Source organism: Nelumbo lutea, chromosome 1, assembly GCF_056320005.1.
Source record: "Nelumbo lutea isolate HS-2025 chromosome 1, American lotus-T2T, whole genome shotgun sequence".
NCBI lineage: Eukaryota > Viridiplantae > Streptophyta > Magnoliopsida > Proteales > Nelumbonaceae > Nelumbo > Nelumbo lutea.
Window position 1 is genome coordinate 11,075,463 of NC_142684.1, and position 72,089 is coordinate 11,147,551.

At 40.8% G+C, this 72,089-nt stretch overlaps 2 protein-coding genes and 3 long non-coding RNA genes across 6 annotated transcripts; all 5 read left to right on the forward strand.

The window, feature by feature from the left end:
- The first annotated feature begins 11,445 nt into the window (after positions 1–11,445).
- Positions 11,446–18,648, forward strand: LOC148873507 (uncharacterized protein At4g26450-like). 2 transcript variants are annotated; one of them, XM_088966942.1, is made up of 4 exons: positions 11,446–14,658; positions 16,641–16,830; positions 16,992–17,046; positions 18,320–18,648. In XM_088966942.1, exons 1-4 carry the CDS (start codon positions 12,368–12,370, stop codon positions 18,370–18,372), a joined length of 2,589 nt encoding a protein of 862 aa, XP_088823068.1. In that variant the 5' UTR covers positions 11,446–12,367; the 3' UTR covers positions 18,373–18,648. The 2 variants fall into 2 exon arrangements, with proteins under 2 accessions (XP_088823068.1, XP_088823069.1); XM_088966943.1 differs by having other exon boundaries at positions 11,457–14,658; positions 16,992–17,070.
- Positions 18,649–27,544: 8,896 nt separating this feature from the next.
- On the forward strand, positions 27,545–35,386 carry LOC148873508 (uncharacterized). The gene is made up of 3 exons (XR_016105360.1): positions 27,545–27,660; positions 34,077–34,136; positions 35,251–35,386. It is a non-coding gene; the product is annotated as an uncharacterized LOC148873508 (long non-coding RNA).
- A 712-nt stretch (positions 35,387–36,098) lies between these two features.
- LOC148873509 (uncharacterized) lies at positions 36,099–36,898 on the forward strand. The gene is made up of 2 exons (XR_016105361.1): positions 36,099–36,213; positions 36,332–36,898. It is a non-coding gene; the product is annotated as an uncharacterized LOC148873509 (long non-coding RNA).
- A 7,500-nt stretch (positions 36,899–44,398) lies between these two features.
- On the forward strand, positions 44,399–46,821 carry LOC148873510 (GPI-anchored adhesin-like protein). The gene has a single exon (XM_088965270.1). It carries the CDS (start codon positions 44,510–44,512, stop codon positions 46,637–46,639), a length of 2,130 nt encoding a protein of 709 aa, XP_088821396.1. The 5' UTR covers positions 44,399–44,509; the 3' UTR covers positions 46,640–46,821.
- Positions 46,822–65,642: 18,821 nt separating this feature from the next.
- LOC148873511 (uncharacterized) lies at positions 65,643–66,755 on the forward strand. Its single transcript, XR_016099101.1, has 2 exons — positions 65,643–66,400; positions 66,501–66,755. It is a non-coding gene; the product is annotated as an uncharacterized LOC148873511 (long non-coding RNA).
- The last annotated feature ends 5,334 nt before the right edge of the window (positions 66,756–72,089 follow it).

Sequence of the window (72,089 nt, forward strand, 5' to 3'; positions counted from 1 at the left end):
TACCATTGTCTTTTTTTTTTTTTTCTATGAGTAACTGTAAAATTTTATTAATGATTCAGAATATTTAAATCATTACAAGCATTTACTACACTACCACTTCAAAGCATACAGATTATAAACAGGCCCAAAACAACCGATCATTGAATCCCATGGATTGGTTCCTACCATAGTCTCTATCAAGAACAATGTTTTCTCTCAAATGCAAGTCCTTAGATCATTGCATGATTGCATTTTCAGACCATGTTTTTCTTTTTGGTCTTCCCCCTGCTCCTTTAAAGTCTTCTACTTGAACAAAGTCACTCTTCAGTGGTGCAGTCATTGGTTGTCTTTTCTCTCTCTCTCTCTCTCTCTCTCTCTCTCTTTTTATGAGAAAACAATTCTATAAAAATTGATTCTACCAATCACGGGGTCACATGCAAATGCCATACAAGTAGACAAACAAGAAACTACATATGCCAAGATGTGCTGTGGTCAACTAAGGAGAAAGTACTTTTTCCATTAACTGAAAGAATATTCAATCTAGATGAGCTACTTGAGAACCTAGTGAAGTGATTTGACATTTGATCATTCTTCAACTTGATTAAATATTCAAAAATTTGTGGGGAATCTGATGCGGAAATGAAGACAGTGGCAACCAGCTTTTATAAAAATCTTTATAAAGAATCCTGGACCTTCAGACCATTTCCTAGGTCCCTTCCCTTCAAACAGCTGAGTGAAGATCAGGCCACCTTCATTGAGAGACCCTTCACGGAGGAGGAAATAAAAGCAGCAATTAATATGTTGGCTGATGATAAATCTCCTGGGCCAGATGGACTTACCAATCTTTTCTGCATTAAATGCTGGGATTTTGTGAAGCAAGATATTCTGAATGTTTTCCAAGGTTTTTATGATAATGCTTCATTGCAAAGGAGTCTAAACACTACTTTTATTACCCTTATTCCAAATATAGAAGGAGCAGTGAATATTAAAGATTTCAGGCCGATTAGCCTTCTGCACAGCTTCTATAAAATCCTAGCCAAAGTCCTTGCCGAGAGAATGAAAGGGGATTTAGGGAGTGTTATCTCAAACAATCAAAGTGCTTTTGTCCTAGGAAGGCAGATGCTTGATTCAGTTCTTATTGCTAATGAGCTAATTCACTCAAGAAGAAGAGAGGATGTCCCAGGTTTGATTTGCAAACTTGACATTGAGAAGGCTTATGATCATGTCAATTGGAGGTGTGTTGATCTTGTGTTGCAGCATATGAATTTTGGACAGAAATGGAAGAACTGGGCTAAAGTGTGTATTACCTCTCACAAATTTTCAATTTTGCTTAATGGGCACTCTGCAGATTTCTTTGGTAGCTCCAAGGGACTTAGACAGGGAGATCCCCTGCCTCCATTATTCTTTATTTGTGTCATGGAGATTCTCACTCTGTTTTTCTAAAAGGGCTGCTGAGTTTGGTGAGTGGGAAGGTTTTGCAATTGCTCCAGAGGGGGAGAAGGTTAACATTCTCCAATTTGCAGATGATACATTATGTTTTGTGGATGCTTCTCATTCTCAGGTGGATTTGGTTCTTGGGATTTTAACTTGGTTTGAGGTGACCTCTGGGCTTAAAGTCAATTGGAATAAAAGTCAAATCATTCCAGTGGGTCAAGTATCCTACTTAGTTGAATGTGCAAAGGTACTGGCTTGTCAGATTGAATCCCTTCCAGTAAAATATTTGGGTCTACCTCTGGAGGCGAGTTGTTTGCTTTCTTCAATTTGGGACCCGGTTATTGAAAGAATTTTCCTTGGAAGGCAATATATCTTTCTTTTGGGGGTAAGGTTACTTTGATAAAGAGCACCCTATCCAATTTACCTACTTATTTCCTCTCTCCATTCCCTATTCCTAATAAAGTAGCTAGAAGGCTTGAAAAGCTTCAAAGGAATTTTCTTTGGAGGGGTTGGGATGAGGAGCAAAGAATCCATCTTGTCAACTGGGACCAAGTTTGCCTCCCTAAGGCTGAAGGTGGTTTAGGCACAAGGAAGTTGAAAAATTTTAATTCTGCCCTTCTTTGTAAGTGGATCTGGAGGTTTGAAGCTGAAAGTGATGCTTGGTGGAGAGCCCTCATAGCTGGTAAATATGGGGTGGAATGGGGCAACTGGAGATATAGGGATCCTCTTCTTTTTCAGTGTGCCTCTAATCAAGAGGCATCTGTACCTGAGTGTTGTAGCTTGACTGGAGATTCTGTCATTTGGACCCCTTTCTTTAGAAGGAATCTCTTTGACTGGGAGCTTGAAGAGATAGTGAATATGTTGACTATCCTCCAGAATCAAAAGGTTGTTATTCTCTCAGAACGCAAGTGGTGCTGGAAGTGGAATCCGGATGGTGTTTTCTCTGTCAAGTCATTGGCTTCTAAGCTTTGCAGAATGGGTGTCACTGATTTCCCATGTTCTCAGGTGTGGAACCCTATTAGCCCATCTAAATCCAACTTTCTGATTTGGACCATGGCTCTGGATAAATGTCTTTCCAGAGCTAACCTCGTGAGATGGGGCATTCAAATTTTGGATCTATCTTGTGGCCTTTGTGGAAGTAATTCTGAATCAACAGACCATCTGTGCATTTACTGCCCGTTTTCTTCTCAGTTGTGGGACTGTTTTCTCAGAGCCATGAACATCAACTGGACTATGCCGAGATCGGTAAAAGAGCTCCTCTGTTGCTGGACTATGCCGAGATCGGTAAAAGAGCTCCTCTGATCGATAATAATGACAAGTCTCTTCATGAACCATGATTAAGTTCCATGTCTTTCCATAAACCATGGTTTTGAATGACAGGAGAGGAGACCAATTTGTTTCCATTTCTGTTAGTAAGACATGTGTCAAAAAATCATGGATGAAGAGTTCAAAGTACAAAAGTTATTTGTTCTGTTCATGGATTTCAAGTTTCAGAACTATAATTGCCAAGGAAGGGTGTTATGTCAGACCATCAACCAGCTTTCTACTTTATTGACAACAAAATAATGGCTAATCTAACATCCAAACAAGGATAGATGCTCATGAGCTCATGAGTCATGCCCATGCATGCAAGTGTTCCCTCTAGTTCAACTACAACTTCAACACATCTTGGTTATACATCAATTTGGTTTTTATTTTAAATTTTCTATTTTATGAGTATAAAATGAGCAAAAGCTCTGCTGAACCCTGTCACTATTGAAGTTTGATTTCCACTGAAATTCTTGTGTGACACTCATCAAATTGAGGGGTGGAAGATTAATATGTAGAAACAAGAGGAAGACTTCTTCAGTCCTGGGACTGAACCCCACCTTCACCCCACCCCACCAAAAAATAAAAAAATAAAAAACAAGAAGTTTGCCTAGAAAGGAAACGAAATACCTCATGATACTATTTATAGTCACTAAGACGAATAATGATCTGGAATTAGAATTAAGCATTTAATGAGAAAACACAAATCCAGTCTATATGGTAAAGCTGAATTCCAAATCATAGTCGTATTTAACAAGTCCGTTCTTATAACTTAAACTTTGGAATAGATTTTTATAAGCATCAATAAGTGACTTCAAGAGATAATGAACACAAAATACACCCAAAGAAATAAAAAAAAAAAAAAACATACTAGAGCTCAAGTTGCCAAAGCTCCAACAAACTAGACCAAGGACCAACTAAAATACCCTCTTACCCCTGAGTCCAGCCACCTCCTTCAAAACCAAACATCGGCAAGCAACATCCCTCTCTTAATCCTCCCCCTTGAAACCTTCCTCCAGTCCATCATCTTCTTCATTCCAAACCTTTCCCCCTCCCCCAATTACGACTTTTTTTCAACCTCTCTTCTCTCTTTTTCCTATCAAACTCCTCAAAGGCTTTCCAAGCAAACCCCTCACCACCCCAAAAAAACAAACCAAGCTTCTTGCCAACCTCTACATCTCTTTTGACAATTTTCTCAGTAGGTAAAGTTCCTGTCCTTCTTTCCTTTTTATTTTTTCAGAATTTGGAACCACCACATCTTCAATAGGAACGAACCCTACTACATCTTTCTCAATTTCTTGCTGAAAGTCCCTCATGTGAGACTCATATCTGAGATGAACCTGAGACTCAACCCCACCTTCATTATCAAGAGTCAGCGCAACTTTCTTCATGCCTTTTCTCTTGTACACCTTGAAATTTATTCTAGGTCCCATCCCCACAACCCAAGCTTAAGATGACAGAAAATTCTAGTGATATGAACAATTTAGGGATTTCTTAAACACCGAGATTTCTTATTAGCTGATGAAGCGCGATCCGGCCGGTCTTAGCTGTCAACGACCTTGCTTCTGAACTGAATAGCAGGGAACTTGAAACGGAGGAGATGAGGAAGCTCCGGGGGGGAACCCGGTGTAACGGCTCCGAACATTAAGTTAGAATCCTTCAAAAGCAAGATAAAATCAGATAGCGCAAAGTTTGCATACCTTGTTTGTTGGGGGCAGGGGGCTCTTATAATCACTTCGCGCACTCGCTCCAAGGCCCTTGTCAGGTCGGGTATGATTACCCTTGCGCTTGTCAATTCGGCCGTCGTCCTTTCTGCTGGGACAGAACCGTCACTGCCTAACCGTCTCTCTAACTGGAGATGGCGGTGTCAGTGGCGGTGGCAGGTGGCCGTTTAGAGTGCGGCCGCCAAGCGTCGGATCCCAAGTCAGTCAGGTGCGGCGCCCTCGGGCACGGACTTCCTCAGTGTCAGGCATGGTATGACTTGTTTGGTTTTGGTGCCCAGAAGGTGATGCGGAGTGGTGAGCGAGGAGAAGTCTTGAGTTCGGAGGTATCTATGGGGTAGGTCAGTTCGACGAGGTGTATCCCGAACTGTTACAAGGTAGGCCAGTTCGACGAGGTGTATCCCGAACTGTTACAAGGTAGGCCAGTTCGGCGAAGTATACCCCGAGCTGTTACAAGGTTGGCAAGTTCGGCGAGGTATATCTCGAACTGAAGGTAGGCCAGTTCGGATTACTCTGGTTTTGAGCCAAGGGTGAGTTTGGGCCCCCCGTAAGGAGTTTTGTCCGCTGGTATCCCCTTGTTCACGCCTTAGGCTTGGCCTTTTTGCCGAGCTGTTGTTTCTGCCACGTGTCGCATAACTGTGAGGTCGGGCCAAATCTTCCTTCATTAATTGCCCCCCACTCCTCGCGCCAAGGGTCTTGCCCTGGTGCGGGGAGTTTCGTGAGGTAGTAGGTGGATTTGTCCCGTCCTTCGAATATTGACTGCGCGAGTTGCTTTTGCTAGGGTTCTTCGGTTTCTGAGAAGGCTGGAAATGTGCCTACTCATAAATGCTGATGGTTGTGACAGCGCGCGTTTTAAATTTCAAAAATTCGCGCCGCTGGGACGTGACAGCGGGTCATTCAAACTTGAAAAAAGCGCACCACTTCTATACGTGCGCGGGCGGCTATCAGGGAGACGTGCGGCGCAGTCAGTTTCAGAAAGACGCGTGTCGGCGCGACGTCGGTTTCAAGAAGGCGTGCGCTGACGTTTCGCTCTTTTCGGAAAGACGTGCGCCAATCACGTCTCGACCTTATGGGACGTGCGGTCAGCGCAAACGTGGGCCGTCGAATCGTCTTTGATCTGCACGGTCGGTTCTTGGTTACTGTAGCAATAAATAGTGGGGGACCCCAGTCGATTTGTCACTTCTGCGGTTTGTCTATTGAGCTCGCGTCCAAGTTTTTTTTTTCAGCTCGCGTCTAGGCTGGTTACATAGCCTTCAAGGTTTTTTGGCTTGTTCCCGTCTCCGGAGCCTTCAAAACTTTCTTCCGGTGAGTACCTTCCTGAATCCACCTCTTTTCCTCAATGTCTATCTTTGATAGCTCAGACGACTCTTCAAGTAGGACTGACGTAGGTTCTACAAACCGAGCCGTATCCCCCGACTGCCTCAGCGATCCTGAGGTGGAACTCGAGGACTATGAACTAGTAGGCCGAGCTGCTTCGGGCAGTTTGGCGTCTACCTCTCGCCGAGGTCGGATGCTAGACAGGTTTGGTCCCTCGACCATCACGCCTGAGGGGCTTCAATCTATACTTATGTCTTACAACCTTCCAGGGGGGTATACATATTTTATTCCTTCGGGTAGCTTTCCTTGGGAACACGGTCCTGATGAGATCGTGATTTTTCGAGAGCAGCTCGCTGCGGGGTTGCGACTTCCTTTCCACCCCCTTCTCGTCGAAGTCATAAACCACTTCGGTGTCACCATTAGCCAACTTCATCCGAACTTTATTCGGAACCTGGTGGGGACAGTTTCCCTTTTTGCGAGCAGAATTTCCCCTTAGACTTAGAGATATTCTCCTCCATCTTGATGCTCAAGAGACAGGCGGGTTCTCTTCCTGGGGGAAGACGGGCGTATTACCTTTCTCCTTGCCAGGGCTTTAAGCTTCTGCACGATCTTCCTAATAAGGTCCCGGCGTGGAAGCGGGACTACTTCGGTGTGCGAAGTGCACAAGGATGGCCCTTTCAGATCGGGTGGGGTGAGGCCGCTCTTGATTCAGGTGTTACTCTCGATAAAGAGACGGTGAAGGGCCTCCGGCAATGGGCATGGCAAGGTTTAAAGTGCCATCACTACTTAACGAAGGCCAAGCTTATTGCGGTCGGCCTGAGTTCGGGTAGGTTTCTAGCTATGCGGTTTTTTGCTTGCTTTGTTCTTTCATTTTTTCTGATGTCGAACACGTTTCTGCAAGTGTGATGGACGCGGAGAGAACTCGTGGGGGGCGTCTGTTCCAAGGTATGAAGAGGAGGAAGCGGGTCGCCAAGCAAACTCGTACCGAGCTGCCCCTGGATGAGGAGCCCCAAGTTCCAGACCACACGCTGGAGGATCTGCACAGGAAGCCCGAGGTGACTCCACCGATGCATGAAACTGCCGGGGCGCCTTACGCTGAGACCACTCATACGGGCGCTCCTGCATACTCAAGTACTCCTGCTCACTCTGGGTCCGCTCATACGCGGGCTGGGCCCTCGGGTTTGGGAGCTCAAGGGGAGTTCAGGAGCGTGTTGACGCCGAAATACACTCTTCAGAAGAGTAGGGAGGCTACTTTCCCTGAGGAGATCGCGGCGTGGACCGATCTTCCTTTGAATCAGGTCGCCTGTCGCGCCGTAACACATGCTATGGTGGTAAGTTAGATTCCGTCTGCCTTTTTCATTTTTTGTCACTTTTGCTGTTATTGCTCATTTGTTTCTTTTGGTAGGTGAATTCTTTGATTCATGCCTTAGCAGCCCAAGTGGAGAGGAGCTCGCGACAGGCGCGAGCTGCTGAGGCTGCCGCCCATGCTGCTGAAGAAGCTTTCCGTGCTGCAGAGGCGAATATCCGAGTTACTGAGGCGGCCGCTTATGCTGCCGAAGAGGCTGCTCGCATTGCAATGGCCAGGCAGGTAAGGTCTCAGCGTGACGCCGAGGCCATGGGGGTAGTTGTCAAGCACATGGCGGACTTGAAGTTGGATTTGCAGCATCAAGTCGAATGTCTTCAGGAGGACATCAGGGAGAGAACACAGATTTTTTCCCAAGGCATTGAAGACGCCAAGAAGAAGGCCGTTGAAGACTACATTGCCTCTCCGCGTTTTGACGATCTGATGGTGGATTCTTACAGAAGGGGGTTCAAACTGAGCAAGTGGATGATCTGGAACACGTACCCCGATCTCGATGTTAGTGCCATATCCACTTCGCGTATAACTCCGGAGATGGCCAATGCTGCCGATGGCGATCCGGACTCTGAAGGAGAGGCAGGGCCTTCGAGTGTTGTTGAAGTGCCTTCTGATGGCGAAGAAGTAGCTCCGAGCATGTAAAGATAATCTCTTTTTTTTTTTTTTGTTAAGTCCCTTTCGGCAGCATTGGCCATCTCCGGAGTTATACGCGAAGTGGATATGGCACTAACATCGAGATCGGGGTACGTGTTCCAGATCATCCACTTGCTCAGTTTGAACCCCCTTCTGTAAGAATCCACCATCAGATCGTCAAAACGCGGAGAGGCAATGTAGTCTTCAACGGCCTTCTTCTTGGCGTCTTCAATGCCTTGGGAAAAAATCTGTGTTCTCTCCCTGATGTCCTCCTGAAGACATTCGACTTGATGCTGCAAATCCAACTTCAAGTTCGCCATGTGCTTGACAACTACCCCCATGGCCTCGGCGTCACGCTGAGACCTTACCTGCCTGGCCATTGCAATGCGAGCAGCCTCTTCGGCAGCATAAGCGGCCGCCTCAGTAACTCGGATATTCGCCTCTGCAGCACGGAAAGCTTCTTCAGCAGCATGGGCGGCAGCCTCAGCAGCTCGCGCCTGTCGCGAGCTCCTCTCCACTTGGGCTGCTAAGGAATGAATCAAAGAATTCACCTACCAAAAGAAACAAATGAGCAATAACAGCAAAAGTGACAAAAAATGAAAAAGGCAGACGGAATCTAACTTACCACCATAGCATGTGTTACGGCGCGACAGGCGACCTGATTCAAAGGAAGATCGGTCCACGCCGCGATCTCCTCAGGGAAAGTAGCCTCCCTACTCTTCTGAAGAGTGTATTTCGGCGTCAACACGCTCCTGAACTCCCCTTGAGCTCCCAAACCCGAGGGCCCAGCCCGCGTATGAGCGGACCCAGAGTGAGCAGGAGTACTTGAGTATGCAGGAGCGCCCGTATGAGTGGTCTCAGCGTAAGGCGCCCCGGCAGTTTCATGCATCGGTGGAGTCACCTCGGGCTTCCTGTGCAGATCCTCCAGCGTGTGGTCTGGAACTTGGGGCTCCTCATCCAGGGGCAGCTCGGTACGAGTTTGCTTGGCGACCCGCTTCCTCCTCTTCATACCTTGGAACAGACGCCCCCCACGAGTTCTCTCCGCGTCCATCACACTTGCAGAAACGTGTTCGACATCAGAAAAAATGAAAGAACAAAGCAAGCAAAAAACCGCATAGCTAGAAACCTACCCGAACTCAGGCCGACCGCAATAAGCTTGGCCTTCGTTAAGTAGTGATGGCACTTTAAACCTTGCCATGCCCATTGCCGGAGGCCCTTCACCGTCTCTTTATCGAGAGTAACACCTGAATCAAGAGCGGCCTCACCCCACCCGATCTGAAAGGGCCATCCTTGTGCACTTCGCACACCGAAGTAGTCCCGCTTCCACGCCGGGACCTTATTAGGAAGATCGTGCAGAAGCTTAAAGCCCTGGCAAGGAGAAAGGTAATACGCCCGTCTTCCCCCAGGAAGAGAACCCGCCTGTCTCTTGAGCATCAAGATGGAGGAGAATATCTCTAAGTCTAAGGGGAAATTCTGCTCGCAAAAAGGGAAACTGTCCCCACCAGGTTCCGAATAAAGTTCGGATGAAGTTGGCTAATGGTGACACCGAAGTGGTTTATGACTTCGACGAGAAGGGGGTGGAAAGGAAGTCGCAACCCCGCAGCGAGCTGCTCTCGAAAAATCACGATCTCATCAGGACCGTGTTCCCAAGGAAAGCTACCCGAAGGAATAAAATATGTATACCCCCCTGGAAGGTTGTAAGACATAAGTATAGATTGAAGCCCCTCAGGCGTGATGGTCGAGGGACCAAACCTGTCTAGCATCCGACCTCGGCGAGAGGTAGACGCCAAACTGCCCGAAGCAGCTCGGCCTACTAGTTCATAGTCCTCGAGTTCCACCTCAGGATCGCTGAGGCAGTCGGGGGATACGGCTCGGTTTGTAGAACCTACGTCAGTCCTACTTGAAGAGTCGTCTGAGCTATCAAAGATAGACATTGAGGAAAAGAGGTGGATTCAGGAAGGTACTCACCGGAAGAAAGTTTTGAAGGCTCCGGAGACGGGAACAAGCCAAAAAACCTTGAAGGCTATGTAACCAGCCTAGACGCGAGCTGAAAAAAAAAACTTGGACGCGAGCTCAATAGACAAACCGCAGAAGTGACAAATCGACTGGGGTCCCCCACTATTTATTGCTACAGTAACCAAGAACCGACCGTGCAGATCAAAGACGATTCGACGGCCCACGTTTGCGCTGACCGCACGTCCCATAAGGTCGAGACGTGATTGGCGCACGTCTTTCCGAAAAGAGCGAAACGTCAGCGCACGCCTTCTTGAAACCGACGTCGCGCCGACACGCGTCTTTCTGAAACTGACTGCGCCGCACGTCTCCCTGATAGCCGCCCGCGCACGTATAGAAGTGGTGCGCTTTTTTCAAGTTTGAATGACCCGCTGTCACGTCCCAGCGGCGCGAATTTTTGAAATTTAAAACGCGCGCTGTCACAACCATCAGCATTTATGAGTAGGCACATTTCCAGCCTTCTCGGAAACCGAAGAACCCTAGCAAAAGCAACTCGCGCAGTCAATATTCGAAGGACGGGACAAATCCACCTACTACCTCGCGAAACTCCCCGCACCAGGGCAAGACCCTTGGCGCGAGGAGTGGGGGGCAATTAATGAAGGAAGATTTGGCCCGACCTCACAGTTATGCGACACGTGGCAGAAACAACAGCTCGGCAAAAAGGCCAAGCCTAAGGCGTGAACAAGGGGATACCAGCGGACAAAACTCCCTACGGGGGGCCCAAACTCACCCTTGGCTCAAAACCAGAGTAATCCGAACTGGCCTACCTTCAGTTCGAGATATACCTCGCCGAACTGGCCAACCTTGTAACAGCTCGGGGTATACTTCGCCGAACTGGCCTACCTTGTAACAGTTCGGGATACACCTCGTCGAACTGGCCTACCTTGTAACAGTTCGGGATACACCTCGTCGAACTGACCTACCCCATAGATACCTCCGAACTCAAGACTTCTCCTCGCTCACCACTCCGCATCACCTTTTGGGCACCAAAACCAAACAAGTCATACCATGCCTGACACTGAGGAAGTCCGTGCCCGAGGGCGCCGCACCTGACTGACTTGGGATCCGACGCTTGGCGGTCGCACTCTAAACGGCCACCTGCCACCGCCACTGACACCGCCATCTCCAGTTAGAGAGACGGTTAGGCAGTGATGGTTCTGTCCCAGCAGAAAGGACGATGGCCGAATTGAGAAGCGCAAGGGTAATCATACCCGACCTGACAAGGGCCTCAGAGCGAGTGCGCGAAGTGATTATAAGAGCCCCCTGCCCCCAACAAACAAGTTATTCAAATTTTGCGCTATCTGATTTTATCTTGATTTTGAAGGATTCTAACTTAATGTTCGGAGCCGTTACACCGGCTCTTACCGGATCGAATTCGGATTCAAATCGGACCTGACCCGGTTTATTTATTTGTAATCCTACCAAATCACATTCGTTATGTCGCGCTGCGCTGAAACAACGAAATCATGGGCGTTGATGTACTGAAATGACCCCGCCTTGAATTAGATGAACTGATATTTTGGTGGGCCACTGCAGTACATCAAAGGCCCTGATTATCGTAGCAAAAGTGACTATTTTTTTACACGTGTTCTACTGAGCTGAGAAGAATTTCGTGGGTTGCCTTCACGGGCACAGTGCACCACACACCTCAGGATGACGTGTGAAAACCAGGATGTACGTACTGGTTTACTTTCGAGATCGGAAAATGGAGGGAGGGGGAGAGAGATGATCGAAAAGAGGAAAAGCATTAAAGCAGACAGTGAACGCAAAGGAACCCTAAAAATTTTCTGAAGATAGTCAGATAGACCGGAATCAGAACCCTAGCTTGATAGTTTTGCATCACAAATCATCTTATCTCTCTCTCCAAATTCATTTGATTTGAGAAAAGGAAAAGCAATTAGATTCTTTATTTCTGCAAGAGACTGAAATTCTACCTTGATGAATTCACAGAGTGGTTTTCTTAATGGAGATTTGACCTTGATTCGCCATTTATAACATGTAAAGGTACGATTCTTGCGAACTGGAACAGAAACCTTAAAAATTTAGCTTTGATCTTGTTCCCCCTGGACATATCCAGAGACATCAAGAACGAAACACGCATCGGACCGAGGTTAGATTACTGTTGTCCTAATTGCAAGAAAAATATAAGATCCAACAGATCTGTAGCTCAATCTTGCGTTATCGTTGTTTAAATGTTGAACCCTTTTGAATTTAACTTTCTTTTGAGCTGGAAAAATAAGAATTTGGGGCTTATATGGCCTGTCTTAGGTTTGATCTCTCAGCTGACTCGAGTTGACGGTTTGCAAGGTGAACGATTAGAGGTTCTTTAAGCTGGAAAATGTGAACTCTGTGCTAAGGTCTCAAAAAGAAATAACTGTTCGTCAACTGTATGACGGGTGATGCAGTAACACAAAGATTTATGAGTTCTGTTGGAGGATCAGGGTTGTGTTTTTTGAACTGTGAATTATGTCGACGTTTTTAAGCTGCTGAACTCGAGAGTGAGGTGTTTTCTTTGACTTGTTCTTCTACCTTGGACAAACTAGCAAAGCACTCTAGCTTATTTGTTACAGACTTATAGGCCGGGTTTTCCCCCATATCTATAAACATGCGTGCTAGGCGCAGGAGCCCCGCCACTGGGGGTAGGTCTAGTTCAATGGGAATGGGGCTGGCTGCATCTCGAATCTCGCCGGAAGGTTCAATAAGAGGTCATGGAATGTACAGCTCAGAGTACAGGAGCTACAACCGTGGTTTTGGACGTGGCCCTCCTAAGACTTACCCCCCACCACAACCACCTCGCCGAGGTGACATTTTCATGGAAGCTGGTAGGCTTGCAGTGGAATATTTAATTTCTCAGGGCTTACTACCTCCTAATGTACTTCCAGGAAAGTGGCAGAATGGTAGTTTGAAGAATCAGGTAGGGGACTTTGCTGAGTTCAGGCAGCAGGATAGAGAAAACATGAACCTTCCTCCTGAAGGCCGAATGTCAGCACTTGCCCGCTTAGGGAATGTTGTTCCTGACGGTGGTTCTAGCAGGAGGAGGTTTGTGGATGACTTCCATTCAACAGGAACGAGAAGCCATTTGAGAGGAAGGAGGAGGGTGGGTTCTTTTAGGGGTTATGGCTCTGATTGGAGCAGAGAAAATGGGAGGAGTGGTTCATTTTTGGAGAGAGCTAAATCCTTTTCTGAAATGGAGGAGGGGGAGGATGCTGGATATCATGAAGAGCGGCGAGCTGGCACAGATGTTGGTAGTGGGATGTCAAAGGTCGCCTCCGGTGAGTTTCCATTGAGAGGTGATACTGGTGGTGATTCAGAATCTGAACTAGAAAGTTATGAGTTTCCTGATGACACGTGTTCCAGGCCAAATTCTTCTAGCACTAGAAAAGATCTACCTCCTGAGACAGATGGTGAGAATTCCAAGGGATCTAATGATTCTAGAATGTTGGGTCCTGAGAATGAAGAGGTGAAGAATGACACTGGTGATGATGAACAGGAGAAACAAGGTAGTGCAGATGAAAACTCCATGCAAGGTTGCTTAGTAGAAGGCGATTCTGTGAACAAGAATGGCAGTGATTCAGTGAACAAGAATGGTAATTATTTGCTAAAGCTATGCAACTTTGCTAAAGTGCCCACCAAGACCCGCTCATCCTTGGCATGTAAGCCCTTGAAGGTGGATCCAGTTCCCACAACCGATGAGCAAGTGGTGTCTGATATTGCAACTTCAAAAAGTCCTCAAATCCTCATGGAGGAAGGCTCAGTTGAAGGCACATTGAATGATGCATTACCAAATCAAAATGATGGTTCTGCTTCAGCATGCCCTGAATCTGATATTCCCAAGGCTACATCTGTGCAATCCATGGAGGATGCTCGAGACCGGAATCCTGCATTTTCTGTAGATAGGAGTAAATACACAAGGTCTCAATCTTTCCCTGAGATACCTTTTATGTATCAAGAAGAACAAAGCCAGGGCCCACCAGGGTTCGGAAGATGCAGCTCTATGGATAATGAGAGAGGTGAGAAAAGAACTATACAACATGATGACCTTAAAGAAGGAGTTAAGAAACCTAGAGAATGGCATTCACCAATTGTTAAACAATCCAATGAGTACTTCCATCAACATAACCCTAGAACCCAGCAATCAAGTACACCTGATGGGGATCTCTCATCTGATGATGATGTGGTAGAGGTAGTCCATCAAGAGGGGTTGGTTAGTGCTGTACGGCATGAAGATAGGAAACCTAGAGAATTGTCTTCTTCCATTGTTACACAGGCCAATGAGTACTACAATTTTCAAAACTTAAGGGCAAAACAACCTAATATACTTGAAGAGAGTTCTTCAGTTGATGATTATGTGGTAGAGGTGGTAAACCAACAGAGGTTTGTGAATGCTCTGCCACATGAGGACATGAGGCAGGGAGCCAAAAAACCTGGAGAATGGTCTCAATCTTTTGTCACACAGTACTTCCATCTTCATAACTTCAGAGCAAAGCAATCAAGTACACCTGAGGAGAGGCCTTCACCTGATGATGATGTGATAGAAGTTGTCAGTCAAGAGAGGCTGGTTAGAACTGATCTGTTGCCAAAAGGTGGAGCTGAAAAGGGCATTGAATTTAGAGAGGAGAAGCAGCTTTTTCCAAGTTCATTTAAAATTTGTGACCTTAACCTTATGGAGACTTCTGATATGGCAGAGAATCATGATGATGATCCAGTTCTTAGTTTTCCCTCTACCTTGGATGGCAAAAGTGAAGTATCAGTGGATGTCGATTTGTCAATAAGCAGTAACTGTAACCGGCCTGATGACTTTGACCGATGTCTGGCTGATGACAAAGAAGTTGTGATAGATGATGCAGCAAATGAAGTTGCAAAAGAAGACAAGACCTTTAACACTTCACAGAGAGAGTAAGCTTTTCCGACCACATTAATTGATTATCGTGTTGCTTCAGATTATTATCCTGTTCGAAACCATCAAGAAAAACTAGGGGTGATCATATCTAGCATGGCCCTACTAGGTTTTATGTTCAGGCTTCGCATTGGAAGGGTATTATACTGAAGAGCTTTGACCAATCAACACCCCCTGATATGAATTTTGATGGATACCACCAGTTGATTGGTTTCCAGTTTTTTGATACCGGTTGATTGGTTAGCAGTTTTTTAGATATCACATCTTTCCGGTTTTATAGTCAGATTCATATATATATATATATATATAATATGTCAAATAATGTAAAATGTTATATATAATGTTATATATATATATATATATATATATAATATGCCATATATGTTATATATATAATTATATATATATATATATAATATGCCATATATGTTATATATATAAATATATATATATATATATATATATATTTAAATATAATGCATTTACAATTATAGGCCCAAAGCCTGGCCTGGCCTGGCCCAGCCCATTATCACCCCTAAACAAAACAAAGAAACTAAGGTTAATAGACAAAATAATATGCTGTTAAATATTGATAAAAAAATGCTGTTAAATTATCAAAAGAAAAAAAATGCTGTGAAGTCCTGTAGGCTTTAAGGCTGTTTTTGGTTTGAAAGAAAAGTTAGGGAAACATATACAAACCTTGTATGGGTTTCCCTACCTTTCCCTACCTTTTCTTTCAAACCAAACACAGCATAAGAACTAAAACTACAAATAGAATAAGTTCAAATAAAACTTATACTTACGAAATGTGCAAATGATTCAAATAGATCAACCAAGTAATCTATTACACAGAAAAATTGAGATTCAATATCACATACTAAATAAATTTAAGTTGGCTCAATGTGGTCATCATCTTCATTAGATCATCAGATGTGTGATAGTAGCTCTGCGTATCTGCAATATTGTTGCAAACTAATCATATTTTAGGGTCTGTTTGGTTCACAGTTGGAATCAGAATCGGAATCGGAATGGTCTATTCCCATACTGTTTGGTTCAGACAGGAATGGGAATGAGAATTGAAATAAGTAGGAATGGGATTTCATTCCCAAGGGAGGGGTAGGGAATGGCCATTCCAGTAAGAATGGGAGTGGGATTCTGATTCCGCACAACCAAACAGTTGGAATCGGAATAGCCCATTCCGATTCCAATTCCAGACACCTATTCCTGCAAACCAAATGGGGTCTTAGTACTATCTACATTCCAGTAATATTTTGTGTTGGTACCTATGCAAATGGAAATATATTGTGGAAATATGTCAACATTTTAAACCATGATAGTTGCATTAGATTCTATTGCAAATATGGCAATCCCAGTGTTTTAAAAGCGCAAGGCGCAGGGGTCAATTTGCACCTGAGGCGCAAGGCGAGGCACACGCCTTTTTGATGCAAGGCGCAAAAATAAAAAAAATGCTAAAAACTAAAGAAAAAGTCAGAAAATTCAAAAAAATGCCAAAAAAATTCAAAAAAAAATATTAAAAAAAATATAAACTACAATTTTAAATAATGTTTTAAAAAACCTATTATCTAAAATTAAAATACATAAACATAAGATGTAAAGCATATTCAAATGAGAATTTAAAAATAAAATCAAACATATAAAACATTTTCAAGCATGTAAACCCTATAATTTCTTTTTTCACTCAATTGCAGTACTTCACATAGCTAATGTAATGTAAAACATATTACATTCCTGATTCTACGAGCCGGCTTTGTGCCAGGCGTATGCCTTTTGAAAGGGCTACTACGCTTAGGACCTAGGCGAGGCACATACCCTGAAATGCGCCTCGCCTGTGCGCCAAGGCGCAATCACTGGGAAATCCTATTTAAATTGGTTTATTCTATGCAAGAACTATGCTGGTATGGTTCATTTGGCTTCATAGTTTATAGTTTTGTCCTAAATGTTAAATCATTCAATAATACAGGACTGCAACTGTATATCCCAGCCTGGAAAGATTTCCAAACCACACAGAGAATGCTGGTGATCTTCCTGATGTACAGGATGGTTATGGTCTCATGATCTCTGAACTGCTAGGAAATGATATGCCAAATTGTTCGTCAGTACCAACAGATATTACCGCTCTGCATACTGAAATGGGTCTTCATAATGGAGAGGTATCACCTGAAACTGATACATACAGTTGGTAGTTTGATTGTTCAATGTTGGTCATCCAATCATTGTATTGCATTGATATGTTTTTCATTTTTTAAAAGCATTGATTTGATCTTAGTAGTCTACAAATTATTCATTGTTTCTTATTGATCATGTATTTCAGGGGATTCTTGGAGAAGATGATCAAATATATCTATCTCTTGGAGAAATACCAATAAGTATGCCAGATATTTAGTTGAATGGTATTATTGTTTTCTTTTAAATCTACTAGTTTCATGGTTGATCTAACTAGTAGAATCTATAAGCAGTTCACCATTTAATGAAATTATGAGATTTCTATTATGTAATTATGAATGTAATGCTGAAAAGAGAGCCACATATACCTCAGAATCCTGAGATTTCTATTATGTAAAAAAAAACCCTCAGAACCAAGGCATCAATGAAAATCTCCAGTTACTTCAAGAAGATGATCTAGTTACATACATAAATTGAAGCATAAGAGAAAAAGAAGAAGAGAAGAATGCTATTTTGGTCATATCTGCTTTCTTTTTTCGATTGGAAACGGCAACTTTCATTAAAATAACAGTTAGATACAAAAGTGTCAACCACTCATAGCATGAGAGTTGGTCTTATCTACTTGGATTACAAAAACAGCAAAAATGACGTATTATTCAGCAAGAAAAAAAAGAGAAAAGAAAGAATGAGAGGAATAATGGATGAGAAGCAAAAAGTCTACCTACTGTCCGTTCCTCATCTATTTATAATAAAGAATAAAGTGTACAATGCCAAAAATACCCTTGGTTGCCTAAAGTAAATAAAGGCAACATGGTCAGCAGTAAAAGAAGTTTCGGACTTCCACTGAGGGAATGCTTATATGGATCATGCCATTAAGGGCATGTTGTATAAAATGAGTTGTCCAATTATGAGAAAAGGATTTGGGAAAATGCTAATTACAAGATCGAAGGATATCAGGGAAAAAGGACATCAGATTTTATGATCCGGGTAGAACTTTCTATACCGTTTGGGTGTTGAATGAACTCAACTCAAAGTAGGGTACCCAAGCATGCATACAGTGAAGGCCTGGTCAAAGGCTACATTGCTAGCTATCATGGAACCTTTGGACAGTAGCCTATGTAGTCACAGGCAGTGGTGTTTATTGGCACTGGCTAGTTTGGTGAAGTTTTAGCCCGTCTCCCAAACTCATATCAATACTGTCAATGCATCATGGCTTTTAGCTGTGATCTTCAACTTAAGCCATTGGGTTCTTTAATAATTACTTACATTTGTTTGTATTCTTTAATAATTGCTTATTAGTTTATATTAGGCTCTTGATGCTTTCACAATACGCAGTTTAGGCTTTACTTTTTTTTTTTTGTAATTTAAACCAGTTTCTTCATTTATAAGAATTTGACCTTTTAATTATTGGTGTAGATTTTTGATTTGCCTATTCTTAAGTGTCTCAGATTTTTGTTTTTGTTTTTTTTTTTGTAGGTTTTATAGGGGTCTGGGAACAGCCTACACAGGATTATGGGAAGCCCTTTTGAACTATTGTTGATCAAGCTCGTTAACATCCTTCTTGTGTCTTGTGGTTATTCACCGATCTATTGCTTAATTCTAGAACAAGAAAACCTAAATGCTGTAGTATCTTTGATTGTAGTCATAGAGGTCAGTGTTGTTGCAGTATTATCTACTGGCATTGTTTCAGCTTCATGTTTGAGTATTTGATTTTCTTTCTGATGGATAGAAATTGATATTGTTTAAACTTGACCCCTCACATAGAGTATTTCTAAAAGCGTAATCCATGTCTATTTAGATTGTCACTGCCTTACGGAATTTTCTATTGCTACTGCCTCATGAAAAGATAACTGGGATCAACATTGGGTAATGGACTTTTTTGCCTTAAGAAAAGCTTTCAGTATTGGTAGATGCAGAATTGACTAAATCATATGGAGAGTGGTCCTTGGCATTTGGTCCACTTCTTCTTTGGTGAAATCATGGAAACCATAGCCATTTTGAATGCTCGGGTAACATAGATACCTGGGGGCCCAAGCACAATAATAGATAGTCTTGCTAGGTTGGGGATTTGGAAGGTTTTATTGTATAGCAACAGGTCCTTATTTTACTAGCTTTTGTGATAAGAATGAATGCTTGTCCATAATGCTATAGTCTGTTCCCATTCTCTCATACATGGTTTGCAATTTTCCCTGAAACATGGTGAAAATTTTCCATTTCTTTAAAGTGCAAGGTGAAAACATCCTGGAATCAGAAAACTCTCAATATACTAGCTAAATTTCTTTACCTCTCTCCAATATTCAAAAAACTCTTAGTATACTAGCTAAATCAACAATTTATCATATACAAGTATTCTAAGTTCTAACAAAATATTAGGAAAGCTTCACCAGTTTTGCCAAAAATGAAATCAAAACAATTAAGGTGTAGAAAATTCTCCTTCCACATTCTCACAGAGAACTAAGAGAATTTCACTGATTTTTCCAAAATCAATTCAAAATAATCGTGAGGATAATTTCCTTGTTGCCAGGCCATCTACATCTACCATGCTGTTGGCAGACCTTGGTACCCAATTACAATTTGTTCCCATGGTTGCAGTCATCTGTACAATCTCTCTGATGTGATAACAGTGCTGTAGTCACTTGTTCTCTCTTCCTCTACCTCCCTCCTACGGCCTAGATCCACTCCTATCCTGCTGATCACCACTTCCTCGACCTCAAAATGACTAAAACCTGACTCTGGACCCTGAGATTGGCAGACTTCTACATTCACTGTCACATCCCTTTCATCCACTTCAATGGCAACTTCACTTGAAATTTCACCTTTTTCCACTGTTGAAGTCATTTTTTTTATTCAAATAATTTGTAATAAGTGGGCTAGCTAGTCTACTAGCCAAATCATTAAAATTATAAAAAAGTATTCCGTATGGGAGTTCCCCCTCTTAAGTGGGGAGTTCTCTCTCTTTAAGTGGGGAGTTCCCTCTCTTTAAGTGGGAGGGACAGGTGTCATTCACCTAGGAGGAGGGGGTAGTTACATAACCACCCCACTCCCTATTTAAGCTCCTTAAGGGGAATCTAGAAACACATACACACAGAGAGACTCTTCGGAGAAAAATTTCACAAGAGATTCTTAAGAAAAGCAAAGATAAGGAGAGAAGAAAAGAGAAGTGCTCAAGGGAAGGCAAGGAAGGAAAATTCTCACTAATATAGGTAGAGAAAAGGAAAGTCCTCTTTGTGAATACTTCCTATTTATGTCTTCTGCTATGTATCATTCTTTCTCTCCCTTTTGTTATTACTTTTGAGAAAGGAAAAAGAGGGAAATAAACCATCTACAACCAGGTGCCTTGGTTGATTATGGTCCATCTTTCAAGACAAAGTTAGGGATTAAACCATCTACAGTCTAATTCTCGAAGACTGATTATGGTTCCCTTCAAATGAAAATGAAGAGTAGGGGGGAATAAACCATCTACAACCAGGTGCCTCTACTTGGTTGATTATGGTCCCCCTTTCAAGACAAAGTTAGGGAGTAAACCATCTACAGTCTAAATCTCAAAGGCTCATTATGGTTCCCTTCAAATGAAAATGAAGAGCAGAGGGATGAAAATTGTCTACAATCAAATATTCAATTTGATTGACTACGGTTCCCTTTTTGTATGCAAAACTCCAAGGAGTAAGTCTGTCTACAATCAGAATTTCGTTTGATTGACTACAACTTAGTATGAAGAAAGGAGTGAGAAGGAAATTTTCTTTGTATTAAAGAAAAGAGAAATGTATTGCTGTATATTTTCTCAATTGTATTTTCTTTTTCTTTCTTCTCATTCTTGTACACCTGATGTAAAAGAAAAGCAAATGAAAAGTTTTTTTTAAGTATCCTATTGTTCTTTTCTTTTGTTCTGTGCGTTCATTTTTCCAAGTCAGAATCAAAAGGTGTTCTCTACTTTCTTGTGGGGATGTAATTAAGGGGAACAATCCGTATGATTCCTTGAATGGGCCTTACCCAAAATAATAAAAACTCAATCACTTGATTGAGTGAATTATGTTGCATGAGAATTTATTAAAATTTTCACACCAACATCCACTAATCCTTCTGATCTAATCACAATGTTCCTTGTCCCATCCACCCCTCCATATCAACCCTCCTTATGCCAACATTCAAAGGCATACCCAAGTTTTAGCCCCCACCTGAGTCAGTGCTTTATTAGATTCCCTTTGGTCCTAAACAACCAAAAACAAATCCGAATCATTAACACTGCAACGTTCTGGGCCAGGTCAAAGAACTGCAGAGCCATTGCCTTGATCTCTCTTTCCGTTGATCTTAGCTTCTCTAGATTTTGCAGCAGACTTCGTAAGTCCAGACCTCTCATATTTATGGATCTCCCATACCCATTCTGTTCTTCCAAATCTTCTCTTACCTATGATGCGACTAGACAAAGTCTCCACTCCCTTTAGGAAATTTGGTCGCCTAAAGTTAAAGCCTTTTCTCTTATAGATTTTTAACCTATTAGAGAGATCCGGACTTAACACCAATAGCTTTAGACCTCAAAAATTGGTCCCCACTTAATCTGCGACCCCTTCTTTGCACCCAAAATGCCTCTTTAGATTCTTTTACCAAAAAACCCCTCTACCTTTTTCATTTCCCAGAAACCTTTCAGCCCGACCATCCATGTGTTCAATAATTAAATTCTTTGAATTAAGCTTCGAGTTGATCTCTCCATCTTCCCACCTATTCACCTTCTTTCTTCCTTGGTTATTGAACATATCCAACAAACTGTTCCCACTCGCAAAAACATTCTTTTTATTACCAAAAGTGCCCTTGTCTTCAACCTCAACCAACTGAGACACTTTTCAACTTTGACCTGTTCATTTTAGATGCTTGAAAAAATCCGCTGCCCTCCTCCCATACTGCCATATTTTCAGTCCATCTTGCCGGATATGTTCCTTTGACAACTAACCTCAAATTATAAAGTTCTCTACCAAACTAAAGCAACAGAGAAGCTGACACTAGGTGAGTTTCCTTTACCTCAACTGGGATACATGGAACAACAAGGTTCTTCCACGAAATTGTCCTTGGATTGGTGACTTGAATCTCCCACATGCATCCTCCACAGCCAAAAGTGTTTGGAAACACCAGACATGCATGGGAATACCAAAGACATTTATCCACACCGAACTTTAGGGTCCCAAATTTCTTAATTCCCCAACTAATGGATTCTAGGGTCGGCAATTATAACCCTGACCCATTTGACCCACCCAATCCACCCTTACCCACCCGTTTTAGTGGCGGGTCAGCTTGACCCATTAGGGTCAAGGGAAAAAGGTCAGGGTGGGGTTGGGCAATGGTACCCATTGGGTCAGTTGGGGTTTGGGGTTTTAAGGTTAGGGTTCGAAATTCTCTGCAAAGTGAAACTTTTCACTTCTGAGAAAATCAGATGCCACAATTCCAAGGTTAGGGTTTGAAGGGTTGGAAAGTTCCCCCAGACATGGTTCATAGGTTGATTCTCCACAACATCTGACCTCCGTCTTCACCAGAGAATAATCATATGGTGCTGCTGTAAGTTTAAGTTTCATTCCTATATTGTGTTGCAGAATATGGGAGTAAATATTACAGAAGATTGCGTTCATTTAGGGATAGTAAGAACGAGACTCACCAGAGATCAGAAGGCCTTGTTACAAGTGATATCAAATCATCAACAAAGATTTTAATCATTTAATATTCTAACCTAATCCGGAGTTGAAGCCTTGAAAATTTCTCTCAAAAAGTTCCAGTTCCGGTATTCTTTCTCACTTTGAAACTCTTGAAAATGGTTCCACAGGTAAGTTGAATTTTAATGTTTTACTTTTGACGTGAAATTAGAAAAAGAAAAGAAATTCAGAGATTAGGAGAATCAATATGATAAATTGAATATGTATATTCTTCAGACTGCTGTGGTGCTGCCACAACTTGCTACATCTCATCCAAGACTTGCGCTTCCCACAAGTACTTCAAGACTTAAGGGTGTTTCTGACGTTCCCTTGCCACTGCAACTCTGTGCCTCTGTTTTCTTCACCAAGGCCAATTCATTTTATGTCTTTCTGCATTTTTTTTATATTTTTCTTCATTTTTGTACTTTTCTATAAGTTTTGTTTTGTTTTTTTTTTTTGCATTTTAGTGTTTTTCTATATTTTCTATTTTATAATTTCTTTGTTTATTTTTTTTTGTAATTTAGGTATTTTCCTATATTTATGTCTTTGTTTTTCTTTTGTACTTTTTTATATTTTTTGTTTATTTTCTGTTGTTTGTATTTTTTCTGTAATTTTGCTTTTTCATATTTCTGCAATTTTTATATTTTGTTATTTTCTGCATTTTATATTTTGTTATTTTCTGCATTTTATATTTTGAATTTTATATGATTTTTTATTTTTGTTATATTTTTCTTTTATATGTTATCTGCAATTTCTTCATTTTTTATAATTTTCTTTTATTTTTACATTTTAAATGTGGGTAAACGGGTCATATGGGTGGGTTAGGGTGGGTCAGGGTCAGGGTGGGTTGTGACCTGCTAATATGCATTAAATATGGGTAGAAATGGGTTAGTGGGTTAATATGGGTGGGTTGATACTCAACCCTTACCCAATCCAACCCACACATTTGCCACCCCCAGTGGATTCCACCTCCCCAATCTAAGTTCTGGGCATCAAGATTGATTTTGTTGATGACTAAGAATGCCCAATGCTTTGTCTCACTTCCAAAAGAGAAGAAAGAAACCTGCATTGAGTTTCCTCACCTGAAAGGACCTACTTGGCTTCCATTCAGCTGATGCCCAAGAGCTCACCTTTTTGACATCTGGATCAGATTTCACAAACCATCCAACCAAACACTTTCCAAGCAGCCTGAGACGATCGAGCGTTCCTTCAGCTAAACATACAATTATTTTCATTTTTTTGATCAATCACCTACAATTATTTCTCTCATCGTTTTATTTCATTCTTCATTTTCATTTGAAGCAAAACCCTTTTTTCTCTCTCTCAATGCTCTCTCAGCCTGAGACAATTGAGCATTCCCTCAGAATATTGCTCTAGTGGGTCCATGTTTCTTCTTACTCTATAGCTTTAATTGAATATAGATGTATTATTTATGGGATGGGATGGGTTGGGTATGGAATCTCTTTTTAATTAGATGGGCCAGGTTTGGGATGGAGTGCTTTTGGGTTGCTTCAGGTTGAGTCAAAAACCATACTAGATCTGACCCATTGACATCAAGGAACATGTTCATTTTTGAAGGAAAAGTCTTGGTTGTGAAGAAGAATTGTGGCTGATATTTGCTCAATTGTGGTAGAATTTGTCCTTTCTTTGCGGTAAGAAGGCCAAGGTTCTTTGGAGTGTCATCCTTTTGTGGTTGGGAATTCTGGGATATTTAGAAAGAAAGTAACATTTTCATTTTTGAAGGAAAAAGCTTGGTTCTACAGAAGAACTGTTATTGATTTTTGCTCAATGGTGTTAGAATGGTTATTTGACCAACTTGAGTTTGAATATGAGTAGGCTGAGTTAATAGGCTGAGTAGTTTCTTTTATTTATTTATTGATGAATATGAGTAGTTTCTTTTATTGTGATGTGATATTTGGTGAAATCCCATTTTATGTTTTCTTTGGTGGAATTTCTTCACCTATTTTTGTGCATTGTATTCTCTTTTATTTTAATAATAGTTCAAATTAATATAAAAAAGCTCCCAAAAGAATTCAATGGATCCAAAAGTTGGGATACAATGAGAAGGATAATCCCATAAGTTGGGATGTTTTGTAATTCCAAGGATGAGAGTAGGCTTCTTCCTAAGAGATTAAGGGAAAGGAATTTGGCCCTTAAATGTGAAAATTCTCAAAGTAAAGTAAAAAATTATTACATTTTGTGTAAACAACACATGGTTTTTGGTGCTAATGGGTATGATTCTTGTCCTGTTAACTTGAGTACTATATTGTGCCCCTAGCTCATAAATGGTATGTTCATTCAGTTCCTTGCTTATGCATTGTGGTCACGGGAGAAGGGGTTTAGTGATAGGATAATTATTTTATGGGGAGGTCTTCTTTGGCCAGTAAGTTTCCTGGGCTTTCTCCTCTTCTCCTCTCAAAGAGCAGCTTGTCTGATTTTTTTCCCCTCATCATCTTCTATGGCACTGTATGATTGATAAGGTCAAGTCTCTTAGTGAGTTCTTAAAAGAGGTTCCAAGTGTTCCTACTGATAATGATGGTATACTGGATCTAGAGATGGGTGGTTATTTCTCTTGTCTTTATTATTATGTATAGACATTGTACTTGGAGAATAGGGAAACATTGAACTACTTGTTTATCCACTATTATTTAGCTAGACAGTTCCTGATTCTTCTATTGTATAATAATCCTTCTCTGAGGATATTGTACATGGTGGGAGAACTTGAGACTTCTCCAAGACTGGTTTCATTGGAATATGTGATCAATTGTATTCTGTGATCAACAATTTTAAAGAGTTTTTGATTGACTGGATTTTTAGGGAGTGGTATAATGTCTCTGGGTTGGATGTTTTACAAGATGATAGTTCTTCCATCTCTTTCTCAAATTTCAATATATTCACAAGTTTGCATACATTATTCTTTCCAAATTGCAACTGTATATTTTTTTGTTGTCATACTTGTCCATTTATAATTGGATAAATTACTGGAGCTAAGGTTGGTCAATACACCGACCATTGTGTTCTAAGTTGAGATGCAAAATTGATGTTTTGTATCTTTTTGATGTTAACTCCTTTATGTCTGTCCACTTACTTTCCATTGTAGTCCATAAATTGATAATCTTTCTGTTGGGAAATAATTTGTCATCTGTTTGATTAAGAGTTGTGAAAATGCAGATCACGAAGAACTCTAATTATTGAGGATGTTGTATGCACTAATGCGCTATTGACAATTCATCCTGCATAATTAGATTAAGTGGTGTTTGATAATTAAGAACTCTAATGTTTAAAAAGGCAAAAGGCTATATTTCAGGTCTGAAGTGTAAAAAGTGGTAGATATTTTTTTTAGAGCCTCTGAAGTGAAAATATAAGAGCATTTGTGTTAGGGTGTTCTTTCAGCATCTAATAACTGCCTATTTTACTATTTGGCCCCTGGTAATATGTTGTTGGGATCTTCTTCTTTCTCCCGTCCTATCATTCTTCCTCGGCCTCTTTCTTAGTTGACAAAATACAACAGCACTGTTCCTCTTCAACCTCGAAACGTGGTAGAACACAATTACCGTTGGTGCCTGTGATGCTCGGTGGAGAAGACACGATGTGGACGATAATGGTAGAAGATGGTGTTTTCTTCTATCATTGGAGAGGAAATAACTTGAATTAGGGCTCAAAAATTAGGTTTAAAACAAGGGGTAAACCGTAAACATGAAGCGAAAAAAAAAGAATGGGTAAACATAGATCATTTTAAAAAGTTATAGGGGTATTTAGGACTTTGGCTAGGTTCTGAAACGTGTATGATCGCGCCAAATGACTAGGCCATGTCTTACCGTTTCAGACCTATTTTATCTATCAGAGTTTGTGTTGAGACCAGACCTAAATACAAGCAGGTTGCACTTGCACGTTTGAAAAGCTAGTTTTTCAGAGCATTATACGTTTGAAAAATGTTATAAGGTATGGCATTTTATTTATTTATTTTTTTGAAGGCGTATGGCATTTTATTTACATTTCTTATCTTTAATAATGCTTCATCGGATGGTGCTTCTACGCAAGGAGGATTTTGTTCATTATGCACCTTTTTCCATGATATCTAGATTATCCAAAATGTTCAATGGATGATTCATTGCCATCATCTCATTGGAGCACCTGTCTGATTTTGCGTTTTTTTTTTTTTGTTTTTTGTTTTTTCTTACACAACCCCGGGGGGGTAACTTCTTACATCTAGTTATTCGAGCATTGACTACTGTATGTGTTTGATACCACCACCACCTCCTGGCTCCTACACCATCATCATCATTATGCTCATCAGTCATCTAGTTATTCAAACATTCTAGTCCACTGTTCTTAGGATTTCTTGTATTTGGATAATGAACCACACCATATCTAGGGAGAATTTTGGCGAAGGTCTCCAATAGTTCATGTGGTTTCTAAGTCAGACCAGAATTTTCGTTGTTGTTATGGATCGGAATTGTTAATGGTTTCTGGTCACGGAAACTTTAGGCCCCATTTGGCATCATTCTGTGGGAGTGTTCTTCACGTTTCTGACGTTCCCATAGAACGGGAACACGTTTGGCATGACATTTTCGATCGTTCTGTGTTTTTTTTGGAGTGGAATGACACATTCCTAGCATGTTTTTTTTTTTTTGGAGTGACCATGATGTCACTCCTTAGGAGCGATAAACTGGGAACACACGGTTCCTATGACGTCATTGTTAATTAACGAACAAGGTTCCCCATGAAAGGTTCAAAATAGCGATAAACATACTTGTTTTTTTACTGTTTATTTTTTTTTTAAACTGCTTCAGGGGAGCCGGTTTAGGACCCCTCCATCCTCTGAACCGGTCAGACCCCTGATACACCCACTGTAGGGGTGTATCGGAAGGGTCCTGGAATGATACGTATCGGCCGATACGGGCCGATACGTAATGATACTTTGAACCTTGTCCCCATGTGTTGAGTGGGGTTCCAATGGTAACTTTGCAACTTTGTAGCCATAATAAAGCCCTAGTCGAGCTTAATGGGGTTCTTCTTCTTCCTAGTGTTGACACACTCTCAAGCCTTTGCAGAGCTACGATCAGGCTGCAATCGTTCGATCGGTTGTGTTTTTTAGCCGGTCTTCTTGAAATTAATCTTCACCATCTTTCTGCCGCACAGGTAAGAGCCTTCACTCCTTGATTAGTTCATTTCTTAGTGCTTTTTATCCTTGTTTATTTTTTATTTTCATTATCTTCATTTAACATGCAATTTGCTTGCTTATTGTAAAAATGTATTAGGTTTGAGCTTCCTCTTTAGATTAACAAAAAAAAATATTGATTTATGCCATTGAATTGATCTGGCTTATTTAAGTGGTTTGATCAGATCGAACCACTGGTCTTAGCCATTCAAATGAACTATCATGCATGATCTAAACTCTAAAGGCTGATCTGGGTTCTCCCACCTTCAAACTTGTGGTTCTCCCACCTTCAGATTGAACCACCGATCTTAGCCATTCAAATGAACTGTCATGCATGGTCCTTTTTAATTACTTTTGAGAACTTGTTCAAGAATGGGTTTGAAAAACTAATCTTAAGATTAACAACGTATCATTATGCTGTTTCTGTGTCTTTTGAATAGAAACTTGCTCCTAAGGAACAAATTGCCAAACACTAGTGTTGTTCCCCAAGAACTAGAAATTCCATTCCTGTTTTGGAGGAGGAATTTCTCCAGGAATAGGAACAGGCAAGAACAATGCCAAACGGGGCCTTAGTTGCTTTTCTTAGATTTATCTAAAAAAGTGGCTCCTTTTTCAATGTTACTAATCAGTGTTTTGGAACTTGAACCGGGCTAAACCACTTGGACTGTTTGAATTGCAATCCCATCTGATCTCAAAATTGGGTTTCAGATTGAATGGGTCTTCTAGCAAGTAGGGCTGCAACTTGGGTCAGGTTAGTCTGAATTGGGTTGAAAAGTTTTAACTTTGGATTGGGCTTGGCCAACCTAGCTCAACTTGAGCCTGACTTAAGTTCATATAAATATTAGGGTAAATTATAGATAATTACCTTGTACTTTGGGGTAGTGACGGATAGGTACCTTGAACTTCCAAATGTGACATTTGAGTGCCTTGAACTCCCAGAAACCACCCTAGTTCAGCTGTTAGTACTCCATCAGTTGTATGTAGCATGTGAAGTAATATGCGATTTTAAACATTACAAAATACCAAAACTACCCTTGTGTATTTTTACCTTGCATTTTTATTTTTAGGTGGCAACAATGTTGGATGCTCTTCCTTGGTGATGATGTTCTCAAGTGGACAGAACTTATGCCAGCATTCTTGGATAAATTAAAAATGGAGTACAACTAGGGATTTCAGTACTGTAGCATTTTCCGGTGACGATTTTATTTTGCCAGTGAAGTCCTTTTGTTGAACTCAATCCTCACAAGCAAAGTGCTTTTCATTAAACTCAGCCCTCTTTGGCTTCTCTCTAGGGAACAGAATGAGCAATAGTGCTGCTTAGACCGAAGAGAACCCAACTAAACTGGAGTTGTTTTAGCCATTTCTAATTTTTTGTTTTCAATAATTCTAAAAAAATATATGGGCATTTTGATAATTTTATCATACATTATAATGTGGATTAATAGCATTGAACCAACGTGTTTATTTTTGGGACTTCAGGGCATTAAGGTGTTGCATTTGAAAGTTCAAAGTAACTATTTGTCATTACCCCAAAAGTACGGGATATATATATATATATATATATATATATATATATATATATATATATATATATATATATATATATATATATATATATACTTTGTTTGAGAAAGGGTATAAAAGCTATTTTATTACAATTTTAATGCTAGTTTTAATTGCTACTAAAATGCCTAATATTATGTATTTAATCAATCTCTAATGGTAATGATTGAAAATGTAACTTTAATTATTATTTTCTACCTCATTTAATCCCTTCTCATTAAGTCTTATACTTAAATTATTAACTTCTATTTTCTTTTATTAAATTAGCTCTATGTCAATATTTTTAACAATATAAACCCATATATTTTAAAACTGATTAAAAAACAAAACCATTTTTAATCCAAGTGGTGGCTAAGCAATTCAACCATTCGAAACAGATTGATCAACCTACAAAGTCATAGTTAGGTAATAAAATTTTTAAAATAGAAATAAACATAGAAACTTACAAAAAATTAGACACATTTATGATATTTTTATTAATCAAACTAAAAAAATATATATATAATAAACAAAAAATATTTTTATTAATAATGAAAATGAAATACATAATTTAAAACTGACAAAAAATGAATTTGTTTTATTGTTTGGTAAGGATCAATAGTTCAAATTTTGAGTCAAACATGTTAACCTTTAATGTCATAAATAAATAATAAAAGTGAATAAAATATAAAATATAAAAATGAAAAAAATACATGAATTTTGCAAAAAAACATGTAGGCACATGTATAATATCATATATTTATCATATTAAGCAAAAAGTAAGTGTAAAAGATTAGAATTCTTTTTACACACAAAAATATAAAAATTTTATAGAAAAAATTTGAGACATCTATAATTCTATATTTACACTACTATTAAAAATATGAATGAGATTGTGGAACTTTCTTTTGACTAAAATATGAATAAATCGGCCTATCAATGATACTTGAAACTTCGCAACAACTTGATCCAATTATCACATATTTGGATGAAATGTTTATGTAATCAGAGATTTGGATTTGCAATCAACATCTGATTAATAATAAAAAACAAAAAATAAAAAATACATAAAGTTTATAGAAAAATTTGGGTACATTATTACTATCATTAAGCACTTGCACACTTACAATTTTAATTTCAAAGCAAAATTTTGTTAATTCATGATAATCATGTCTTTTATTTATGTAATATATACTCATGCTAAAACTGAATTGACCTCTCCATCTTTGATACTAGGAAATAATGACATGTAACAAGAGGAGATAGGGAAGTCGGGCCAACTTGAGCCAAACCCCATAGGTTAGAGTAGGGGTGAGCATGGGACAATTTGGTTTGGTTCCATGGCAGAGCCTGAAAGCTATCCTATAGGGGTTGGTTCCAAGTTTTTGGAATTAGAACCTACCTTGTAAAGGTCGGTTTTGGCCTTGGTGGTTCTAGGGTCTACTCATGAAACTTTTTCTTTGTTTACTCCACTCTTGAAAAAAAAAACATGTTCTTTAAAAACTTGATTCAACAAATATGATATATATATATATATATATATATATATATATATATATATATATATATATAGTTTAAAACTTATATTATTTTTATTGATTAAATTGAGTAAGTTAATATGTAGGCTATCATTATGTGGTTCAAAACTTATAATTTAAATTTAAATTTTGTAAATATTATCTTTTACATTACTCATTATACACATTCAAATATTAACATGAAAATAAATGATCAAATCACTTAAAGTAATTTGATGGTCAATTAAGACTATGGCCTTTGTAATCATGAGTGTTTGGGTTCAAATATTCATATCCCCAAAGTATTTGGGGTTTATTTCAAGGTAAGTTCATTTCCAAGGCAGGTTCCATCATGACCAACCAAGGTCGGTTTATTGGGTTAGTTCGGGTAGGATAAACCCCTAAGCCCTAGAACTAGCCTAGGTGGAGGTCGATCCCAAGAATTTGGAACCATACCCTACCCTATAATAGATCGAGTAGGATTGATCAAGGTTAGTTCAAGATTGATTCCATTCAATTCTAGGTAGAACCTAGGAGTGTCCATGGTTCGGTGGGCATATTTTGGAAATTGAACTGGTAGTACTAATTTTTCCATTTCTCCAAACCGAAATTGAACTGGTACCATCGATTAACCGATTCATCGGTTTCGGTTTTTGACCAGTTTGATTCGTTAGTTTTTATATTTATAATATATATTATATAAATATATGTATAATATTATATTATAAATAATAAATATATAATATATTTATAAATATATTATTATAAATATAATATAAGTATATATTTATATATAATATATAGAAAATATGTGACATATATTAAAAATATATATAAAATATACATATAAATATATATACCGGTTGGTTCAGTTAACTGTTGGTTTTTTTTGTAAGTTAACTGAAAACCGAATTGCTCCTTTGGTTTTTCAAAAAATCTAAACTAAAACCGAACTGATTGATTCGGTTAATCGCATTTTGCGATTTGATTTCTCGATTCGGTTCGGTTTTTCATGGACACCCCTAATAGAACCTATCCATTTGTTGAACCCTAGGTTGGATTTAGGATTAGGGGTTCAAAAGTTTAGGTTGGATTAGATTTGACTTCAACCTAGGAATGGCAACGAGGCGGGGATCATATTCCCCGTCCCTGACCCCCCAATTATGAAATTAACCCCCGTTTCCATTCCTGATCCTCGTTGGGGATAAAATTTGTCCTCTATCCTTGATACCTGATGGGGATGGATTCTTTGCGGGACCCGAATCCCCAAAATTTTTTTTAGATATCAGTATTTATTTGAAAAATAAATTTACTTAAAATAAATAAAAATTTTAAATATATTTTAATATATATATATATATATATATAATATATATAAATTGGGGTTGGGGTTGGGGTAGGGCAGGGACCTCAATCCCCATCCTCGACCCCGATCCCAATCGGAAATTTTTATTAATTCCCGTCCTTGTCCTCACTCCACCAAAACAATTCCACCTCTAACCCATGGGGTCAGAGAAGTCGATCCCTGGATGGGGAAAATTGCCATCCGTAATGACATAATCCGGACTGACTTGTACCCGTACAGCGGTAATGGATTTCATAATTCTCAAGACAAGTTGATTGAAGAATTAAATAAATGAAAAGGAGAATAAGTGTGAGCGGGATGATTTGACCAAACTTTATCGAATAATGAACGAATGATTTGACGGGAACAAAGTAAATAGTGAGAATCCGAGGGTATATATCTACAATTAATATTATAGACGCGCAAATGCAAACAAAAGAATAATGGAAAGCCTCTGTATTTTGAATTAAATCAAAGAGTGAAAAGTTAAGAGGGGTTGTCACATGACTCCCTCGGTCTTGTGAATTATCCATGAGATGAGAGCCAGAGCGTTGTGGTTCTTGGATTCCCAATTTCCCATTGTATCAGTTTATTGGCTCCTCCTGTCAGAACATAGCAACGTTAACGTCACGGAACCCATAAGTCCACAAATTATTTCGACATCCATACCCACAGATCACTACCATCACTGTATTCCCATGAATTACAAGGGTCCTATGTGCAATTATAATGTCAGTGGGCAGAGATGTGGGAACATCTCAAGGATAGCAGATCCGATTTCTATTATTCATCCCATGGTTTCATTTCTCAAGACTCCACCAATAGCTTGAAGTCCCATATAGTCCTCGCAAAACCGTCTTTCATACCATCCTGAGTGGTATATTGAGAATATCTCGATAGTTACATGTTTTTATTTATGGAGAGATATTTTAAATGCACATGTGCAAGGGGCTGTAAGGACAATTTTGTGAGATCAATCCAAATTCGAATAATTCAACCTAAAAATATATATGAAAGTTGAAACAGGTCGGATCTCTTGAAAGCCAAAATGGTATAAACATCCCCAAGATAATTTATAATGATCAAAAACAAAATCATATACACCAAGCTGGACATTTATTACTTGGGTGTTTGGTTTGAGAGCATTTCACAGGTGTTCTGTTTCACAGGTGTTTCCCATTTATAAGTGTTTGGTCTTGTATGTTATTTGAAAAAGTAACTTAGTTGGCCAAGTAAAGTGGTTTAAGTTGTTACTATAAAATATTTATTATTGACAACTGTATGACATCTAAAAAAGGTGTCACCTTTTTCAAACTTTAATGTGCTTGGTTATGCACACGTTTATAGATGAATCATTTATTACCTTAAACGTTTATTTGTACAACCTATGCTTAACGTTTTTTGCTTTTGTTGTTTGGTTGAGTATTACTTTAAATATTTTTTACTTTCCGCATCAATTTAACACCCCATAGAAGTGTGCCATGAAAGCATTTCGTTTCAAAAAATACTGAGGCATTGGGGGAAATTGGGGGAAATGAGAATTTGATGTTTCCCAAATTCCCATGCACATAAATAAAAACGTTTCAGTTTTTTAGTGTTTATTTGATGAATGGGAAAACCAAACAGTGGTTTCATATGTAATAAAACACCAATATGCTTATGTGGTGCTGATGTGGTGGCATTTTTCAATAAATGCCTACCGAACCAAACACCCTCTTGATGGTTCAGGATTACTAAGGCAATTCAAGAACCACTGGTTTTGACTATTCAAGAAATGCCTCTTTTCTAGAAAGGAGTATCTCTTATACTTGTATATTAAATTTAAGAAGGCATACTCTTACCAGAGGGGTGATGTGTAGTTACAGTATGATCCACGCCACACCTATTGTGCTGTTATTTATTGTTTATCTTTTTTTTTTTGGTAGAATGAAGCAAGATTTTTCACCCATAACTTTCCCCTTTACCTTTTTTTCCCCCAAAGTGCTGGTTGCAGGACTTGATTCCGCATCAATGCTGGAACAACCCAACTAACACACCACTGAGCCAGCCCTCGGTTAGTTATTTATTGTCTATCTGTGGTATAGTTTGAAAGTGGAATTGGGATCTGCTCCTCACATAGGGCGCCTCACAGATACATTCCAGCGTGTATTGAGAACATCTCCCGTAAATAATAACATATAAGTACGGGAGATGCTCTCAATGCACCGTGGGGTGTGCCTGTGAGGTCGGTATGAGATGCCATGAGTGAGGAGCAGATCTAGTCTCTCCAAAATGAGTATTCTCAAAAGCATAGTATGTAAAAAAGAGCAGAGTAAATTGTCTAGGGTTTTATTTGTAGTACTGGGCGACTCGGTAACTTCATATTTGTGTGGCATGGCAATATGCCAATATGGCATCAATATAGCAGGCTGATGTGGGCATATTGTGATTGGCCCACCATCATCCAATCTCCAGCTTCCCCAGAGGAAATTTTGTAAGAATATGTAATAAATAAAATAAAAATACCAAAATACCTTTTAGGGGAGAGTACATATATGGAAAGACCAAAATACCCTTATATTTTCATTTCTATGATAGCAGTGGTTTCATTCTTTTTACTCTCCCAGAGAAAAAAAAAAACTGCTTATTTTATAAAGTGTTTGATTGGCAAGAAAACTATGGAAAAAAGCAATAGCTAATGGGCTCCATCTACCCATTTTACGTTCTGGACTCAAATTTCTCCTATTCTAAAGTGGCTTTTTTCCAGTAAAAATTAACTAAAGCTTAAAAGTTGAAATAAAATAGATTTAATTGCCGATTCCAATCCACTTTATTAGCCCAACCAAACTCCTTTGAATTTTCTCTCATCCACTAATACACTTTCTGCACAACCAGTAAGTAGCAAAAAGCAGGAAAGAAACAGCTTTACTTTCTCACAAACCGAATCATGGCGTAGTTAGAAAAACAAATATATGATTACAAAAATTCTTCCCCCAAGAAGTTAAATAATATAATACAAAAAGCATGGGCCCTGTTTTTAAGGATGGGAAGACCATTATCTAGGAACCCCAGAATCTGGTATCCTTGAATTCGGACACCCTTTGTTGCATCTAGAAATCTGCATAGTTTGTTGTGGGTTCTAGCCCAGCCAACTGAATTGATAATCAACATATATTCTTCCTGTGTAGGTCTTATGCAACTTCATTGGAGACAATTTCAATATGCTGAAATTATAGAAAAGGAATGAGAATGAGAAAAAGTAAAGACAAAAGTATGTCAAATTAGAGTATTTACTTGAACTGGAAATAAATGAAAGAGATGAAGCATCCAGTACTAAGTCAATATAAAATTTCATGACTGTGAGGCTCTGCCAAACCTGGTTTATTTTAAGAAGAGTAGAGAAAGGCAGTCAGCAACAATGATGGACACGTTAAAATTTGAGATAAGAGTTTGTTTTGTTATGAAGATGGCCTTCTTGGTTTCTTCTTCCTGACTGTGAGACTCTGCCAAACCTGGTTTATTTGATCAGAAAAGTAGAGAAAGTCAGTCAACAACAATGATGGATACGTTAGGATTTGAGATAGAGTTTGTTTTGTTATGCAGATTGCCTTCTTCTTCCTAGTCATTTCTTTTAACCAATTGAAAGAGGGGACTGATTTAAGCACATGACACATCCCATCTTTTTTGTAAACTAGACTAGAAAGTGGAAACATCATGGTTTTCAAATCATCACTGACTCGAATGGTCAGACCGTTCAGCTTGTAAACCGTCAAGGCAACCAGTTCTGTTCATGACATAGTTTAGTTGCCTAAAGCTAATGGTGAGTTTCAAAGATAGGATGGCCTGTGCTTTGGAGGCAAATGAAAGTATTAAAATATGGGATCGATGAGGAACACTGAACTGGCCTGTGTGAATCTAATCAATCATATGGCTGTTCAATCTAGAAAGGAATAGGAGAATTCCTACCCACATTTCATAAGATGAATCAAATGGAATATGAGAGGGAATGTCAGTGGACTTTTGGTCAGAGCTGTTATTTAGAGATCACTCTCTTATGGACGTATTCTTGGTTAACAATGTAGGTGCTGTTTAGTACAGTGGGCGCTTCAAGTAGAAATAACTAATTCTGTCGCCTCAGCAATCAGCATCATGTAAGCATTTTGACTTTAAAGGTTAAAAACCTGTTTGGTTTGAAACTTTTTGTAATAAAATCTGATGTCCTGCTATACCTTCCAAAGCAGCTGTTAATGGTGTGGTCAGTAATGTCAGGTGAATGTCTTACTATAAGCAACCTAATCAGAAGTAAGCTACCGGAGAATATCCTTCTGGGCTGGCATTTGAAGGAAGTAAGCACAAGGAGCAAATTACTAGATCTGGTCGATGTTTCTCTTTGTGGTGACATGGATGGTTTGGTTGGTGTGAACGAAAGTGCTGAATATTTGAGAACAAATCAGTTTTGATGAGCTTCTCCTGAGGAAAGCTATGGTATCTCTTAGATCATGGTTATTTGTTATTAAGCAGCATCTCAACGAAATTCTCCATGCCTCCCATTTTGATTTTGATCACATTAGTATATAGATTTACTTCTTGTGTACAGTCTAACAATTTATACAGAACCTCATTGATGTACATTTGTTCTAATACCTTGGCCATTCAGAAACCTAAAACATTTGTTTATTTCTAAATCACATATGTTATAATTATCCCACCTTTAGGGCTTTTTTTCTGTTAAGTTTGAAAGAAGATGATATTACAAAGTGTAATTTTGCTTACTGTTTTTCTTTGTTTAACCATGTAACATATTTCGAAGTTAATATGAGGCAACTTTTTTGGGTCCATATTTCTATATAAGACAACTGTGGAGAAGGCTAGTACTCTGGAGCCCTGCTTTATTTTAGTACCAGATCATGTGCTTTGTAGTTTTTGTTGTTCTGATATAGGTCTTAGGTTCATACTGACACTTATAATCAGTATTTTCAACCCACCGTTGACCCGACCGATTAAACTGTTTAAATCGTCACCTGATCATGATTCTGGGTCTGGTTTTAATAAAATTCAGAATTTTGTCAAAAACCATTGATCAAATAAAAAATCGTCTGATTTTAGTAAAATGCTGACATAGAACGGTCTGGCCCATTCGACCCAGGTGGTTGAACTGGTGACCCATGACTCAGAGGCAAAAACAATTTAGCCTCCGGGCCAGTTTTTAAAACATTTCTTATAATACTTTTTTGTTATAATTATTGGGAAAAATGAGTATGCATGACACCACATACAATGGTGTAGAAAAGACTAAACAGATTAACCTTCCAGAAAAAAAAAAAAAAAAAACGGGTGCTAAGCCTTTCCTATATAAAAATTCCCTTTAAGACTCTTTATTGAACTAAGGCTGTATTTGGTTTGAAGGAAAAAATAGGGAAAGGAAGGGAAATGTAGGAAAGCATTTACAAACCTTGTATAGGTTTCCTTATATTTCTGTTCCTTTCCCTACCTTTGCCTTCAAACCAAACATAGCCTACATGTGGTTTGTTTTTCTTGGATCCCATCTTATTGGGCTGAAATGAATGCAATGATCCAACAAGTTATATTGTAAGGAACAAGAAGTCATTCTTCTACTTCTCCATCTAATAACATTGGCAGAATTCCTTACAATCGAAAGAAAGAAAATTGAACTAATTAAGGGGCTTTTTGATAACAGCTGAAGTGGCTGATTATTTGCTTTGTGTTTTAGTGAATAAGATACCATGCCCTTGAATAGTTTATTATTTAATTATTTTATTAACTAAAATACAAAGCTATAATCCTAAGTTGGTTATTCTAACTACAATAAGAAGAGTAGAACCTTTGTCTTAGTTGAATAGACATTACCAATGGATTCAGTAAATATCCCACAAATTCCGCTATCCCTTTTGGACTAACCCCCCTCCCCCTTGTGGGTCTTAAGATGTATTAAACACAGTTCATTAGAAAGCCTTTTTTTCTTCCTCTTTTTATCTTTTGATTTGTTCCCAACAATGATCCACGTGTGATATGCAATTTTAATTAGAACCAATGTACTTCCCCTATACAACTTAGAAAAGAGATTTCATGAATAGGACAATTTTGAATGGCGGATCCAACCTCTACACATGTTTGTTAATTAAGTCCACAGTGTGCCATTTGAAGACTACAAGGAGCCATTTCCTGATGCAACGGTTAAACCTCAGGTTGGTAAATTTGTGAATATGGGTTTGAATCTTAGAACAGTCATTTTGTGCAGAAAATACTAAAGATTAGGTCGATATACATTCTACTCTTTCAAGACCGTGTATCACTTTGGACCATCATTGGATATTGATCCTTTTAATAAGTTGAAAAGGATATACAATACCTAACAAACTTGACTATTACCCTTCAAGAAAATATTAATTAAAGCAAAACCCTCAGTCCTACAGACACATGGCTAGGCTTCAAACTCAGAATAAAGGCTATTAATTAAAATACAGTGGTGTGGGTCCCACACTATCTCTAAAATCGTGTTGTTTTCTATAATTCAAATTAAAAAGTTAGCTGAATCACAAACCCAATTCCCTAACTCAAATAAAAAACCCACTTTAAAAAGGGTTTCAGGATGTTACATTAGATTAAACCTAATCCACATGGGTCATTAGCTCAGTTTCAGTCTTGTTAAGGATGTGCATCTGTGGCAAGTTATGTCTATGAGCAATTGAGTATTGACATATGCCCTATTGAATAATTAATCACCCAACCATCTTCTCTTTTCTCCTCAATGATGTGGGTAAAGTGAAGGAAACAACATCAGCACCCAATAAGAAAAATTAATATGAGTATTGGCATAGCACATTAAATGCTAAATTAAATTGGGTATCCCATTAAGAGCTTGCATCATTAATTATGATTTGAAAGATCATTGAAAGTTGGGACCTTATAAAAGGAGACAAATGTAATTTAAAGTTTTTGAGTAGTCTCTTGAATAAAAATTGGTTCCTCGTCAGATAAAAAGATAAAATCATGGATGGAATCAATTGGTAAACAATCGTAATCTACATGCAGTGATTGTTACATGGGATCCCTCAGCCAACGTAAAATTCAGCCTTCCTGCAAGCTTAAACTAATATAGAAACAAAGCATTAATTATAGGGTGAAAGATTTAAACGTATCGTGAATTTTCATAAATTAATTTAAATGTGTCTTGAATTTAAAAAAAAAGGCTTAGGCCCTCTTTGATAATTAAGTAGTTATTATTAAAAGAAGTATTTGTTGCATAAATATTTTTTAGAAGTATTTATTGCACAAGTACTTTTTAAAAGTACTTATTTTTATAATCATTTAGGGCTATTTGGTGATTTACTTGTCAAATCACTTATTAGGGTGGGGATGTTTGGTAAGCTACTTTCCCCATAATTGCTTATATTGACCCAAATAACAATTAGCCATCATTTCATTCATACATATATACAATGTTTTTCACATATTATGCTATACATTTAATGAAAAAATGCCACATCATGACAACTGAGAGCCCACGTGAACCCACATGTAAATTGCCATGTAGACCCAATTAATAATAATAATAATAATAATAATAATAATAATAATATACACAAATAATTGTTTGCATCATTTTCAACATTATTGTTTGCATAAGAAATAATTAAAACAATGCCAAAAAAATATACAAAAATCAAGAAAAAAAATCTATAACCCAAATATTTCAACATATGTTTGCATCATTTTTAACATAAAAATGCAGACAAATATTCATCCAACGTCAACAATTCTTTTGCATGATTTTTAGCAAAAAAAATTTCGAATTTCTCATATGAAACCAAAATATTTTCGAACCAGACAAATAATCATACAAAAAAAAAAAAAACACCAAAAATGGAGGGGAGGAGTTGGGCGAACTAACCTCCTTATCGCTGGTGGCTGGATGGTGAGATTGTCGCTGTTAAACTCTTCCAAAGTGCAGATCAGCGAACACATCAAACAGGGGAGTTTCAAGTTAAAAAAAAACAAGAAAAATGATTTAATGAGGAGAAAAACTTCACAAAATGAAAGAAAATGGCAAAACAACAAGTCCACCACTCATTTTTCCTCACCGTCAATCGTCATTGGTGGACCTGTAACTGGATGCCTCGCTACTTGGTTCGCTATGTTCAAATGAGAGGAGAGGGAGGTAAAACCCTTGTGTGGGGGTATTTTGGGTATTAAAAGAAAATACCAGGGACAAGTTCGTCCCATTCTACCGGAAGAAGTACTTCTCTAAGAAGTACTGAAAAAAAGCCAACTTTAGGCCACTTTTTTAAGAAGTACTTTTAACAAAAAGTACTTGTTCCCCACATTTTTACCAAACACATGAAAGCACTTAATAACCACTTAATGTGTGGTCCCAACTCTTAAAAGGCGTACTTTTTAAAAGAAGTACTTTTTAGAAGTAAAATCAAACCTGGGCCTAAAATATCCTGAATTCTCTCACACACACATAGAGTCTCGTGAGACAGACTTTGTTTATAAAATTTTGGTCAGATTAAACCGTCCCTACTCCAAAGGGGTAAGAAAGCCACATTTTATTTTGACCAAAATTTTATTCGGATGGTGAGTTGAGAAGGTTGGTTGGCCGGGCTATAAAGAAAGAGAGATTAGAGTGTCTAAGATGCTCTCTCGGTGCGAGCACTTTGATGCTTAAGTCAACAAAGAGTTTAAGAGAGCTAAAAAGCGAGAAAGCAAGAGAGTTGAGAATGTTTAATTGCATGTACCTTTTGTGGTAAAGGGGATGCCTTTATATAGGCACAAGAAACTGGGAGCTTCACATAGCACCTCTGAGATCCTTGGGAAGACGTGCCCACCATGCTTAGAGGAAGTTCCTCAGTCGGAAATGGAATCCATGTAGAGGGATAAGGCTTATTTGATTAGCTCCAAAGTAGGTGGCCTGGAGAGACGGGTCTGATGGTCAAGCGATGTAATCCCAGAGGAGTCGGGGACAACATCTCACTTATAGGAGATCGGTTGCCATGTCAAGCAGGTTTGTCATTGGGCCCCAATCAAGTCGGTCCGGTCTTGAGGGGAGGTCGCCCCTAATGTCGAAGTCCCTAGCTCGGTTTTGATTAGGTCACCCCTAATGCCAAGGTCCCTAGCTTGGTCTTGATCAGGTCACCGGGTTCAATCTCCGAGGTAGCTCTTGGTCGTTCGATGTGTGAGAGTCTCCTTCGAGGTGCATCCGATGTGGCTTTGAGGTGTCAAACAATGGGTCAGAAGTGCCACATGGCGTGTTATCATTGGGCCAAATTCTCCTTTATCAAGAAGAAAAAAGCAAATCAGAACCGACAATTTCTAAAGAATAACAACAAGAAGAAAGCAATAAAGAACTGTGTTTACATTGGTGAGGAAAACAACAAGAAGACCATGAAGGATAGCTCCCGTTTTCTTGTCGATGGAAGATAGAAGAAGACCCTAAAGAATAACTCCTGTTCAGTGACCAATTGAAGGCTAACTAGAGGTTAGAAAATAAAAAACAGTGAATAAGATACTGTAGCACTACTGGAACTGATGACGGGGACGAGAGGAACCCTCAACGGCTACAAGAAGAGGAAGGGTTAAGTTGAAATTGAATGGGGTTTTTGTTTCCTTTGGGTGCATTCAACTCTTCGGTGCACATGCGAAGCACTGAATCAATTATTATCCGACGTGGCAAGTTGCCACATTGCGTTTCTGAATTGGTGGGCCGATGCAAAAACGTTTTTTGACCATTTTTCAGAAAAATGCAGTGCCAAACATGATTTTCACATCGATTCTGTTTATTTGCTGATAGGGGTGTCAATGGTATTCGAAAATCTGATTTCGAATTTGAGATTCGACATAATCGAATCGAAGTTGGATAATTCGAATATCTAACTGATCAAATTCAGATGTCCTATTCATATTGAATAACTAATTGGATTTAAATTCGGATACGACCTGATTCGATTCGATAAATATCCGAATTCGACTGATTTTTTAATTCTTAATATAACATATACAAATTTTAAATGTTTTATGATATATATATATAATAATTAAATTATATAAATAAAATATTTATTAATTACCTAAAATAATTATTTAGTCGAATTCAAATCAAATATTCTAAAATTTAATTGGATTTGAATTCAAATATTAATTTTCAATATCCATCGGATATTAAATTTGGATATTGCCTAATCCGATTCGAATTCAATCCGTTTATACCTTTATTTGCTTATATATCATTGCTGCCACATCAGCAAAAATGAATCGCTAGAAAATCGCATGAGTGCCAAACAACTACTTAGTGATTTCAGGTCATCGGAGGAGTGTTGTCGTTTTTGCTTATGGAAATTTTGTTGGTAAGATGAGATTAGGTTTATCACTCAAGGTTGTCATTGGTGATGCTCTCTTATAGAGCCTCAACCTAAATGGCCACTTTACCAATTGGAACTTAATCTAAGAAGGGCAAAATAGGATTGTAAAAGTTTTTAATGAATTCACATTTGACTTTCATTGATGGAGGATATGTTTAAGCCGATTAAATCAGCCTACAATTAAGCTATCTTTTAATTCTTTATGAAAATACATTTAAGTCAACTTATGAAAACAAGTCTTTTACCCTTAATTATATTTATATTAGTACAACTTCATTCATAACTGTAGCCCAAATTAATCCATCAATCAAGTCGACCAACCCAATCAAATTAAATGTTTACATTTCCAATTTATAACTAGTCAAGGCAAAAAATTTGAACACACAGGCTCAAACAAGGAGTATAAATACAAAGTCAAATATGTAATTCTTTGTTGTATTATTTTGTATTGTATATATTTGTATTTGTATGTTTTTGTACTGTATATACAAATTTGCCTGAGTTCTTTTTTTTTTTTTTTTTTCATTTGCACTCCCATGCATTCCTTGTGGCGAACTTTGTATGAACTTTCCATATGTCGTTATTAATCCTATCACATTTATTTTGTGGGATTAGATTGCTAAACTTATCACCATGGCATCATTTGTTAACATAACAAAAGAATGCAAAGAACCTGTCAGGAATCAATATAAGGATCCTAGGGTGTCATATAGAAAATTGCATAGAAGTAAAGATCTTGGAGCCCAAGATCACTGAAAAGCCATGATTCAAATTATACATAGAGAAATAAAGAATTTTTCAACTTTGTTTGATTGCAGAAGCTCTTTTATTCTCCTACATCCATTTCTATATTTTGTTCTTCTCAACAAATTGTATTTGGCTTCAGATTGACCTTTTTACAAATCTATATACTTTATCAATTTCTTGAATGAATGAAATATGTTTTAAGCCTTAAAAAATATTGAAAAAATTTAGGCCACACTCTGTTTTCTGAAATATAGGGATGGATAAGTCGGTAGAGCTCAAATCAACGCCCCACAAAGTCTTACAGTACATCCTTGCCGTGTATTAGGAACACCTCCCGATGATGATATCATTATTTATGGTATTGTCATGGAGAGATGTTCCCAATACAGGCGGGAATGTGCCCTAGGACATTGTGGGGGACTGATTTGATCTAAGTTGGTAGGTCCTATATAGAAGAAATAAATTTAGAGTCCTTTTTCTGATTTTTGTGGGTCTTGCAGAAAAGAATGATTTAGGAGTGGTTCATTTACATGGAAAATTAATATTTTCCTTAAGGCAGTTGGACTCAGATAAATTGTTTATTATGTATGCCAAAAATTGCTAACATGCGATAATATTGTCATTTCAATAATATCATTTTTTTTTTGATAAATGATTATTATACACTTTTATTTGGAGAATAATAAAACACTGGTAAATAATATGGTCTGGACTAATATTTTCTAAAAATATTATTTGTCCAAATAAGTATATTTATCTAAATAAATTATTTAACGAAACATGAACGAGCTTAGGAGTTTTTTTTTTTTTAATTTTTGGGCTTAGGGTTTTTTTCGTAGCGTTTATCCTTCCAATATCGGCGTCTGCATCGATGATAATCTCCTTCCTTTATCCCATGGCGTCGATTGGAAGGGCAAAAAAGAAAAATGAAACTGACTGTATAGTATAGAGTCTACGAGAGTAACGGATAAACGGAACTGCAAAGTGCGTATCTGGCGCAAATTAGTGTAGTTCAATGCATCGTTGAATCATGTTCACTCGAGGGAGGGATATAATCATATAATCATTCAATAAGGGTTGCTAAAGTTGGGGTGCGTAATGCGCCTAGGGCCCACTTATTTTTGGTATTTTCTACTTTATTTTATTTTTATATCAATAGCAGACGTTGGGACGATGGCATTTGGAGCAAATTGAAGTCTGAAGTGGGGGTGAAAGTTTAGAGACTTCCCCCTCCTTTGATATTCAAAATCATTTCCGAATCAGATCAGAGAGATAGAGAGACGGCCAGAGAGAGACAAGACGGGGAGAGAGAGAGAGAGAGATGAACAGAGTTTCAAGGTTCAGGAAGAAGGGCTCTTCTGCATCAGAAACGGTCGACCCGAGTAATGACGCGAAGGAGAAACTGAGTCCTCGGGACCCATTAAAGGAACTCAATAGCTTCAACAGCAGCGATAGTAGCAGTACTTCTCTGTCGATTGAAGCCCCGAGAGGTTGCTTAAGATTCCTTCTCTCTAACTCTTCTTCTAGGACCCCTCTTAACAGGCCTAAAACTCTTCAGAAAACACCCAAGTCAGCCCCAAATCCAAGACCCTCGAACTCGAAGCCCAGATGCAAACGTCCGGCAAAAAAGCAACCGAGCAAATCCTTCTCAGAAAACCCAGAAAAACCTATATCGCAGAACCCACAGAATGCTAAGAGAACTCCATGTCTCTATCAGTGGCAAAATGGTAAAAATCCCGGTTTCAGAGCAACCCAACAACTCAAACCTCCACCAGGTTTGGGGAGCACTGGCACTCCTGCAAAGAAATCGACTTCTGGGCCTTGTTTGGACGAGGAACCTGTTCAGAGTCAGAAGAAAATGCAGCAGCAGCAGCAGCAGGAGCAATGGTCTACAGGGATGTTTGCTTATACAGGTGAGCCTTCTGAGCGAAGATTACTTAGTTCTGAAGCAGGTGAGAATGAAAATAGTACTCCAGTAAATAAGGTAGCATCTGGGCTGGGTTTGGGTTCTACACCTGGTAAGGCCTTGGAGGAGAACTCAACAACAACAACAACAAAAACCACAACTCCTCCTGTTCAGGTTTCAATATCTCCAGAGCTCCAATGTGGGTCGTCTATGGTCTCAACTCCTGCTTGTTTTGCTGCCGGCCATGTTCTTTCTGGAGTCACTGACAAGAGGAAATGCAGGGCAAGAGGCATTCTCACTGTAGGAGAGGATTTAGGGTTTAGCAAAGTTAGGGATTTCAATGGCACTGATGATGATAATGCTTTAGAGCTTGTCAACAATTCTAGGGCTTCTTTAATTCCTGCTCCTACTGAAGCTTCAATGCATTGGCTCTTGTCCCCCTATGATGAAGAGGAGGATCATAAGGGCACATCTCCAAATGGGTCACCTGAATCTAGAAGATTGGTCGACCTCAGAGCACTATATTCACCTTCTTCACCTTCATCTGGTCATCGGTTTTCTTCAGATGTTTGTAACAATGATTATGGCAATGGTACCACTGCCACTAGTAGGAGTAGTAGGTGGAGAAGGGGTTCTTTTGCTTCAAAAAGTGATCTCCCTGAATTTGAAGGGTTTGTGGGACCTATTCCATCAGTATCTCAATTTAGTCCCTTATCTGATAATTTGGTTGGTTTTAGTTCACCATGTACTGGTACTATTGCTGCTACCTGTGGGTTCAAGGCTGCTATGCCACCTGAAGGGAGAGGATACCGGTATGATCATGCAGCAGAGAATTCCCCATTCTCTTGGAATTCTCTGGGTAGTGGAAATATGATTTGTACCCCACAGTCTGGTTCAAGCTCAGATAGACGGCTTGGTTCATCATGGTTGAAGGCAAAGGATTATCAAGAGTGCCAGCTCGAACTTGATTCCATGGTGGATGCTTTAGCAGCTACAAGTTTGTCTCCTGAAAGCTGCATGACAATGCGTGATCCAGCTGATGTCTTGCCAATTCCTGGTTTAAGTTTCCAGTTTTCACACCCATCTACCCCTTCCAGTTCTATTGACCTTTCGAAAATTTGGAAGCCTTGGAATGATTGGGCTTTGGGGATTTCAAGTTCTAGCCTTTCGAATGCATCACAATCGCAGATGAGGATATCGTGGAGAGATGGACTTGTTAGTCGGATTTATGAGATGGATGAGTTGGATTGCTGCAGATGGTCAGACGAAGAAGAAGTTAACTGTTGTGATAACAGTCGTTATAACTTCAATTTCAGTCCTGAACTTGATCAGAAAGAAAGAAAAGATCTGTTGTCAACTGATGTTTGTGGGTCTCCTGAATTTGTATGTGAAGAACCAGTAATTGAGGGAAAAAGCAGACTGACGCTTCATCCTCAGATACCCAGTTCATGTGCAGAGTCTATAAGCACAGAAGGAGGTGGGCTGGTGGCATCAGAGGATTCTGATTGGACTCTGTGCTACAAAAACCAGTTATTTCAACCATAGAAACCTCTTTTTTCAGTCTCTGATTATTTCTTTTTGTAATCAGCTAACCACAAGGCTGGGTTTCCAGATTGATGATTGAGAATCACCAATTGAGGACCACCCTAGCCATCTATACTATTGTAACCTGATTTGCACTTTGATGCAGTTGAGGATATTATAACTAGCATTCTTGTTCATTTCTTATATGATGCATTCCTACTCCCAGTTTCTCTGTGATGAAGATGTATTAGGAGAAATTTCTAATTATGGTTTGCTATTCTTAGGCTCAATAGCTGTAAAAAAAAGGTGAACCTTTCTTAGTGGTGGGACATTCATCCTTGTGACAGTGCCTTATTGGTATGGCTATGGATCTGCAGTTAGTAGATCTGAACCCATTATGGTACTCATTCTATATGGACCTCGTTTGTACATGGATACATCACCAACATGGTAATAACAGTACACTTGATGATTCGAGTAGGTCAGGAACTGGGTTGGTTGATGATATTTGCCATTGTTAAGAAATCTGCATTTTCTGGACCCTCAAAACAGGTAACGTTAATCCTGTGGCAGGTTTAGGTTAGTTTCTGTAGCAGATGTGCATAAGAACCAGATCCGGGCTGAATTGCTGAGTTTTCTTTCAAACTGACCAATTTGGGTTGATAATCTTGGATGACATGGGTAGATTAGAAAAGACTTCTATAACCGTGTTTAGCTTTAAATTATGATCCACTCATCCCCTTTTCCTGTCTTGTGTTGGCTCATTTCTGATTCTCTCCTTCAAATATCGAGATAAAGATCCAAGTAGGGCTATAACGGATTTCAAATTTGATCTGATTATGGCAATTTGAATTTCATCCGTCTATAATTGGATCAGTCCAAAAGTGGTTTTTTTTTATATGCTTATATCTACATAAAATCAATTATCTAAAGGTAGAGTTGAATATTGTATGCTTAGTAGGGTCACAGATTCTAGTCTACAAAATTTATTTTGATGTTCTTCATGATATATAATGTTAAGTTCATTTTGTTAATAATATACAATGTTTTCTTAATCATTAGTACCTGTCCTTTTTTACCTAATCCTGAAATGACACATGTATTGATGATTTATTCCGTGCCATGCACCACTAATAACTTCTCCCTTCACTCCTTTTTCCCCAAAGTGCTGATTGTGGGATTCCATTCCCGTCAACACCAGAACAAATCAGCTAACACACCAATGAGCACAAACCCCTTTATTTTTCCATGTGTATCGAACCAACATCATGTGAAAAAGCACAAAACACCTTTGACATGGATACATTTAAAGGACTGTACCCATAATCCTATTCACATGAGGGTTTGATTAGCCTCCCTTTTGATTTACTAATGCTACAAGATACCCAAATCCTGTCCAAGCCGCATCTGAATGGAAAAGATTTGCTTTGAGTTCAAATATTAATGGGTCGAGTATGAACCTACGTATATTGAATCTGATCAGTTTGAAGCCCTAGATGGAGTTCAATTTGGCTTCCTGATTGGAAACCATTATAGAGCATGGCTCTAACTTCGAAATATTGATACATGTTGTTTGGCATTGATGCTGATTTCCCATAAATTGGTGCCACATCGGAGTCACAGGAGAATAAAGAAGAACAGGAGATTTTCAATCTGTTTGGTTGGTTGAATTTTGTGATATTTGGGATAACGGCAGAAAAAATGATTCCTGAAATTGGCCCATCTTGAGGGATCACCTTTTTTGGTCATTCCTCGAATTTTAGGTAACTCCAAATTTTGGAGGATAACATGGCATCTGACATGTATTCAGTATTAAACAAACTGCTTACATGACATAAATGATACCAAACAATAATTTTGATGATTTTTCAAAAACCACAAATTTCTGAATAATCAGCAAAGAAAAATCATCATTGATGCCAAAAATCACCTGTGTTTAGATAGGCTAAAAAACCAATATATATATATATATATATATATATATAGATCAGGTATGTGTTTGGTTCCGTTTACTTTTTTTTATTCAACATTTTTACTTTATTTGCTTATAAAACCGAGAAATGTAATAATTACAATAAAAACCAACATTTCTACTAGGCACCTCATCGGCGTAACAATGAAAAAACTCCTAACTGTTTGTAAAAGCTTTAAAAAATAGCTTTCCCAAATGGTAGACACGCACAAGAACCAAAGTCCACTTTTACCATTCTCGATGCATACAAAAGAGCAAGAAAGGAGAACTGCTAAAGTGATGGAACCAAACACCCTGTAGTAGGGGTGTCAACTGGAATGGATTTGGTCAAATACGGTTCAGCCCAATGTGAGCCCATAATAAATGGACCAAGTCCAATCCAATCCAATGAATGTTTTAGATCAATTTGGACCGGTCCAATTTAATGTCTGGACCATCTAATCTGTTCAAATTCATTTTGATTTAGACTGGTTTCAACCCAAACCCGACCCATTGATACATATATTCTTATCTTATATCAATGGACCAGGTATTGGCTTCATCCAACTCAATCCAATATAAATTTGTTACGGATGGACCAGGTCCAATCCAATCTAATAAATATTTTGGACTGGATTGGTCAAATCCAATATATCTTGTTGGTCCGTCTAATCCATTCAAATTGATTTTAGACTGGACGGGATTCAATCCAAAACCGATCCATTGACACCCTTACCCTGCAGACCAAAACCATTTACATGGAAGTATGTTGCCTGAATATCGATAACTGCAAATTTTGGTTTCAATTGTGAATTATCCTAAAAACGGAGGGCAGGGGAGTGATGTGTCATGTTTGGGACTTGATATTTAAGGCCTAGGCTTCTAACATGCCACGTAGCCAGCATTTTGGCCACATCAGACCAGGCTTGAGGCGTGATGACTCACCCACGAGAGACGCGCTCATTTTTCTTGATTCAGTTGACAGGGCTCTACAGGGTTCCATTGAAGGCGCCAGGCCAGTCTCACCAAAGAAATGGGCCACCGTTCTGAATTGCCCAGAGTTCAACCTGATAGTCCTTCAATACACATTGGATATTCAAACCACTCAAGCCATCCAGCTCAAAAGTCTTATTTTTCTTCAAGACTTCAACTATTCAAAGTAAAAGCCACCTAATTGTACGGTTTAAGAAAAGTCTCTCTCTTTTCTTAAGCCAAACTGAAACTTATAATTAAATTCAATTCTCTCTCTTACTCTCACATACTGCAGCTCTGCAAATTGGTCTCCCTAGCGCTCTAGCATTCTGGCCCTTTGGGAGGGATAGGCCTGTTTATGGACCGGGTTTTGGACACAACTTTACACTTTTTAGGCTCATGTTTGGAATTGGGCCTATTAAAATTTTGGCAAAAGTCAAGTCCTATCCTAACCCATGAACAACTATTGGGAGAATAGAAGTATAGCGAACTTAAATTTTCCAAGAGTGGTCTCCACTTAAACAGTCCATAAATTATATTTGATAAAAAATAAAATAAAAAGAGAACAAATCTGAAGGGCTATCACTTTAGCCTCTTTAAATAACTTATCCTGAGTACTTCAAAGCAAATTGAACCAGCTTAGCTCAGCCCTACCAAACGGGCCCTGTGTGAATTCCTATATTATCATTGAAGCTTGTTGCATCCATATGTGGTTGGCCATATAAATCCTGTTCCTTCATTCCCTTCTGTGACTATGGGCCCATAAATCATTTTTTAATTACTTAAACTCATGTTCGTCCTTCTTATTCTTGGTCTATCCCTGGTTTTTCTGGCCCCTTTTTTTGGGTCTATATGCTTTTTAGTTTTGACTGATGCGCTCATTAGTAATCATTATTTGAAGCAAGAAGGGCTTATCCCTTTGGATAATCTTCATCATTGCATCTGTAGCTTCATGGGCTTAGTTTCTATTTTTACTACGGATAAGAAAGCTCAAAGAAATAGCCAAAAAGTTAACAGAGTTAGCGGTTTGTACTTGTATAAAGGCAATATGGCTGTTTGCAGAAAAGTATTAAAGTCTCTTAGGCCAAAATTACATGGGCTCACTAATTACATATATATATATATATATATATATATATATATATATATATATATATATATATATATATTTGAAAGATAAAGGTTATTATATTAGAGAGTAACCCTCGGATAGAGGTGTCAATTGGACTGGATTTGGTCCAATTCAGTCCAGTCTAATGTGAGTCCATAATAAAAGAATCCGGTCCAATCTAATCCAATGAGTGTTTTGGACCAATTTGGACTGGTCCAATTCAATGTCTGGATCGTTTAATCTGGTCAAATTCATTTTGATTTAGATTGGTTTCAACTCAAATCCTGTCCATTGATACATATTCTTATCTTATATCAATGGACCAGATATTGGCTAAATCCAACCCAATCCAATATAAATTTGTTACGAATAGACCAGGTACAATTCAATCTAATAAATATTTTGGACCGAATTGATCCAATCCAATATGTCTTGTTCGTCCATCCAATCCATACAAATTGATTTTGGATTGGACCTATTAGTTGATAAATTCCACTTCTAGGACTTGGGTTGGAAATTTTCAACCCAACTCCATTAATTTATCTCCTTTTCTACTTCTACAAGCCACATTGACACACATATGGGATTTTATATTTAAACTAATGTATGGAAAAAGACCACACACGAGACCCAACAAATCTAATGTTACACATTACTTTCCAATCTAATCAACTGCACGGGATAATTAACTTAAGAATGAAGGAAACCCCAAAAGAGTGGTCGAATTCTTTCTCCTTAACTAATACTTATCCTCATTGGTGATACTAGAAAGTGGATGATATAGAGAAAGCTCTCTGAATGTCCCTACATGATGGCAAGTAGTGTCATGAAATCATGAACTGATCAACCCCAAGGTTTTTGTTATTCTCCCATTAAAATGTTGATATATTCATTAAGACCTAAATTTATATATCCCTTTGATGATTTGAGTTCTACCTATCATTTCCTTTTTTAGATTCCTCTCTCTCTCTCTTTCTGTCTATCTAGTGTTGCTAAGTGTGTGGCAATAATCAGTTTTACAAACCATATTAATTCAACAAATCACAGCTTGGGTTCTACAAACCATCTTGATTCAACATCATTGTCAAGAGTTCAACGTAGCATCATCCTTTGACAAATCTGGATGACCCGGATGAAACAAATTTTGTTTGAATCTTCTCCCTTCAACCTGCATCAAATTATCCTTGTTGCACAGGCAAATATGGATTATTTACTTAATTATGATATAAATCAATTGAGAAATCATACTGTACAAGGTATGCCTAGCAATGATCACTTTATCACCTAACAATCTAGCCTTTCTCCTCCAATAGATCAAGAACATATATACTTCCTTTGGCACAAATCCATGCTTTAATCTTGCAACTTTTATACCCAAGAAGTACTTCAAATTATCAAGGTCCTTTGTGTAAAAGTGATCTTGTAGAAAGACTTTTTAATGTATCAAGTCCCAATCTATCTTTGTTAGTGATGGTGCGCAATCCGGCCGGTCCTAGCTATCAACGATCTCGCCTCTGGCTAGAGCAGAAGGTGCCTGAAATGGGGAAGAAAGTGAGTATCTCCAAGAAGGGACCTGGTGAGAGTGCTCCGAAGCTCAAGTTAGTATCCTCAAAGGCAAGATGATAAACCAGATGGCGCAAAATTCACATACCTCGTTCTTGGGGGGGTAGAGAGCCTTTTATAACCACTTCACGCACTCAATCCTAAGCTTCAGTCAGGTCGGGTATGATTACCTGCGCTTCTGCCAGTTCGGGTGTCCTCACCTCTGCTGGGGCAGGTGGCGGTGGTAGGTGGCCGTTGGAGTGCGGCTATCAAGCGTCAGTCCCAAGTCAGTTAGGTGCGCCGCCTCTAGATACGGATTCCTTCGGTGTTAGGTACGATGCGGTTGTTCAGTTCGACGTCCCGGAGGCGAAGTGCTGAAGTGGTGTGCGAGGTGAAATCTTGAGTTCGGATAGAGATGTGGACCGAATTGCCATGGGGTGGGCTAATTTGGGTTGCTGCCTTTTGTGATTGTAAGGCTCGGGGTCCAAGGAAGAGCTCAGGTTCCTTGTGGGGAGTTTGGACCGCGGGTTCCTCTTTTCAGAGCTTGCGCCTTGGGCGTACTGCTGTGCCGAGCTGCTACCTTTCCATGTGTTGAGTGGTTACGAGGTCGGGCCAAATCTCCCTTCATCAATTGCCCCCACTCCTCGCGCAAAGGGACTTGCCCTGGCGCGGGGAGTTCGCGAGGTGGCGGGTGGATTTGACCTGTACTTCGGATTGGTTTGACTGATGGCATGGAGTACGCGTTCGTCAGGGTTCTTCAAGGTTTCTTGAGCGCCAAAAAGTCGGGAAACGCGCTGGTCTGTCTATAAATGCTATCAGACGTGACAACGCGCGCTTATTTCAAAATTAAAAAAGCGCGCTGTTGGGAAACGTGATAGCGGGCATTATTTCAAAATTAAAAAGCGTGCCGCTATTGTCTTTAACGTGGGGAGACGTGTGCCGGTGCTCTTTTAGTTTCAAATGATGTGTGGCTAGTCACGTCTCGGTCTCAGGAGATGTGCGGTCAGCGCAACTGCGGGCCGTTGGATTGGCCTTGATCAGAGCCATTGATTTTCGGCTACTGTGGGTATAAATAGTGGGAGACACCGGTCGCTTTTCATTGCCATTCTCCCGCATTTTGCTTCTTGAGCTCGCGTCCAAGTTTCCGTAGTTCATTTGCCTTTTCTGGGTGAGTCTTCTTTCTTCCTGGTATCCTTTTCCTCTTGATGTCTAGCTCGGACAGCTCAGACAATTCTTCGAGGGGTTCAGATGTAGGTTCTACGAATCAAGCCGCATCCCTCGACAGCCTTAGTGAACCCGAGGTAGAGCTCGAGGAGGAGCTTGAACCCGTAGGCTGAGTCGCCTCTGGTAGTTTGGCGTCCTCCTCCTGTTGAGGTCAGACGTTAGACAAGTTTGGGCCCTCGACCATGATGCCTGAGGGGCTTCAGTCCCTTATTACCCAGTTCAACTTGCCTAGGGAGTATACCTACTTCATACCCTTGGGTTGTTTCCCTTGGGAACATGGTCCTGATGAGATCATTATATTCCGGGAGCAGCTCATGGCTGGTTGCACCTGCCTTTCCACCCCTCGTTGTCGAGGTTATGAACCACTTCGGCGTTATTGTCGGCCAGCTTCACCCGAATTCTATTCGTAACTTGGTGGGGACAATCTCCCTATTTTGCGACCAGGTCTTGCCTTTAGACCTGGAGATCTTTTCTTCAATTCTAATGCTTAAGAAGCAAGCGGGTCCCCTTCCCGGTCGTAGACGGGTGTATTACCTGTCTCCTCGCCCGGGATTTAAGCTTTTACATGATCTTCCCAACAAGATCCCGACGTGGAAACGGGACTACTTCGGGGTGCGAAGTGCATTGGGGTGGCCGTTCCAAACCGGGTGGGGGATGGCTGCCCCTGATGCCGGTGTTACGCTTGATAGGGAGACAGTGAAGGGCCTTCAGGAATGGGCACGGCTTGGGCTAAAATGCCACCATTATCTGACGGAGGCAAAGCTCATCGATGCCGGTCTAAGTTCGGGTAGGTTCCTTACTCAGAGACTTGCCTTTTCTTATGCTTTGTTCTTTCATTTTCCTGATGCCAAGCTCTTTTTGCAGGTGTGATGGACTCAGAGAAGACTCATGGTGGGAACCTGTTTCACGCCATGAAGAGGAGGAAGCGAATTGCCAAACGAACTCGTGCAGAACTGCCCTGAGATGCGGAGCCCGAGGTACCAGACTACCCGTCAGTGGATCTGACCAGGGAGCCCGAGATGGCCCCTCCAGTGCAAGAAGCGGTAGGGGCCCCTTATGCCAAGCTACTTACACGGGGGCTCCTCCTTACTCTGAGTCTGCTTATACGTGAGCTGGGCCTTCAGGTTCGGGAGCCCAAGGCGAGTTCAGGAGCGTGTTGTCGTCGAACCACGCTCTTCAGAAGAGTAGGGAGGCCATTTATCCTGAGGAGGTCGCGGCATGGACCGAGCTCCCTTTGAACCAGGTAGCTTGTCGTGCTGCCACTCATGCCATGGTGGTAAGTCAGCGATTTCTTGTCGAACTCTTTGCTTTTATCTTTCTTGCTATCGTTCTTTTGATCATTTGTTATTTTTCCTTTTGGTTGGTGAATTCTTCTATCCATGCCTTGGCGGCCCAAGTGGAAAGGAGCTCGAGGCAGGCGCGAGCTGCCGAAGAGGCTTCCCGCGCTGCCGAGGCCGCTTCCCGAGCTGCTGAGGCGGCTTCTCGCGCTGCATAGGCCAGGCTGGCAAGGTCTCGGAGAGATACCAAGGCCATGGGAGTTGTGGTGAAGCACATGGCGGACCTGAGGTTGGACTTGCTGTATCAGGTTGAATATATCGCATTGCCACGCTTTGACGACCTATAGAAGAGGCATTAAATTGAGCTGGTAGATGATTTGGAATACGTACCTCGAGCTCGATATTAGCGCCATAACCACTTTGCGCATTACTCAGGAGATGGCCAACACTGCCGACGATGAGCCAGATTCTGAGGATGAGGCAGGACCTTCGGGTGTCGTTGAAGTTCCTTCTGATGGTGAAGAAGTACCTCCGGGCCTGTGAGCTCACTTTCTTTTGGTTAAGTGTTGTTGTCACTCTTTCTTCCGAACTGACCATATTGCCGAACTGACCATATGCCAATGCCCCTATTGGTTCGTTGTTGGCATTTTGCCTAAGCTTTTAGTTAGCATTTTTTTGCTTTTGCTTGCCCATGTCGAGGTCTTGTTAGCTCGGCATCCTAGCACTCAGGCTCTAGTAGTGACTTGGTCCACTTCGCTTGGTCTATAGGTAGTATCGTCTCAAGTTAACGACATTCCAAGCTCGGGGTACTTGTTTGCCCTCCAAGTTTGCCCATGCTGTGTTCGGGTGACATGATCTTACGGAAGACCAGGTCGCCGACGCGAAAGTTTTGCTTTTTTACTTTGGTGTTGTAGTACCGAGCTACTCTTTGCTGGTAAGTTGCGGTCCGGATGTATGCGAGGTCTCTTAGCTCGTTTAGTAGGTCGAGGTTGGTGCGCAACTCATCTCCGTTTGACTGATCGTCGTATGCTTCTAGTCCCAGTGTAAGTATTTCGATCTCTGCCAGGATTACCGCTTCGGTGCCGTAGGTGAGGTTAAAGGGGGTTTCTCCCGTGACGGTTTTTTTTGTAATTCGGTGAGCCCATAGAACACTTGGTAGCTCGTCCGCCCACAACCCTTTAGCTCGATCTAGTCGCGCTTTCTGTCCGCAGAGGATAGCTCTGTTCATTACTTCTTTTTTGACCGTTTGCCTGCGGGTGCACGACCGATGTGAAGTTCTGCCGAATCCTCATATCTTGGCACCATTCCTGAAACTTGATATCTTCGAACTGTTTGCCATTGTCGGAGATCAGTACTCGAGGTAACCCAAAGCGACATACTATGTTCTTCCAAAAGAAGTTCTGTATGTTTCGAGTTGTAACTGTTGCGAGAGGTTCAACTTCTACCCACTTTGTGAAGTAATCTACCGCCACCACTAAGAACTTCCTCCCACCTGTTGCTGGCAGGAATGGCCCTAGGAGGTCGATGCCCCATTGCACAAAGGGCCATGGACTGGTGATGTACTTGAGGTCGGCGACAGACCGATGGTGGATATTGGCATGCTTCTAACACTGATCGCATTTTTTGACGAGTTCGACGGCCTCTACCTTCATCGTTGGCCAGTAGTATCCTTGTCGAAGTGCCCTTTGGGCGAGGGCCCTACCTCCCAAGTGTCCGCAACACAGACCTTCATGAGTGTCGTGGAGTACGAGCTCGGCCTCGGCAGGTCGCAAGCAACGTAGGTAGGGGAGCGTGTAGGACCGTCGGTACATCCGTTCGTCTATTATGACGTATTTGGTTGCCTAGCGTTGCACCCTCCTGGCTGCATTGCGATCTACAGGGAGGGTCCTGTCAACCAAGAAGCTCACGAGTGGGTCGATCCAGCTCGGCTCTGCTTCAAGGATGGGAGTGACCTCCTCTGCCCCCCCCCCCCCCCCCCCCGAGAATGCTAGGCCGAGGTAAGTTCTCTATGTACACAATTCTCATGGAATTGTGACTCATGCTGGATAACTGGGATAGGGCGTCGGCCTCAGCGTTCTCTGACCTCAGGATTTGCCTGATGAAGTGTGACTGGAAGTTGAGCAGAGCCTCCTTTACTTTTGCTAGGTAGGCAATCATAGTTAGCTCGTGTGCTTTGTATTCGCCCGTAACCTGGTTGACCACAAGTTGGGAATCGTTGTAGATGACTATGTGTTTTGCTCCTACCTTTTGCGCTAGGTTCAGCCCGGCTATTAATGCCTCATACTCTGCCTCGTTGTTGGATGCCGCGAACTCAAAGCGTAGTGCGTATTCTAATTTCGTACCACCCGAGCCACGCGACACTATTCTAGCTCCGTTGCCTTGCTGGTTCGAGGAGCCATCTACGTGAAGGATCCATGGCTCCTCATCCCAGTTCGTGTTTGGCCTAACTAGGAGAGATGACACCCTGGATGCTACTTCATGGGGTTCAGACTCTATTGGTTTGAGAGCTTCGGGCACACCCGAATTGGGGATCTCGGGCTTAACCGGCCTGGGGACTTTGAGGCTGAACGTGCACTCGGTGATAAAATCTGCCAAGGCTTGAGCCTTAATAGCAGTTCGCAGCTTATACTGGAGGTCATACTCACTGAGCTCGATGGCCCACTTCGTCATCGGACTGGAAACCTCGGCCTTGAGTAAGACTTGCCTTAGAGGTTTGTCCGTCAAGACGATGACAGTGTGAGCCTGGAAATATGGGCGGAGTTTCCAAGCTGCGATTATTAATGCGTATACCAGCTTTTCTGTCTGTAGGTATCTCGTGTCTGCTCCCTACAGAATTTTACTAACATAATAGGTGGGTCGTTGGACCCGATCTACTTCTTTTATTAGTACCGAACTGACCACCTCCTCGCTTGCCGAGATGTACAGTTCTAAGACCTCGCCCTCCTCGGGCCTGGTTAAGATTGGCACACTAGCGAGGTAGTTTTCTAGCTCGTCGAACGCGAGCTGGCAGTCTCAGGTCCATTTGAACCCTTTTCCTTTGATTGCTTTAAAGAAAGGCAAACAACGGTCTACCGATTTGGACATGAAGCGGCTCAGAGCGGCTATGCGGCCGTTTAGCCTCTGAACCTCTTTTACTTTTCGGGGTGGCTTCATATCTAGGATGACCTTTATCTTGTTCGGGTTGGCCTCAATGCTACGCCGGTTGACAATGTACCCTAGGAACTTACTCGAGGTGACACCGAAGACACACTTGTTTGGGTTCAGTTTAATGTTAAATTGACGCAGATTTTGGAAGACAGAATCTAAGTCTTGTATTAATTCCTGTGAAAACTGTGTTTTGACGACCATATCATCTACATAGCATTCTATTTTTGTGCCAATTAAGGACCGAAGCATCTTATTCACAAGTCTTTGGAAGGTTGCCCCAACATTCTTCAGTCCGAAGGGCATGACCTTGTAGCAGTACAGGCCGAACTCAGTTATGAAGGTGGTTTTTTCTTCATCGGACTGGTCCATCCTGATTTGGTTGTAGCCCAAGTAGGCATCCAAGAAGTTTAGAAACTCATGTCCCGAGGTCGCGTCCACTAGGCGGTCAATTCTAGGGAGGGGGAAGCAATCTTTCGGGCAGGCTCGGTTTAGGTCAGTGTAGTTGACGCACATGCGCCACTTTCCGTTGACCTTTTTTACGAGCACTACGTTGGCTACCCAGCTCGGGTAGTGAACTTCCCTTATGAAGTCTACTGCGAGGAGCTTTTCGACCTCCTCGTCGACTGCACTCCAGCATTCTGGGGCTAAGTTGCATTTCTTCTGTGTAATGGTTCTGACTACTGGGTCAATATTAAGTTTGTAAGTTATAAGGCTGGGGTCAATGCCGGGCATATCGGAAGTAGACCATGCAAAAATATCTAAATTTTGAAGTAAAAAACTCACTAGTTCGGTTCGTAGAGGTTCCTGGACGGAAGCACCGATCTGTATCGTCCGAGATGGGTCCGTAGCTGAAGTTGGGATTGCGACCGTATCTTCTTTGGGTGCAGCTCGTTCCTCGCCTTGCTCCGTAGGTCGCTCCAGTTCGAGGTCGTTGAACACCTTGGTTTTTCCATTCAGGGCGGCAACATAGCACTTGCGGGACTCGAGCTGGTCACCCCGCGTTACCCCTACACCGAAGTCTGTAGGAAACTTCATTGCCAAGTAATATGTGGAGACCACTGCCCGTAGGACATGAGTGATTGGCCGCCTTATTATGGCATTGTATGGGGAGGGGGTCGCAACCACTAGGAAATCGTGGTTGAGTCTGACCGCACAGGACCATGTGCCAACTTCCACTGGTACTCTTATTTTCCTGAGGGGCCTGACTTCCTCTCCACTGAAGCCTACTAGAGGAGTGTTTGTGGGTTTCAGCTCGCTTCTTTGCAACTGAAGCTGGTCAGACACTGATTTGAAGAGAATGTTTGTCGAGCTGCCTGAATCAACAAGCACGCACCTGACTTCGAAGTCGCTGATCCTTAGTTTGATGACAAGGGCATCATCGTGGGGGTAGTGGACCCCTCACGCATTGTCTTCCGTGAAGAAAATTGGTTCCTCCGTCTTCGGCCTCTTTGGAGGGTTCCGTTCTTCTAGGACAGCTTCACGAACTGATGCCCGGGCTGCTGCTGAAGTGCAACCCGCGACTATCGAACCTCCCACTATTACGTGGATGGTTCCCCGAACTGGCCTCTCCTCCGGAGGCTGTTTTTGCGGCGGTTGGGCCGGCCTACCGCTGGACTCGGTAGCATCCTTACCATGCTCCCCTTGCTGACTTGTCTTATTATTTTTATTATTATTATTATTGGTATGCTATACAAAATTTGTCAAGTACCCACGACGGATGAGTCCCTCTATCTCGTCCCGGAGATTATTACACTGTTTGGTACTATAACCGTGATCTCTATGGAAACTGCAGTACAAGTTTTTATTTCTCTCGTTTGGGTTCCCTTTAGGCGAGGTGGCCATTTCACGTAAGGGGCATCTTTGATCGTCATCAAGACCTCGGTCCGACTCGCGTTCAAGGGTGTGTAGTCCGTCCGAGCTGCTAAGGAAGTTCGAAACTGCTGGCTCGGCTTCGTCTCCCAGGCCAGGTTTTTTTCTTCTGCCAACTGGGTTGGAGGGCTTGCCTTCCCTCTTCCTTTTCTCGATCCCGCTTTCGGTCCTTTAGTTGATCTCTTCCTCCGTTCTCATGAACTTATCCGCGAGCTTGAGGAATTCGGCTACGGTCGCGGGCTGGCTAGCTACCATGTGCCATTTGAACTCCTTGTGTGTAACTTCTCTCTTGGCCGCCGCAAGCTGCACCGCGGGGTCCAGTCACGGTATCTGCAAGCACACGTCATTGAACCGCTTGATGTAGCCCCGGATGGATTCTCCTTCCCTCTGGATTACTCTGAAGATGCTCTTCTCGGTTCTGGGGCACTGCTTGCTAGTAACGAAGTGTGCGATGAAGACTTGCACGAACTGGGTCCAGCTTCTTATCGACCCGGGGGCCAGATTCCTATACCAAGTGCGGGCCACCCCCCTGAAGGTGGTTGTGAATGCCATGCACATGCACGATTCACTGGCCCTTGCTAGGTGCATCTGGGACTAGAAGGCATCGATGTGGTCGTTGGGGTCGAAGGACCCATCGTACTTGTCTAAAGGGGGGAGTTTGAAGTCTCTAGGCATGGGGACTGCAAGGAGTTCTGATGAGAGGGGGGAAGGGACAGAGAGAATAGGGGCAGATTTTACCTCATCCGAGCTTGTCTCTTCTTTACCTCTGAGCTCGGGCAGGACATGGGTGGCAATTTGGCGACTTTGTCGGCATCTTCGTTGCTGAGTGGGCATGATACTGGCGCTACTGGCCTCTGTGTTGCCGAGCTCGATGGGCCCGAAACATTGGTAGTCCGCCGCTAGGACATTGAATCGGTTCTCTATGGGTGGGAGCTCAGGCTTGGAGTGCCAAGGTGCTGACTTGGTGGGCGAGGTTCTTGATCCGCCGGTGAGCTGTGAAGCGAGGGAGATCCTTCTTTCCCTTTGGCCCAGGGATGAGGCCTGGCTCTTGGAGGGGTTCTGAAGTTGGGAGGCTTCTCCTCGGTGAAGGCTCCCGCCCTGAGGGGAGGGCTTAACCGGCTTTGGAGTAGGGTGCCGCGGTGGAAGTTGGGGATTGTTCGGGAGGCAGTTGAGGGAACTAATGCTAATAGTGATGCTGCTGGAACTGATGCTGCTGGAACTGATGCTAGTAGTTGGTGCTGCTGGAGCTAATGCTGCTGGAACTGCTGCATTTGGGCTTGCATTGCCCGCATGCACTGCATCAGGTCGTCAAATTGGCTTTGGCTAGTCGCCAAGGGGACAGCAGTTGGTTCGGTAGAGGTTGTCTCGACAGGGAGAGGAAGGGGGACGTTCACGGGGGGTAGGTTCACTGGCGCCACTGTTCATGGCGCATTCAAGTTGGGGATCCCATCCACCGTGAGGGGGATGGTTTATTGTCTGATGCACACCACGGGGACTTGAAGTTGTTCCACAGTGGCGTTCATCTCCGTGCTACGTCTGGCTGTTGGAAGAAGCCAAGAGTGTTGGGGTTTCTTGGAAAAAGGAGGTTATAAGAGTTTTAGAGGGAGACTTTTAGAAGCGTGTTCCCATAGACGACGCCAATTGATGGCGTGCAATCCGACCGATCCTATCTGTCAACGATCTAGCCTCTGGCTGGAGCAGAAGGTGCCTGAAACGGGGAAGAAAGCGAGTATCTCCGGGGAGGGACCTGGTGAGAGTGCTCTGAAACTCACGTTAGTATCCTCAAAGGCAAGATGATAAACCAGATGGCGCAAAATTCACATACCTGGTTGTTGGGGGGGTAGAGAGCCTTTTATAACCACTTTGCGCACTCACTCCTAAGCTTCTGTCAGGTCGGGTATGATTACCTGCGCTTCTGCCAGTTCGGGTGTCCTCACCTCTGTTGGGGCAGAACCGCCATTGCTCTCTTTGTCGGAGCCGTCTCTATAACTGGAGATGGTGGTGGCAGGTGGTGGTGGTAGGTGGCCGTTGGAGTGCGGCTATCAAGTGTCAGGTCCCAAGTCAGTCAGGTGCGCCGCTTCTAGATACGGACTCCTTCAGTGTCAGGTACGGTGCGGTTGTTTAGTTTGACGTCCTGGAGGCGAAGTGCTGGAGTGGTGTGCGAGGTGAAGTCTTGAGTTCGGATAGAGATGTGGCCCGAACTGCCCTGGGGTGGGCCAGTTCGGGTTGTTGCCTTTTAAGCTGATTAACATATCCAATTCAAAACTACCTCACTTTGTCCACAATTCTAAAAGTAGTGAAAGGTCTCTCACTTTCCATGTGATTAAGTAGCCAAAATAAATCCATATGGCCTAGTCTAGAGTGTTTAGTATCCTCAACAGATATATCAAGCTTCAGTTTTAGGAACCAGATTTGTTATCAAAACATTGATGACATTGAATACAGATGAAGGATGATTTGACCCAATCTATGAAACGGCGACACATGGACATTGACTCGACGTAAGCGACAGCTCAGCATTGCAGCACAGTACAGCTAAGTAACGGGCCCATAAAGCAGCTCGCCACATCATATCGCGGAAAAGGAAGAGCTCGCCACGACGCAAGCTCCAGGTTCCCTGAGCTACCCCCAAAGGAATATTCCGAGGCAACTTCAGATCGCAAGCTAAGAAAACCAGTTCGCCTGAGCACCCAAGCAGACAAGTCATCCCGAGGACTAATTCTATTAAGGGTACTCCTGAAGTATTCCGAGCTCGCTACAAAGTAGCTTGCGAGTGAGTCGCACGAGCATTCCGCAGGAAGCTTCTATCTGACAGGCCGTACCAATCAGGCTTTGCCATATCCCTTACTAATGGCACAGTCTCTGTCCTTTCGTCAGTCTACGCCCACGTCTCTCAGTAGGCGGAGGCGTGCCTGTCACTTTGGGAACGTGTCACTCGCCCGGGTAAGGAGTACGTCACAACGGCCACCTATGCAGCCCTGGCAGGTAACGACTGTGGTAAGGGGCCTAGTGGCAGTTATGCCCGATCTCACAAAGAGCACCCCTATAATAGCCCTCAGGGCAGAGGAGAAACTTCTTCTTGAGACCTCCAATCTCTCGAGTACAGGAAAAAAGTGCGACCTCCACTCTTAGCCTTCGTTTTTCCCTTTACTTCCCATACACAGTACTAACTTAAGCATCGGAGTATTCCCATCGGGTAAATCCCCGGGAATCTTTCCTTTCATCTTCTCAAGTGCCGTTCGTTGCCAACAAGGAGCCAGTCAGCAATCAGCTAGGAGTGCCCGGATCGCGCTACATCATTTGGCGCCGTCTGTGGGAAACGCTTCAAAAGGCCTTTCTCTCTAAACTCTTTCAGTTGCCAACATGGCTTCCTCTAGCAACGTCGGACGAAGCACGGAAATGGATAACTCCAGGGAACAACCCAAGCTTCCTACTATCTGTATCGGCCAGTTCACCGTCCCCCTCTCAGTGGACGGAATCCCCAGCTTGAACGTGCCTCTCACAATGGCACCTGTCATGGCCCCATTTCCTACTACAGTCGGAACGACGTTCACCGAACCTTCGGTCGTGCCCCGAGTGGCCAGCCCGAACCAGTTGGAGGACCTGATGCAGTGCATGAGAGCCATGCAGGCCCAAATGCAACAGTTCCAACAACTTCAGCTTTATCAGTAGCACGTGCTGCACCAGGTCTCCCAGTACCAGTATCAGTAGCAGTTCCCCCAACTGCCCCAACCTCAGCTCCAGCCTCAACACCTGGCCTCGCAGCAAGCCAAGTCTCGCCGCCAGAGCGAACACTCTGGCCGAGGAGAGGCCCCCCAAAATCTCCAAAAAAACCAAGCCTCCCCCATGGCAGACAGGAGAGACTGGCTACCCCGATCTCGCAGTGGGCGGACAAGTCGGGAGGACCCCGGCTTGGCAGGTCTGCGTCGCCTCGATAGTAGAAGTTTGGAACCCCGATTCTTGAGAACCGGTTCGAGATCCTAGCAATAGACTCCAAGCGGGCCCCTTCTGTCCGTAGCCATCACCAGCAGACCGGGCTACCCCCGATGCAAACTGTTCTGGATAGCGCGGAGGTGAGCAGCACGAATGCCAAGCCTGTTAGGAAGCAGAGGCGTCGACGCCGAGCTCGCCGATCTATCACCCGCGATTTGCCCGAGCTCATTGGCAAATAAGAGGTAGGCTCGACCGAAGCCAAAGCTCCCCTCCTCTTAGTTCCATCCTCCCTGTCTTCCGAACTCCTGGCAGTCCTTGGGGTCCAAGGGAGTGCTCGGGTTCCTTGTGGGGAGTTTGGACCGCGGGTTCCTCTTTTCGGAGATCGCGCCCTGGGCGTACTGTTGTGCCGAGCTGCTTTCCACATGTTGAGTGGTTACGAGGTTGGGCCAAATCTTCCTTCATCAGTTAGATATAAAAATATCATCTACATATACCACCAACAAAGGTGCCATTTGGCAAGTCTTTTTTGGAAGGTCTTCTGGAAGATCTAATAGCCAAAAGACATAGTGAGCTTCTACATAATGATTTTGGCAGCCCAAAGATCGTTTGGTTGGAGGCGTGTCTTTCCACACGAAGACGAGACTTAAGTAAGCGAAAAGTTCCATTTCCAGCTTCCTAAAATAAGCTTGAATTGAGCTTCTCGTGTCTTTTTGGGGAAAGATATTCCCGCAACCAAATGGAGGAACGAAAAATGAACTATCGGGCTTCTAAAAAGTCGACAACCCACATGAAAAGATGTGATAAACGAGGCAAAAATCTTTTCAACCTTAGAATTATAGCTGAATATTGAGTAATCAACTTGACAATGTCTCATATCAATTCTTTTACTACTTCATTGGATTTGCCAAACCAAACTCGAGGAGATTGTTTTACTACTTCACTGAATATTGGTGATGGGTAGTAGAAAGGTTAAGAATTGAAGCATAATTGAATATCATGTGTCAGCACCCGATTTTTGCTCAGTCTGCCACCTCTACCTCCAATTCCTCCTAAACACTCGATCAGATCATCTGACATCTCTAAAACACCCAAAAACCCAGAAAACCCAACTTTCAGCCCTAGAGCCCTCATATTCATCGTTGAACTTGCCCAATACCTATCTAATGGCCCCCGGTCGACCCTCACTTACACCTAAACCATTAGATCAGACACAACCACCAGACCTAGGTACCTTTGAAAACACCTACCTATAAAATTTCAACTCAAGATTCCCCCGTTTACCCCTTATCAAATGAAGATTCCATTTCGATTTCTCTGGTTAGCTACACCATTAGACTCCAGACACACCAAAACACCTGCCCATGAAGTTTCAACCTCATATTCCCTCATTTGCCCTTCCATCAAACCAAGATCCTACTCTAAAATAACCCATTGACCCAAATTTCTACAATCTCGACCCTCTAAGATTGATCATACCTATCATCAGATCCCAGACATCCCCAAATACCCACATATGAAATTTCAGCCTAAAACACCTCCATTTACCTTTAATCACACAAAAATTCTATTTGGATACCCCCGAATTAACCAAACCAAACCTTTTTCAAATCAGCCCGGGACCATTTGGTCCAACCCAACCCCACCAAACAACTCAAGATCTCCAAAAACCCCACCCAACCCCACCAAACAACTCAAGATCTCCAAAAACCCCACCCTACAAAATTTCAGTAAAAAATACCCTCGTTAACCCTTCCATCAAAAGGATTTCATTTCGGTCCATCCTGCTAACCCACACACACAAACCCCCTTAGACTCATCTCAACCCTCCATCTTTCACCCAAAATCTTAGCCATCCACCTAGAACGTCGGTATGACCACCCTTTGACCCGGTTTGACTTAAACTTTCCTGAAATTACAAAAATACTCCTCAAATTACAAAATATTATCAAAACGCCCCTACCTCTCATATAAATCCAATCTAATCTTTTTATTCGCCTTAAACCAAGAATTTGAAAGAAGACACTATTCATCTTCCCCTCGATTCGAACACTGAACTAGCGACGAAGCGACAGCAACGCCCTTCTCCGGCCTTCTTCTTCTTCTTCTTCTTCTTCTTCTTCTTCTTCTTCTTCTTCTCTTCCCTCCCTTTTCCCTCTGCTCCCCGCTTTGTCGTCGCCGCTGCAACGGCGGATTTGTACCCAGGGCTCGGCAGCGATAAAACCCCATAAGATCTCCCGCTACGGATCTCCCTTTCTCTCTCTCTCTCTCTCTCCCATTATTTCTCCTCTTTATTTCTAAGTTCAAACACCTCTCCTTCCCCTACTCTCGATTCGAAGTTCACCGCCGCCGCTGCAACTTCCAGCGACAGCGGTGATCTTCCCTCTATACCTCTCTCATTTTCTCACAACCTCTCATCATCCCCCTTCATTCTCTCATTGTTTTCCCACTTTTTTCATGATCCCCCATCCTCTGTTCTTTCTTTATCGTATCTCCACCCGAACCACTAATCTCCACCGTTTGCCGCTGTGACAACCTGATCAAACTGCCATTTCCAACAACGAATTCAACCCCCCTCCACCTCTGGTGATGGAACTCATCTCTAGTATCCTGAAATCGACACCGATCTTCTCTGTTTTCGTCACTAATCTCATGACCAAGCTCCGTGAAGTTTGAAGAAGAGTGATGTGCACCCGTAGCAAATCCGCCTTCCCACTCCCCTGCCTCATCAATTCATTATAAGGCCAAAATCCGATCAGGTAACTCTATCATTGCTTCCCCTTTGTGTGATTTTTTTCTTTTTTCTTCCTATTTTTTTGGGTTTTATCATCTTATATCTTGCTATTGTTTTGATCTAAGGAAAGGGAAAACTGATGGAGTCGGTGATGAAGTTCCACCGAATCGGCTCCTGTGGGCTCTGTACTCTCACCCAGTTCTGTCATAGATCTTCCTTGTATATAGTAATCATCTTAAATGTATTTTTCTATGAAATTACTAGTTCTGTCATAGTTTCGGTTGTTTCCTTACGTCTATGTGTTAATTAGATTATAGTTTCTTTGTGCTCAGTTATTTTAATAAGGTAAGTAGTTGTCGGAATTTAGTTGGGTAGGTTTATTGTTCTTGTTTGTTATTGTGTTTTTCATTTGGTTAATTGATTGTTATTATGCTTGATTAGGATACCATGTGAGCCGCACCCTGGGAGAGGGATGCCTAATCCCTTCCCTCTCCCAAACAGTCTTATTTGGACTGGCCGAATCGGTTCCTTGGGTTATTGGAGTCATTATTAAAGCGAACCATTTTGAAAATCATTCTTGGAGATCCCATCACCTCCATTTCCTAAACTGGTGGGTGGCGACTCCATTTTCTTGCCTAAGTGGCAAGTGAGCCAATTTTTCCGATGCTCACAACAAATTATAGCTGAATATCGAGTAATCAACCTGGCCCTGTCTCATATCAAATTCTTTTACTACTTTATTGGACTTGCCTAACCAAACTCGATGAGATTGTTTTACTACTTCACTAAATATTGGTGGTGGGTAGTAGAAAGGTTAAGAACTGAAACATGATTAAATATCATGTGAAAAGTACACAACATTTATGCACAGTAATGGGAAGGTCAAGTTCAAAAGTAGGAGGCAATTCAGGGGTAGGATTTCTTGACAAAGAATAAATAAGGGGTGGAGTCGATGTCTGCTGATGAGTATATACTTGCTTGATTGGTGGTCATTCAACATGTGTCTACATTGGAGGAGGTGAAGGCTTGGACTCCAATTGGAACAGTAGGGATGGCATCGTCAACTAGAACTCAAAGAGGAACCATTTGAGTTGGAGGAGAGGAAAAAATGTAAGCACTATTGAAAGATGAAACCAACTCAAAAAAGATAAAAACAGGGCAAACAAATGATCTTGAGTGAGAGGACTATGGCACTTGTAAGCTTTTTGAGTCCTATAATAGCAAAAGAAGATAGACTTTGTATAGTGTTCATCCAATTTGTCAAATCCAAGTCCAAGATTTTAAACAAGACACATATAACCAAAGGTTATTTGAGTTAAAGGAAATAGAGATGAAGTAGGGAACAAAATAAAGAAGGGAGAACAACCATAAAGGATGAATGGAGGCATTCAATTAATGAGAAAACAAGTAATAAACACGGCATCACTCCAAAACCATTTTCATTTGATGTAGAAGGGACCGAGCTGTCTTAAGTAAATGTTGGTTCTTTTGTTCAACCATCCAATTTTGTCGTAGAATGTATGTATAAGGAATTAAAACAAAAGATTTTTATTAGAACACCAAACTTGGTGCGAATTTTAGCATGGATTTTTTAAAAATCACAGAATAATTCACTTATTTTTTTTTTATAATTTAAATCAATCATGCTTGAATAGTCATTGATGAAAATTACAAAACACTTGTAACCATTATAGGGTACAATTTTATTTGGACCCCAAACATTTGAATAGACTAAAGCAAAAAGACTTAATACATGATGATTGATTCTAGGACCAAAGTAAACCCAATGGTGTTTCCCATACTAACTTGACTCACATTGTAGTGATAAAAGATAACTCAATAATGTAACAAGTAATTTGAGAGCTTTAAGAGATTGATAACTAAGCTTGTGATGCCACTAGATATGAGTAAGGGAGGAAAGAAGTGCTATTGTAGGGTCATCACATCAAGATAATACAGTCTATTAGTTTTATGCCCTCCACCAATTTTTTTTCGTCTTAAGATCCATAAAAACACAAAAAAGAAGGGTAAAAACTTCTGGAACAAATAAAGAACGTGATTAATTTACTAATAAACATAAGGTTAAATGGAATTTAGGCACCTATAAAATAGATGATAAAAATAGAAATGCAATGTCAACATTATCAACACCACACGTGGGAGATGTAAAACCATTTGCTAAAGTAACAATATGTGAGGTGGAAGATAGAGAGAGGGAAGAAAACACACCTAGGGTCTATTCATCTTTTGGATTTTGAGGGGGGGGGGGGAGTTGGTAAATAGGATTTTGGTTCCCATTGACAAAGACACCTATGTTAATTTTTTCAAATTTATGTAAAGTTTGTGGAAAATTTATTTTATCGAGTTTCACTTACCCAAGTAAGTGGTACTTATCTTCCATGTGGAAAAATAACTTTCCCACATAGGGGAAAAGTTTCCAACATTTGGATGGAATAAAATTTCCCCTTTTAATTCTGGATTTTTGTGGCTAAAATGATCATTATCTTATTTACATGGGAAATAAAAGAACATGAGTAAATGAACTTACCTAAATAAGGGTAAGGGTAAGGGTAACTGTTTGAATGCTAGACAAGCCATCCCTGAGTGAGTAAGGGTAATTGTTTTCTATTGGGATGTATAGGGTGTATAGGGAACACTCATCATCTCCTTTCAAACACAAATGTAGAAGGTGTTTGATTAGTCTACTGGTTATCGCCCACTTCACTCTCACCAATCACAACATGATTGGCCTATGTAGAAGGTGGTCCATGTAGATCATAACATAAGTTAATTGTATGTCCCTCCATTCCACAATAGGTAAACTTTGTATGGCAATTACCTTGTCCTCTACTACATCATCTCCCTGTAGCCCAACCTTCACTACCTTTACCATCTTGACTAAACATAGGACCATTGTGACCTCCTCTAACTCTATGACCACCACCTCGATTTTCATAACTTCCCCCACTTGTTGCAACAATTGCTAACTTATTAGAACTAGTAGTGCTTTCTATAGGTCCAAGTGAAACCCTAAGAAGTTAAGCAAACATCTCAAGAAAGGGAAGAGTACCTTTCATGACTTCAAATCCATCAGAAATTTGGTCATGCCAAATTTCTTCCTCTATCATTGAATTTTAAAATATGAGGTTAAGGGATGATAGAGATTAGTTCATTCCTAAGGTTTCTCATACTAGCAGAGTACCTTTCACGACTTTGATTTCCTTGTTGCAAATTGAAATACTCTTAGTAGAGCCAACATACTTTTATAGTGTTATCCTAATCAGAGTAAAGTTTCTTAGTATGATCCCATATCTCCTTAGTTGCATTTAAGTATATAAATTTTACACTTATTTTGGGCTCCATACTGTTCCACAACTATGTCATAATTTGAGCATCTTTTTGCTCCCAATCACTATACCCTTGATATTCTGTTAAGAGTTTTTCATCCTTTGCATGCTTTACTTTCTTCTTAACCCTAAGAAAAACCTTTATTGGTTTGGTTCTTTAGCCATGACACATACTTCTCACCATTAAGTTTGATTGATGTCATTTGCTTACGTAGATAATTAGGGGGTATCATCACATTTTATTTTTGATCACTACTAGTATCTCCTATTGTTGCATAATGTTGTCTACTCAATAACTATCAACACCATCACTATTATTTTGCTACCAACTCACATACACACATACACATAGCCACACACACAAAAGGCTATTACTTGGGCATTACAACATTTCACTCACCTCCTAACAACACCTTTTAGTCCATACAGAAAGGATAGACATGTAAGAACACCACCTGGAATGCATTCAACAACTTTCTCCACCACAAAATGCAACTATGATTTCAACCAACATCAACATTGTTAATTGACTAGGAAAGGCCTTGTTGAAACTAAATTGAGGGCTCAAACTACCACATAAACCACCACTTTATCATTAAGACTTTCACTCATCATGATAGAAGTCCCCGGATTGTTGGAATAAGGTTGCCATAGGTTCTTATTGTTCCTTATCATACTATGTAACCCAAAAAAGAAGGAAAAGAAAGGAGAGATGTGTTTTAATATTTCAGTCCTTGTGTTGCAATTGCAGGTAACAAAGAGAAGAGAAAAAGAAAAGGGGAGAAAGAGAGAAGAGAGAAGAAAAAAAAGAAGAAAAATAAGGATTCAGATTAAAGGGAATTAATTTTCTCTTAACCAACCACAAGCTTATATAAATAGCTAAGCTTACAATGACTAATATGCCCCTACTTAAGTGTGGGGAGATGTAACTTAAAGTAAGACAAAAGTGATAAAGCACCACTTAATAAAAGATAAAAGACCAAATTAACCCTGTTTAGTCGACTTTTATAGAGTTCTTAATGGGCTTTAATTTTTAGTGAGTTACATTAGTTAAGGTTGGTTGTAAATGAATGAGTTGATTTTTAGTTAATTAAGCTAGTCGATGTGGGTTTTAGGTATTTACCAAAAAATAAATGGGGCATAAGAGTCTTTGATGGGTTTTAGTGAATTACACTAGTCGAGGTTGATTGTAAATGAGTTAGTTGATTTTTAAGAGTCCCAATGAATCCACAATTCAAATTCGTGCCTCTCCATAAAATTTCAACCCAAGACTTGCCCATTTACTCATCCATCAAGCTAAGATTTCATTCTAAGCGCTTTCATTGGCCACTACTCTCTTATTTCAAAATCTTCATCGTAGTACACTATCTCAAAACCCCAAACCTTATCAAAACCTTCATCAACCTTTTGATTGACTACCCACCAAATCATAAATCTCCATTGTAACACCTCTCTTAAGACTTCCAAACCTCACCGAAGCCTCCATCAACTTCATGATCAACTATACACTAAATTTTAGACCTCAAAATATCCATGTTACCCTTCATTTAAAAGGATTCCAAATAAACCACTCTTATTTATCGTTCATCTCTTATTTCTAAATCTCCATTATGACACACCATCGAAGATTCTAAATCGATCATTCTTATTGGTTGTCATTCTCTTATTTTGAGATTATCATTGTGAAACACCATATAAGACATCAAGACCCTATCGAAACCTTCATTGACCTCCCGATTGACCATCCCACCAAATGTCATACATCAAAAAAGCATTTTACCCTTCATCTAAAAAGATTTCAAATCAACCATTCTTATTAGCTATCATTTTCTTATTTCAAGATCTTCATTGTGATACCATCCAAGACTTCCACCATACCACAACCTTCATTGTCCTTTGGATTGACCATCCACCAAATTTAAGACCTTAAAATGCCCATTTTGCCCTTCATTTAAAAAGATTCCAAATTGACCACTCTCATAAGTCATAATTATCCAAAATCATAGATTTCCATCATGACACACCATCCAAGACTTCCAAAACTTACCAAAACCTTCATCAACCTCCAATTGGCCATTCACCAAATTTTATACTTTAAAATGCTCATTTTACCCCTTGTGTAAAAAGTGTCCAAATTAAACCCTTTTATTAGCCATAATTATCTAAAACCATAGATCTCCATCGTGACACACTATCTAAGACTTATAAACCTTACCACAACCTTCATCTAACTCCCGATTAAAATTTCACTAAAATTTATACCTCTAAATACCCATTTTTTCCTTCATTTAAAAAGATTCCAAATCAACTATCCTTATTGGTTGTTACTCTCTTATTTCAAGATCTTCATTGCAACACACCGTCTAA

Excerpts from the sequence above, each read along its gene's own strand:
- LOC148873507 (XM_088966942.1), top strand. The coding sequence starts at position 12,368 with ATGCGTGCTAGGCGCAGGAGCCCCGCCACTGGGGGTAGGTCTAGTTCA. Across the intron at positions 14,659-16,640 it reads TTTAACACTTCACAGAGAGA|GACTGCAACTGTATATCCCA; the intron begins GTAAGCTTTTCC and ends TCAATAATACAG. Across the intron at positions 16,831-16,991 it reads TGGGTCTTCATAATGGAGAG|GGGATTCTTGGAGAAGATGA; the intron begins GTATCACCTGAA and ends CATGTATTTCAG.
- LOC148873510 (XM_088965270.1), top strand. The coding sequence starts at position 44,510 with ATGAACAGAGTTTCAAGGTTCAGGAAGAAGGGCTCTTCTGCATCAGAA.